The 70,767-nt window shown below is 40.5% G+C and overlaps 4 protein-coding genes across 7 annotated transcripts; 3 read left to right on the top strand and 1 right to left on the bottom strand.

The window, feature by feature from the left end:
- Window positions 1-10,512: 10,512 nt before the first annotated feature.
- On the top strand, window positions 10,513-33,941 carry prickle1a (prickle homolog 1a). 3 transcript variants are annotated; one of them, XM_004563774.2, is made up of 8 exons: window positions 10,513-10,773; window positions 27,375-27,578; window positions 29,224-29,337; window positions 30,145-30,282; window positions 30,918-31,121; window positions 31,229-31,415; window positions 31,494-32,363; window positions 32,484-33,941. In XM_004563774.2, exons 2-8 carry the CDS (start codon window positions 27,390-27,392, stop codon window positions 33,335-33,337), a joined length of 2,556 nt encoding a protein of 851 aa, XP_004563831.2. In that variant the 5' UTR covers window positions 10,513-10,773; window positions 27,375-27,389; the 3' UTR covers window positions 33,338-33,941. The 3 variants fall into 3 exon arrangements, with proteins under 3 accessions (XP_004563831.2, XP_076742108.1, XP_004563832.2); XM_076885993.1 differs by lacking the exon at window positions 10,513-10,773 and adding an exon at window positions 12,666-12,722; XM_004563775.3 differs by lacking the exon at window positions 10,513-10,773 and adding an exon at window positions 22,056-22,310.
- A 99-nt stretch (window positions 33,942-34,040) lies between these two features.
- LOC101480726 (uncharacterized) lies at window positions 34,041-52,838 on the bottom strand. Its single transcript, XM_004563772.2, has 10 exons — window positions 52,649-52,838; window positions 52,380-52,445; window positions 47,827-47,903; window positions 47,322-47,552; window positions 47,138-47,199; window positions 43,867-43,923; window positions 43,297-43,460; window positions 40,911-40,987; window positions 40,055-40,189; window positions 34,041-34,945 (listed from the first exon to the last, which is right to left on the bottom strand). Coding segments are annotated over exons 2-10 (999 nt in total). The 5' UTR covers window positions 52,381-52,445; window positions 52,649-52,838; the 3' UTR covers window positions 34,041-34,750.
- A 1,515-nt stretch (window positions 52,839-54,353) lies between these two features.
- On the top strand, window positions 54,354-58,019 carry LOC101480430 (YY1-associated factor 2). Its single transcript, XM_004563771.4, has 4 exons — window positions 54,354-54,495; window positions 54,806-54,931; window positions 56,976-57,128; window positions 57,289-58,019. Exons 1-4 carry the CDS (start codon window positions 54,470-54,472, stop codon window positions 57,527-57,529), a joined length of 546 nt encoding a protein of 181 aa, XP_004563828.1. The 5' UTR covers window positions 54,354-54,469; the 3' UTR covers window positions 57,530-58,019.
- A 764-nt stretch (window positions 58,020-58,783) lies between these two features.
- Window positions 58,784-68,153, top strand: gxylt1a (glucoside xylosyltransferase 1a). 2 transcript variants are annotated; one of them, XM_004563769.5, is made up of 8 exons: window positions 58,784-59,166; window positions 59,630-59,722; window positions 60,341-60,527; window positions 61,526-61,657; window positions 61,745-61,996; window positions 62,588-62,711; window positions 62,890-63,062; window positions 67,013-68,153. In XM_004563769.5, exons 1-8 carry the CDS (start codon window positions 58,949-58,951, stop codon window positions 67,175-67,177), a joined length of 1,344 nt encoding a protein of 447 aa, XP_004563826.1. In that variant the 5' UTR covers window positions 58,784-58,948; the 3' UTR covers window positions 67,178-68,153. The 2 variants fall into 2 exon arrangements, with proteins under 2 accessions (XP_004563826.1, XP_004563827.1); XM_004563770.6 differs by lacking the exon at window positions 59,630-59,722 and having other exon boundaries at window positions 58,785-59,166.
- Window positions 68,154-70,767: the final 2,614 nt, after the last annotated feature.

Raw genomic sequence — 70,767 nt, 5'->3', positions numbered from 1 at the left:
GAGCAAGCCGAAGAGACAGAGACTGAAGGACTGAGATATGCAATGTGTCACCCTCTATATTCAGGGATTTTTTCCCCCCCAAAATCACATACAGTCGTCAGTCTTTGGTCAGCAAAACCAGCACTAGGACACGGTGTTTAACACAGTCAAGAAGAGGAGGGCATTCAAGTGTTATTAACAGAATCAAACATTTTTAGAAAGAGTTGAATTTGAGCAGTTGAGACCATCATCAACAACTCACAATAATTTTTGTTCAAATAACTTACTTGTGTATACATTTTCTTGCAAAGCTATTTCCTGTCCACCAAATGAGGACTTTCTCTCAGGAAGAAACAGCCAAAAAACTGAGCTTTTGACAGCATTATAACAATAAGCAGTGAGATGTGCTAAAATCTTGGGAAATTGGTTTTAAATGGAAGGGGTAATTTCCCACAACTTCAGATTTACTTCTGTCATTCTGCCTTCATGTAACAGTGTGTGTACTATAATTCTTCTTCCTGCCCTGTTGTAGCAAAGTCACTGTGTTTCAAGATTTTTGTCTTTTCTTTTCTTTCCTTTCTTTGGCTAGAATAGTGTGTAAAAACGTTATCTTTCAAGGAGCTCGTATGGCTCATTTTGGTGTTCTGCTGTGGTTTGGTGAGGAGTATTTGTGGGAAATTATTTGAAAACAAAGAAACAGTTTAATGATTCTTGGCAAAAAGACAAATGAAATCATGCACAGTTGGTTTCACATATGGTGTCATGTAACTGCTGCCAGTAGAGAGCTCAGATAGATTAACACTTTGTTCTCAGTGTCCTTTCCACCCTTTAGAAGGCTGAGCACCCCCTGCTTCCTGGGTAATGTAGTGTAGTGGCCTGGTGAGAGCTGTTTAGATGGGTAGAACTAGTCCACTCCTGAGTAGGGATGGGTATCGTTTAGGTTTTATCCGATACCAGTACCAAACCGGTACTTTTGAAATGGTGCCGGTGCTTAAAGAATGAAGAACACACACTTTGTCCAAAAACCTCTCATGTTTAGCTGTTTTTTTGTAAAAAAAAAAAAAAAAAAAAAAGATAACAATGTTAGCCTTTTCTGCAGCTATAGGGGATTTATGGCATCACTCTTGGCTGGAAGCAGTGCTTAAACAATGGGAAAAAAACCACCAACTTTGTCTAAAAACCTCTCATGTTTAACTGTTTTCCACTTTTTCTTTGGTCATTTTAGCCTTTTTGGCCAGGGTGAAGCGAGTATCTGCCATCAAACAAGAAGACAGCCGCATGTAACTACGACGGTGTTAGCTAGTTCACCTTACATGCATTAATTTAATAACGTGGTTAGCCTACTCAACATAAATTACACACGAACAACATTAAGCTACTGACCCAGAGAAGAACGGCTGCTGCTGCCATCATCATCCGTCATCATTTCTGCTACACTGGCAGGGCTAGGGGCCAGGACTCTACTCTTTGGGTTCTTGGGGGATGTTGCAAACTCGGGGTCCGATAACAGGCACCACACCCGCAGTAGATTTGCTTGGTGTGAGGTCTCGCAGCAAGCTATCAAATACGGTGCATTTCTCGGCTTTTAAAAAACGCTATGCGTCGCCAGGTGTTTCATCAGATTCGAGATGTTACCTCCTTTGCACAGTATCAGCTTAAAGCACTTGTTGCAGGCTGCTGAGTTTGCATCTTTTGCTGTGAAGTACAGCCAGACTTTTGACCGCTTCACCTTGGGCATTTTTAATCTGTAGCTCTGCTCTAAAAGAACCTACGTACCCGCCCGCCTACTACGCTTGCAAAGGTAAAATGATTGGCTAGAATCCAAAGTGTATGACATCTCAGTAAAAAAACAGCACCAAAATAAAGCACCGAAATGTGTGCTGCTTTTCGGTCTGGTTACTACCGTTTATGTCAGGTACCCATACCTCCTGTCCACAGTCTTGAGTTTTATACTCACTACTGGGGCGATTGTGGCTCGAGAGTTGGGCGTTCGCCTTGTAATCGGAAGGTTGCTGGTTCGAGCCCCGGCTTGGACACTCTGGGTCGTTGTGTCCTTGGGCAAGACACTTCACCTGTTGCCTACTGGTGGTGGTCAGAGGGCCCGGTGGCGCCAGTGTCCGGCAGCCTCGCCTCTGTCAGTGTGCTCCAGGGTGGCTGTGGCTACAATGTAGCTTGCCATCACCAGTGTGTGAATGGGTGGATGACTGGATATGTAAAGCGTTTTGGGGTCCTTAGGGACTAGTAAAGCGCTATATAAATACAGGCCATTTACCATTTATACACTGCTCAACATTCTTTCCATTCTCCATCATCATTTAATCAGACCAGCGTGGACAAGTTGGAAATTCTGTCATCGTGTCGTCCATATTTAGCTATGTGTTCTCTGCAATGTCAGTTTTTAACTTTTGTCTGCCTTTTGCACTTGTTTCACTGGCATATTTTTTACCCACTTTTTCTCCTTTGCTCCTGCTCTCCTTACTTGTCTGAGGGTTGTTTTGACATTCCCGCTGTTTATATCGTCCACAGGCACAACCATCTGCAGCTGACCCTGACCACACAGTGTTGTCCCTCAGGCGCAGACCCATGTTATTATCATCCACAGGAACATTCGTAGAGTGGAGAAAAAAAGAAGAAGAAAAAGGACCGTCAGGACCGCAGCAACACCAGTTTCGCATTAGGACTGCAGAGCTGCAGAAGGAAGTGTACACACAAATCCCTCATCCTGGCTCGGCGCTTGGTCGGTTAAATAAAACAAAGGCAAATTGCAAGCCCATGCTGGGATGGGTCTGCTGATAAAGATCTGTTAATGCCACATTTCCACAGGACAGACTGGTTGGAGGAACGGAGGAAAAAGAGAGTTTAATTGATTTCAGAGACAGCCCAAGTTTCCCAAAACTGTGCAGCACCTCCAATTGAAACATGCTCATCTGCAGCAGGTTTCTTAGCATGGAATTTAGGGAATGGGGCAAATTCCAGTAAGAGGCTTCAGACTACCTCCCCATTCCCTCATCAGCCCATCTTGCAGAGGTGCAGACAGAGTTGCACTGGCACAGCCCCAAGTTGATGATCCTGAGGATACTGATCTACAAGAACATGAAAAAGTCTGGAATGGAAAGAGTTTTTTTAGAGTAAATTCCACTGCCAACAAGGTACCACAAGTTTAAGTAAAATACAAAACAATCTTTGCCTGCAAATGCTGATAGCGCGAGCTTGGCTGTAAATCTGGTTATCTGGCTTTTTGCAGTCTTTAACAAGTCTTTAAAAAAAAGTAATGTATTATATGTAAAGTGTCACCCAGAAGTGCAGCTGACCTCATTTCGGTAATGTATTCTTTTTGTGGTGGAACAAAGCTGTTGATGGTATTTTAGTGAAGCAATATGACCCTGCACTGAATTCCACTGGTGCACATTAAATTACAGCCTAGTGCCCCTGAAAGCTGCGGAGGATTGCAGTTGAAGATGTACAGCCTCTGTTATGAGGGAAACAGACTATCCACTGGGTCGGCACTTTGCGAATGGTTCCCATTGCCAAGAAATGACAGGATAAAGCTGGAAAGAGATTATATACAGCAAGCAAAGAATTTATGCATATAGCTTCCATCCAAAATCTTTCAACCATGGAAATTCTCAAGCTTGTTCGGGTAGTGTAAAGATGGGGGAATGTTCATCACTTTCTCTCTGGAAATTGAAATTATGCGATACCACTGTGTACAGTATATCTATACATGACAACTGCCACCAGCATAGTGTCAGTCTTCTCAAGTTCTTTCAACAAGAGGATAACTGCAGGCTTATGCAGGGTGAGATATCCCTCAGGACGGGTGCAGTCTGGAAGGCTGAAAGAGCAGAGTGTCAAAAAGCCACCAACAATGAAACCAGACACCAGAGCCGGTGTACTAGTTCGCATTGGACAAGGTCTGAAAATTCAGACAGAAAGTGTGATGGAGCAAATCCAGCACATCAGGAATCCTCAGTGAAGACAGAGGGGGAAAAGAAGGAAGGGAGACATTATGGAGACTAAATTAAAGCAGGGCAGAGTGAAAGCAGAGCTCCTCTTATGTCCCTTATCTGGGTAGCATAAGGAATCTTAATAGTAGTGCAGGTTGTGTGCTCTGTGCTATCTCACAGGCGACAGAAGACTGGACGAGGGAATGCAGCATGCCCAGTGGAGCCTCAGTCCACCCCTGGGAATTAATAGCAGAGGGATTGTAATGTCTGGGATAAGAATGAAAGGCTGAGGAAGGATACAGAGATGGGGAGGAAAAAAGCAACGGAAACTAGCTAACATCATGGTCTGATCATCTGACAACGTATGCCTTGACCATAACATTTAACAGGGAAACTTAGCCACACAAACCTACATGTGCAGGTCGCCAGCCAAAATGTGGGAAAAGAGAGCTAATGCTTTAACCTTAAATCTCTCTGCTGGTGTGGCACCGTGTTTGTCTTTCCTCCAGCGCTCCCAGCTGAAATTCTAAAACTCTTACCAACTCAGCGGCCCTTTTTGACTGGGAGGTATCAACTACTTTACCTTGTGCATGCATATTGCCTCTCCAAAGGGATTCAGTTAGAGACCCACAAACTGATCAAAGAACATAAGCCCTGGTATACAGATGCAAAAACACCATCTCTCTGATGGTTTGTTTTATGTTCAAAACCAAAACTGAATATATGTTTATGAGAAGGTGTAAAAATGAGGTAAATGCTGTTCATTAGAAATGGAAGAGCAGGCTTGAATGACTTCTTTATGGAGCTTTCCCTGTAAGTGAACATGACAAGTAGAATGTGTTGTTTGAGTCTTGTGTAACCGCAACAGCTGGATTAAAGGAATAGTTTTATTTTATTTTATTTTATTTTTTTGGCAGGGAGTGTAATATAATTATTCCATTTCTCTATGGTTTCTCTCTATAAGCTACCGCTGAAGGCTGGTTAGCTTAAATTAGAACCAAAAGTGGAGACCAGTTAATTGTACTTAATCTGTACAAAACTCTAGGTGAATATACAAAGAAAGGTAAACCTATTTTTACCATCTATTGTCCCATTTTATGCCAAGATAAGTTGCTGGCAGTGGATTTTTATGTATATTTTGAGCTGTAGTTTTCCTTATCTAGCTATCTGAAAGAGAAAAAACTGTACTTTGAAAAAGTTCTTTGAAATGTTTCCTCTATTACATTAACTTTTAGCTTTTGTCCAAGGTTGGCTCAAACAAAGAAAGCATGTAGTACCTCTCTTGAGCAATAGTTCTCCAGGCTTTCTGAAAGTTTTTCTTTAGACATTGGCTGCTTTTTGACTCACTGTCAGTCCATTTCTTTTACCTGGCCATTTTCAGAGGAATGCTTTTTTTTTTTTTTTTTGGTCATTTTACAACCAATGTTGTGTCTACAGATAACAGGAAATCAATTTCAAACTGTATCTGTAGGCATTAAAGATATGCATAATTTGTTCCCATGTCTTCAGTTTAGAGTCTATGAAAATGCCAGCATGAACAGTTGACAGATATAAAATATTATTTTTGCATCAACAAAGTGATTCCAAAAGAGCTGTTAGCTAAAAACCTGCTGTGCAATGTATCCTTAAAAGGTTTGAGGAAGAAGAAGAAGACAAAGTTAGAAGTAACGGGCCTAAAAATCTATCTGCAGTATCTGAAAGTTTCCTTCAGAAACTGGAAAAATCCAGATAGGCCTGAGAGATACATCTGGTCCTTCAGTTGTTCCATCTATTGTTCACTGAAGCCTCGTCAGAAATGAATGATAAAAAGTTGAGTTATGACAAATAATACAAGAAATGGACTGAAAATTAGTGATAACAGGTCTTTCTGATTCAAATCATCATCAATATGTATAGAAAAAGTCAGAAGAGAGATACAACAATAAGTGTCAACAGAAATCTGTAAAACACGGTGGGGGCTGTGTCATGGTTTTGGGTTTTAGCTGCATTGTGGCGTCGGGGATCTTGGCAAAACTGACTAAGTTATGAACACAGAAAAGTACAAAAAGTACAAAAACATCTGGAAAGCATCTGATTGGTAAGGATAGCTTCATTTCTCAGCATGACAGTGACTCTAAACACAATGCAATGAAAACAAAGCAGGATAGAAAAACTCCTAATGTAACACAATCAGTTGTGAATTGGATTCCCAGAGCCTGGACCTCAACATTGAAGCAGTGTGGGACCATTTTGACAGAGAACAGAACAGAAGGCAGTCAACCTCCAAAGAAGAGCTTTGAATGTCATTCAAGAAGCCTGGAGAACTATTCCTGGAGACTATTTAAAGAACAATACAAGATACTGTATTAACATATATGTTTTCACATGTTTTTTTTTTTAAATCCGATTTTCCATCCAAATACAAAGAAATGTAGGTGACTCAAAATTTTTGCATAATACTTAAAGTTAAACTAGATTTCCCCAAATCATTAAAATCACTACCACCATTAATGTATTTCAATTAACTGAGTATTTTTATTATAATACAACTTTAATCAGCAAGCATAAATAAATAAGGGCCCACTGTCAGTTTAGCCTATGAAGTTGCTTCAGTCAGCAATCTTCCAGAACACAGAGGAAAACGTGATTTATTATTATAACAAGAAAATTGCATCTCTGTTTGCTCACCGCTTCGGCTGAATGGTGTTTAAAAGCTTTCTTATCGATCAAAACTACTTGTACTTTGTAACTATATGTTACTATTCTTAGTGGAGATCACTGCTTAAAGCAACTTCGGGCAAGAAGATGGGCTTTATTACATAAACATTTTCTATTCTTAAAATCCTGAAAGTTAGAAATATAGTTTGGGGTGTATTTGGAAATTTGAAGTGAACCAAGAAAGGTAGAGTGGATTTAAAAATCTTCAAAACTGTGGAAGTTTTAGATGCATGCAGCTATAAACGACAGTTTGACCACAAATCTAATTAACTAGTTTATTTATTGTCACAAGAATTATTTGGTTAATGGGGGATGCTAGTGATACAAACAGGAAGTGCAGAGGTCACAGAGGACAAAGTGGAGCAATCAGTAACTACCAACTGTAGACCTGCGCCGTTATGGAGCAAGAGGCAGTTAGTGACTAGAGGCTGTAGTAACTACCCACAGCCTGTTTCCTGACAGTGCATGTGGGCCATGAGAGCTGGGGGGGATACACCTTTGCTTAAAAAAAAAAAAAAAAAGGAAGCTTTTTCCAAGATAAGATTAAAGTTGTCAATGAAAAACAAACAGACTGCCTGCAGCCTCATGTGAAGTGGGAGCAACCGACTAAAATGTCCCAAGCCTCAGTCTCAGGCCGACGTGTGGATAAGGCCTGAGATTACAAAAGACTTCCAAAGTTTTTAAACGTGTGACTGTGGCTTGGTGGCAATAATTACACAAGTACGGAGAAAGCACAGAATCTGCTGAAAACATCTGCAGTTGAAGAGCCTGGTGGGCAATGGGTCACTACAACTTTTGATTAGCTATATCTTCATGTAATCTCTAATCATCAGAGATGAAGGAATCTGTACTTGAGGCAAAATATAATATTTCATCTCAATTTTTAAAATAAAATCAATAAAAACGTGATGAAGCCACAACAGCTAGTCTTGAGTTTAGTGGAAATCATCCCACCTCTATGAGAAGTTCGTCATTACTTCTGCTCATGTAACAGTTCCATAATTAACAGGTTGACAGCAAACAAGCCTTGTCTCATTTCTGTTGATGGTTATTTTGGGAGACTGTGAGCAAATTAGAGACTATAGAGGCTTTGACTACAAAGTGCAGCATGCCATTTACAACACTCTGGTATTAACAGGATGCGATAAACAAGTGAACTGTCATGACACCAACCAGAATTCCAATAATCTGTAGCTACTGTAGCAGTCTATTGCTGCTTCTCTATGGGTCAAGACAGGCAATTGGTATCTGAATAGCTTTCAGGAACTATAGCTTATTAGTTTAAAAAGGGATCCACGTGGATCCACTTTGTCAGGCTGTGATACGCTGTGCAAAAACCAATTCAAGTCCATTTTGGTGGCTTTTTGGGCCATCATCTTTTTGTCTCATATTTGATTACCACTTTTTGAGCAGCCATGGAAACTGGTCAAGGAGTAGCTTCTCTGTCTTCTAGTCCCACCTTTGCCTTCAGCCATCAGCTTTTGTTCTGGTCAACTGTTTATTTGTTTGTTTTTCCTGCCTTTGTTTGGACCGCAGATTTCCTGTGTAAACTCAAGGAAACTAGATCTCTTTGCAAAAAAAAAAAAAAAAAAAAGAATTCCCCTTCCAAGGTGTTTGAATGCATCTTATTGTGATTTTTTCTCTCTCCATATGTTTGAATAATGTACCAGGAATAAGTGATTAAAAGATATCTCAAATTGAAGTTGAGGGGAATATCTGCATGCGATATGTTTATGGGGCACACAGTTTCCTTCTCTGTCTCTTATTCTCATGTATTCTAATATGTAAACATCCCAGTAGGTTGCAGGAAGTCATAACTTGCATCTCTGCAAAATAATTTTGCATAAAATAGACAAAACATGAAAACGTGAGCCACTTGATTAAGACCGTGCTTACACTACAGCAAATCCTCTCCTCAGCCATTCTTGCAACCGCACAACAACTATAATGCTGTTGACTTGTGGTCGCTCTAAATAAAAACTTGTACTTTTTCAGAAATTTAATTACTGTAATTTCAGACCAAAAATCAAATAAATCTAGTTTTATGCTCTTGAAAGTATGCCACTGTTTACTGCTCATCCAAATGCATTTACCCCTCAAAAAAACTATGCATGCAAGTGGGATTCACTGCAGCCAAACACAGAATTCCTGCAAGCATATAGAGCTGGATCTGTGGCTTGACTTTGCGACATGTTCAGTTATTATTTGTCCACTGAACTGAAAGTAAAGAAAAACAAAATATAAGTGGCTGCATATTAACAACATGAACAGTATGAAAGATCTGAGGGCTTCAGTTTCTTTAGTTCCTAAACTTGCTGATCCTATCGACACATGAACTGCTCCTCCATCACCCAAAAAAGGTTTTACATTACGAAAAAGTCAAATGTCACATCATCTGAGATAGTACCTGGAAAGTATGACAGGCATCTTTATGATCCACTTAATAAAGTAATGCTCCCTAAAGTGTTTTGTTTTAATTTTTTTTTTTTACAACACCACCATAAATATCTCATTATCCTCTAAATGCAAAGAGATATGTGACTAAAACAGGCTTGAACATTCAGGTCTAGCCAGTCCAACATTTTTGAACTCAGGCAAAAAGGCACTTCAAAAACAATTAGTTGGCTGAAATTCTATCGATCGGCTCTGGTGCCGGGCTAACAGTGGAAACATGCACGCTGTCTTCCTCTCACGTGTTGTGCTGTAACTTGTGCTTTCTTGCTATTTTTTCCTTCGCTTTTTGGCCTATTCTGTCCTATTTTCAAATCAGTTTTAAATGAGGGAGGAAAATATGGACCAGAAATAGATCAAATATCTCTAAATACATCTAAAACTCTTAAAATGAGCACTGATGCTAAAATGAGACACATCACAAATAAAGATAAGAAAGAAAAGTATTTTAAGGTTTCTTTTGTATAGGGACTAATTGGCTAGAGTGAGATCATGTGATACCTCATTTAGATAAGCTTCAATCTATAATATGAAAACACATGCAGCTCTGATGGACAGACAAGCGACTGTGGAAAAGGGTGACATGAGTGTGATCCACTTGAGCTCACTGTGTTGTGAGAAGAAAGGTTGACCCGCTTTGAGCTCCCTAAACCTGTTCTTACTTTAGATGCTGTCAACTGTCAGAGCTACGTGCTGGTCACTGGGCCATAACCCTGGTTAGCCAAATATATAGTGTCAATTTGAATAAGAGCATGAGCCATAAAGGTGATAGGGCATGGAATTAAATTGATACAAGCTGTTGCATTTGTGTGTCATGTTTCCAAAGCCTCTCTAAAATATGAGCACTTTTAAGATTCAAATCTTTTTTAGGACTCATCAGTTAAAAAACCATGTCATAGTTCATGCATTAACATGTGTGAAACATAAGTATACTTAAAATTATTATTACAGTGATCAACCTTTTTGCATACTTTGAGCAGCACAAGCCTGAATTATTTACTGTTGTTTCATGCGTGTCCAAGCACCTGTGCATGGTTGGATGGCTAAGCAACAGCTTTTTGGGGTTATTAGGCTGATAGACTTACCTTCCATAAGTCTTTGTGGCGAGAAGGACAAACGAGTTTGTATCTACATCAACTTAAAGCTTGTACTTTTGAGTTGACTTACTTAATTATGTGCAGCACAGAAGTAGAGAAATTTAAAGGTGAGCTTTCTTGATTACTTAAAATAAAGACCAAAGTAAACTTTAGGTAAAGTCGACAAATCTTATTCAGTAGGTTTCACCCCCTAAACTAAGAGTTAAGGTAAGAGTTAAACTCCCAGGAGCATTTGTCCACCATGCTGGAGGGACTAGCCCGTCTCTGCTGGAATGGTGGGGGCTGCTCGTTTAAGCCAATAAGCAGCAAGCAACGCTAATGTCATTTTACTGTGACCGCTGAGAGGAGCACCGCAGCGCACCGCGCGCCGCTGAAACGACTGGGATGTGGTGACAGAGAAGTCAAGACCAAGCTCTCTCAGCGCTCCTCTCCAATGCATTCAGTATCTGGGGTTTAAGCTTATCGCTCTGCGCAGCTCTCGGTTCAGCTTTCCGGGACATCCTCTCTGGACTGTGCATCTAATACCAATGAGACGCAGCTTTTCTAACTTCGGGAATATTGGTTCTGGATACTTGGTTCACTGCGACTGAGCAATTTTGGAGGTGAGCAGACCAAGTCATTTAGAGCGTTTAACTCAGGTCTACCTAGTTTGTAAACAATCCCACCCACTCTGCTTGTTTTTTTGTTTTTGTTTTGTTTTTTATGATGGCTGTGTTATTTTTGCAGTTTTACGCTAATTACTCTAAATGCATCGGTGGAAAAGCTGACGATACTTTAATTTCAAACAAACAAACAAAAACTCCAACAACTTTTAAGCATTTGTGAAACACACGCACATACTCTGCAGAGACTATATGCCACTAGTGTCATCCACATAAAGTCAGCAAACCTGTTTTAATTTCCCTGCGCAGTTTTGGGGGCTTTTACGCAGCGACATCTCCAAAGAGACACGTTTCACTTTCCCTGCGCGTACAGTCACAGTAACCTCGTTTCTCTGACGCTGAAAAAACTTGACCAGAGACACTCGGACGTGGCGTCCCTTGGGCCTCCAGATGTATAGATTCAGCTGTCGCCTGTCACTTCGGTGACAACTGGTCGGCGCACCGTGACCGCTGCCTGTCCGCCGCCACAGGCTTCGCATAGCTGTCACGACTGTTGTTGAGTGAACCAGAACTTAGTCACACATGAGAAGTTAGTCCCACTTTTTTTTTAAACTCCCCCCTCTTCTTTACCATGATGTATGAGGTGAGAACGTCAACATTTAGGGTATTTTAACTGTATTTAAATAGCTACATGAAAACATCTGGAAACTTATTCTTGATAGCTTGTTTTGATCTGATATACTTTGTTTTGCTCTGTGTGGGTTTAAAACAGAGCCTAAAATATCGATTAAAAAAAAGCTTGAACTTAAAAAAGGGGGAAAGGACTCCAACCTTCTTGAGTGAATTCATCACTCCTAATGGACCTCTCACAGAGCTAAACATGCCATAAAGCCCTTCCTTTGGAGAAAAATGACACACCCTCAAGTTTCACATATTTCCATCCTCAGCTGTGATACAAAGAGCTAAACCTACGAGACACAGGAGAGCACATACTGTTTATATTTAACCAAGGCTGCCTGAAATAATAATTTGTCCTCAATGGACCAGGGGGGGAAGCCATTAAACCCTGAGCGTGTCTTTTTGAGGAGACCCACTTTCGACTAAGTGTAAAAGCAAGACTCAAACCTGAAATCTGTCACTGAGCACAGCGGATGAAAACAAAGCACTGCTGAGCTCGGGGCAGTTAGCCATGGAGAGCTAGGTGGAAGAGAGTGGTGTGGTCTTTATTTGGACACTAAATTGTTGGTTTGTGGACGTGATTTGAGACGTTGCATGGCAATTTAAGTAAGACTGGATTTAAAAGAATGGAGCACTTTGACAACACAAAGCAGGTATGTTTACTCCAGACTCTGGACAGTATCATCACAGTATGATTTCCAAGGTCATTTCCTGCTATAATTGTACCAGAAACTGTTTTCAGATATAACCCCACCCAGCCATTATTACCGCACTTTAAATATTTTTTTTCGCTCGCCAGTCCAGAAAAACATCAAACAAAGAAGTAGTTTGAGAGAGAACAGATATAAGTAGGAATAGAAACGGCAGCACAGAGAGTTAAGGTGGTGGTGTCACCTAGTGGCCAGATTGCAGGTTGACGGCTTCACTGCCTTGGAGTCAAGAGTTAACCAAATAAGGCAAACAATCTTTTGAATTTATTTACATATAAATAAAAGTTTATTAGCACTTTAGTGCTCAGCACATAACAAAGACATATCAGTGTCACCACAGCCCACGTTTAAAGAAATTCAGGATCCAGTAGCTAATACATATTTTCATACTTTCAAATTAATGATTTACATTGTATTTCACTGCACATGGTACTTAATGTGTCAAATAATGCTGCATAGCCACTAAAATCTCTTACTTTACCGTACTGCAGGCATCAGTGTTTACTTGATTGAGAATGAAAAGGGGGCATGTGAGCTTATACTTTGAATGATCTGCTAAAGGTAAGAAGTCTCTCAGAATATTAGGTTTATTTATGGACTAAATGATTTACAAAGTGGTGCTTTTGGACCAGCACCACATGCCACACCATGCTTGTTCACGTCTCATTTGCAAAGCCTCGAGGTGCTTCAAAGGTGCCATTAATAGAATCAGAAGACTTTTAAAGTGCTTTGTGCAGGATTGTGTGTGAACATAAGGGGTGGGGGGTGTAGTTGGCCTCATCATCATTTTTGGACTCAGGAATGGGAACAGATTTGATCCTTCACAGCAAGCTTGATGTTTATGTGCACTTGCTTCATAACAGTAGATTATGTTGATGGTTTATTTTAGTATTACAATGCATTGCTAAGAAAAGGTGATGGTTTTTAGGAGAGAGAGAGATTGTAAGTAGGTGTTGGAGAGCGCTAGAGTCTGCAGAGCTAAGTGCGAAGGGGCAGAATTTAAGTCCTGGTGCCCATATGTATACGTTTCCAAATGTTGATTTAAAAGCCCAGCACTAGTGAAATTTACACAGAGGCCTGTTTGTGCGAAGCTAGAATGAATCACCTTTGCGTCCGCGTAAATTGCCTGCAAGCCAAACACTCTGGCAGCCTTTTATCCCCCAGACGTGGTCCAGCTCACCGCAGCGGGGCTAAAAGCAGAGCAGGACAGGGGCCGTGTGTTGTGAGGATCTGTCAGAGGAGGCCAGTCTTTCACGGCTCTGGATGGGGAGATGTGGCACTGGAGTCGAGTTGCCATAGACAAACTCCAGAGAGCAGAGTCTACTGACTGTAAACTGTTTGTGGTAGGTTGGCAGGAGATTGGAAGAAATATGGCTTGTTTAAACGCCGGTGGTCCCTGAAGCTGTGGTCACTGGGCCTGGCTGAATTGGACGGCGGCTCAGATGGTCAAGTTTAGGGCCCTGTGACAGTGTGATTGTGGTGTTTGGGATAACTATTGTGGATCCTGCTTCCTGTAGCACAGAATATAACTTTGTGCTTGCTATACGGTACAGTTCCCCTTGTGTAATTTTCAAACGGCATCATGTATAAGAGTGGGAAATGTGCCCGAAGCGGTGGCGCACATTGGATCCACATGTTAAGCATTATTCTAAAGTGATTAGAGGTAGTTAGTGATTTAGCGCTTCCAGGCACAACTCTGTTTATTGGGAGCTGCAGGATGATGTTAGAGGAAAACGGGTTTGGCTCGCAGACAGGAGTTTAATGCCCCAGCAGATCTTTTGCAACCACACAGCATAATTGTGCGACCAACCATCAGACCACCAAGATGATGAAAGTCATACTCCACACACACACACGTTTCTTTATCATCACCATGTATAGAGGCATGATGATCGGCTTTGGATGTATACTGCATGATAATCATGGTGCATTGCTAAGAAGCTGATTATCATCAACATGCCTGAAGGTGGAATAACAGATGTAAAGATACCAAATGTCAGCAACTTTTGTGGCTCTGGAAATTCATCTGCGCCAGACGGGAATGCTTGCAGAATGGTGTGATTTCTCTTTGTCCTCCACATCTATAGGGATCCATCCAAGCAATCAAAGCATCGCAGGACTAGAAGCAAAAGAAAACATATTACGCAGAGTTGTCATTAAAAAGCCCAGCTCACTTCCCCAGCACACAACGGGGGATTCAGTTAAAGCTTTCCGGACCCCCGGCTGAAAATATGCAAAACACACTCCCCCAACTCAGCCCCTTCCTGTGGCTCTTGTTCCTCCTGTTGGCATTGTCACAGGGGTGTAGTCAGTGAGCGTGGATGATATGGAAAAGGTCAGCATGGTTTAAAAATGGACGCTGCAGGGCTGGGCAAGAGATTTTTCAGCTGACAACAAAGGTATTTCCGGGGAATTCCCCCCCCCCAGAAAGGTTACAGTAGGGACAATCTGCCAGAATATTCCTCTAAGAAGGTTTAGTTAATAAAAGTTGCCATATTTTCCTCTACCAGTAATTAGGTTGGAAAATAAATGCATGCAGAGTGATGTATTCCCAAATTGCATAGTGCTGAAGTTGACTATAATAACTCATTTAAAACATTTCTTACAATATATCATACAAAGATTAAAAGGGACAAAAAGCAGTATGTCAATGCACTACCCCATTCCAGCTTTAGGCCTGTTTCACTTAAAGTTTTACATGTTTTTGGCTTCAAAGCCGATCGTCCATTTACTGTAGTTTCAAGCAACACTATACTTCAGGGTGTCAGGGTTAGGGATATACATGGTAGCCAATTCCTAATCAAAGCCAATACTAAATGTTTAATAACTGAAAGTTCTTTGTCAAATAAACATGTAAGGTTTGAATATGGTAGAAACCCAATTACATTGCTATGCTAGATTCAATGCACCATACAATATTTGATAGAAACATAAGTGGATTTGAGGTTGGGTACAACATAAGATACAAGTGTCACAGCAATCAATACTTGCAAGGGCAAAAGGTCACCTAATGTATTGGCCAATCAAGTGCAACATTAAACCTGCCCAATATTGTGTATAAATCTTCCCCTAGCAAGCAAACATGTCTGGGCTTGGATGCAAGACCTCTGGGTGGGGGCCCTGTGCTGTATGGCAGTGGAAGCTTTGGGTCTTATGTGTTGCAGGGGTGGATCCTCTAAGCTATTTCTGGCATATCCCTCGCATTGTGCCATTGAAACAATGTGCAATTAGTGTCGATGTAGCATGGATATAGAATCCAGGACCCATAATTTCTCTGCAGAACATGCAGACAATGCTGATATTAATACTCTGATTAATTTTTGTTCAGTAAGAACTGAATTCAGTTGAAACATTGTATTAAAATGAAGAAAAAGATCCAGTATAGTTAAGCTGTGTAGCTTTAAGGGAGAAAAAAATGCCATATTCAAAGTTAAATCAAACTTCAAGTTGTTTAGCCAGACATTGTAACCAAAACCACATTTATTTTATATTTGTTAAAGAGTAAGAGCAAGAATTGCCTGATGTACTCATCATCCTCTTTATTTTGAGTCTGACCGCCATCTGACAGCTGTCATTTACGAAAATTCGATTTATGCATAATATGTGCTACCCGAATAATTTTCAGTAATCTGTTCACACTGAGAAAATGCATCACAGTAAAGGTGAGTAAATGTGGGTAACATACAAATGGGTTAATATTGGCAAAGGCCAGCTGAGGACATGTGTTGCAGAGGAGCAGCCTGAGGCCCGCAGTGGCTTCACCGAGCTGACGCAGAAACATTTCATTTCATTTGGCCACAACAACCCGATGGCAGCTCCTAGTGAGAGGCCAGTTCAAAGAGCCGGGTTTTTGTTTGCTGTGCTCACGCTGTCTTCCTGTTAGGGGCTGGGCTCCCAAAGAAAACAGAAAGCAGGGGCTCAGCAGATGTGCGCATCTTTGTATGTGGCCTGTTTGTACAGAAGCACACTTCAGAGAGCTCGTTGGACATTTTTGGATCTGGAAAAGAAACATAACAGATATTATTAAACTCCTTCACATGTTCCATCGCTGAAGATGGTTTGGTGTCATTAGTGACCTCAGTATTAGCAGCTCCAAAAATAACACGCTGATGCTGACAGTAACAGACACATTACATGCAAGGTTTCTAGGAATGGGATTTGCCCTAGAGGATTGGGATCTGTAATTTGGAGGGTGATAATGCAGCCAGTTTCGTCCCTTTTTCCATTCCACACATTTTGCCAACACACACACACACACACATACACACACATACACACACACACAAGCTGATCCCAGCCACTAATGTCTGGTCTGTATAGCTGATAAACTGACCGAGGCTCCCAGAGGGCTTCAGATTGGACCTCTCCATGTTTACAGTGAAACAGTCACACGCTCCAACTCATTTGTTGGTAAGCTGGACAGGTCATTAACTACTGAAAAGTTATACTTGCTCTAATACTCTAACAACTAATTCAAACCACAGATGTCAGCCTGACCCTAAAGACATGGCGACCAAAAATGGGTGTAAAGAATAAGAATTGATTTAATTCAGGGATTTAATCAGTGAGAGTCTTTTTATAATGGAAAGCAACCAATGGCAATTTTTTCAATGGGTCATGATGCACCAGCAAAATATCAGCCACTATCCTCAACACCGCTTCACACTTGACATAGACATTACATCACATTTCTATAAAGAAGTAGTCAATTCCTGACTCACATTAAGAGGAAAATAGGAATGTAAAAAGCACATATTGAGATGGTATAATTAAGGTTTTATGATTCTTAAAAATTAGAGTATTGGTTTGGGACGAGTATACAGTAACAGCAGAAAGCTTAACCTGGATACATGGCTGGAAAGAAGTCTTTAAAAGTTTCATGCTCATTGTTTCTCTCTCCTCCTTTTCTGCCTCAAAAATGCAATTTTCTTGTCTCGTAGACTGAAAAAGATCTGTATAGTCGAGTGATCATCTTTATGGAAAAGAGCATCTTTCATGCTTTAAGACAGCGTATGTATAGAAAGCCGGTATAGATTATGTCAACAAGCAAGATCAGGTAGAAACACAATGATCAATAATGCACAACAAGCGGAATACTAATAAAAGCAGCCCAATGTGGCAAACACATGCAAAGATACTCGTGTACAACTTTGCCTCATAGGATACAGGACCTCCAAACGTGTATAACCTCATGGTCTATTCCAGTTTTGCAACTACATTATAGATGCTTAACTAACAAGCCAGTATGGGTCTTTCTGGACTGGATTTAACTTCAGCTGTACATTTTTTCCACCCCTCTTTTTTAATGTGAGTCACATGAGAAGGTGAAAGGGTCAACAACATCAGAGCAACGGGGAGCCTTACAGGGGAGATCATTGGGCCTCTCCTTTGCTCTTTCTGCTGTTTTACTACCACCTTAATGACTTAAATTGTGTCCAATTAAGCCGAGTTGGAAAGAAGCATCCCCGCTTGCAGTTGCAAGTTCCCTCTGTGCTGTGGCACTGGAGCATGTGTTTAATTAGAACGCTCTAAAAAGACTGTAACAGAGCGTTTCTTCAGGAATGTTAATCATTAGTGGGATCCTGACTGAGCAGCTCTTAACTGTTTCAGAGTATTGTTGGATTCCACGGTTTGCCTTTTGAAGCCAGGCTCAGGAAAATGCTTCCACGTGTGGGAGTTGTCAGCCACTTCTTCTTTGCTGGACCGCGTCGTCTCCTTATACACGAAAGCGCTTCATTTTAAAGTGTTGCCCGTGTTCATTCAGGTGACAGTTTGAACTGGTGGGAAGTTGGGAAGACAGGAAATAGTTCCATTTCCAGAGGAAGGATATACTATTGAACTTTGAGGAGAGTTAAGGAGAAAAGCCCATCAAGTGTGAGGGGCCGTGGTGCGTGCACGTGTGTTAGATTCTCTGAAAAATTGAGGTCATAAATTAAACCTTTTTGAAATTGGGTGCTGTTTTAAGAGGAGTAATTAAACCTTATCACGTGTCATATAAATTAACAGCTTTTAAGGTCACCAAGATCATATCAAAGCTCAGCTGAAGAAACAAGACGGTGTTAAAGCAGAGATTTTTTGGCCGAACATGCTGGTTTGAGGTGTTAATAGGACTGTTTAGCTATTTTATGTATATACTCGTCACAGTTTGCCCATGGAGACCACACATGAGTGGCTTTGCCCTTTGCTGATCCACCGCTTTTGTTAGCACAAGTGTGTAGTCTAAGAGCAGCCCATTCATCCTTAGCCTGCTCTGTGTGTAGACAGCCACAGGCTTTTGTTGAGTTATAGCATCCTCAAATAAAGGGGCTTCCTCTCTTTAACAGCCCCAGGAGCTCTGTCGCTCCACTTTCCATTGTTCCCAATGAGGTCCGGCTTTTACAACTGTGTGAGAGGGTGTCAAATTGAGGGTGAAAAACAAGGCGTCCCGATCGTGCGCGTCTGCAACGTTTGGCAAAGCACTAACGATAAAGCGGAGAAACAATGGGCTGATGCAGCATGCCGCGTACTGCTTATTGCAACTTGAGAACGTGTTGCATTACATCATACATGACACAACACCAGTGTGGCAAATTGAATAAAGCAGAAATTAATGAGTAAAGAAATAGTGTTTGTTCATAGATTGGTTCCATGCAGCCAGGCCCATTCATAGATCATCTGTTTCATCACTATTATATTATTGGTTTTAGACAATAGCATTACAGTAATCTCTATTATCGACATTTTTTAAGCATCGTTAACTTTTGTGTTTCTATTTGGTTGATGAGGAAATTAGAATTTCAGCTGAAGTGGAAATGTTCACATGTAGTTGTAGCTCATTAGCAATAGAGTCCAATAAATGTTTTCCAATTCAGCACCCTTGAGAAACACGGGATCTTATGGGGTCAAGTATCAAATGAGCAGATATATCTCTTTAATTTTTACAAATGTCTCCTGTCAGAAACGAAGCTTAGATCTAAGCTTTGCCCTCAGCTGCCTCCAATGTGTCAGACTGAAACAGTAAAAAGGGGTTATGTGAGGGTTATAGGGCTAACAAGCCCACAGTCTGACCTGAGTTTGTCAGCGCCAATCTAGCTAAGTCAATATCAATGCGCTGACTGCTCCACCAGTTGACCTTTTCCTCCCTCTTTCAAGGCGTAAAAAGGATTGTTGTTACTGTAGGGTGATAGGCTTTTATTGGTCTTTATAACTGAAGCTTTTGTTGGGCCTGTGTCCTGCTAATACCCCTTGGCAAGTCATTTAAACCTTGAATGCCTACTTTTTATAAGGTGGCTCACACACTAGCGAGAGCAACTCTCAACAATAGTTCAGCAATAGCTGTGAGTTAGAGACTGACCTTCCATTTGCCTCCTTCGCTGGTAGTCCAAAACTTGACTAATACAAACAGTTAATAATGTTAATTTGTGCTAATTCCACTATAAGAATCACTAGTGGTAGATATAGCAATAATGTTTGACCAGATTCTTAGTTTTGTGTGTTCCCTGCTTTGGGATTGTGTTAAGAATGCAGATTTATCACAGGTGATGGTTCTGATGATCATCTTCCCTGTCCTGTCATTGTCAGGGCGTGCTAGTTCAGAACTACTTTGCCAGTAGCACAGGATGCTTTTTTTGTTTTGTTCTTCTTCTTTTACAGCAGTGAGAAGATACAGACCAGGTGTGAGATGCTGTTCAGGTCATTGTAAATATGACAGAGGAAAGGGCTGTAAATCCCTAGGGCCATAGATTTATGGGTCATCTGATGTTCTCACAGGTCAAGGGTCGGGGATCCGTGACTTGTCCGACTTTATATTTTTCAGCTATCTGCGGCGAACCTTGAACTGTGCAGCCGGCTACTTCTAACTTTAGAGTGGTGTAATCATAAATCGATACTCGCCACTCTGCACGTTCCTGGGTAGATGTCTTTGATGAGATGTCTGCACATTCATATCTGAGTTTCTCTCTTGTGGGAAATAAGCAGGTTATTAATTTCTGTATGTTGAGGAAATGAAAAACAATCCAGGTCTGGTGTTTTGCCCACACTAGAGGAACCATCTTAGCTTTGCATTTCATGAATCCTCCTTTTGGGGGACGGGGGTACATTGTGTTGTTCCTCTCCTAAAAGACTTGCTAATGGAGCATGGTGCTTAGGTCTTTGGATTAACACAAAGGCCTGAAGTTTGCTGTGAAAGGGCTCCTCTCCTCCCCGGCCTTGACTGCAACAATGGCTTTGTCCCAGTGCTCGACTGCAAGAGCACTGGCAGGGGTTAAATCCCGTACTTTATAAACAGAATATTTACAGATATAAGCTCCATTTTTTTCCATTGAAATGACAGCCATCATTCACCACCCAAGCTGTGATATTCTGGCACATAATGGTGTAAAGTATGTAGGCGTGTGGAGGATGGAAAAAGTGCTACTCAGATGGTGTCCATCATGTGCTAGAAATGAGTTGTTAGCCTTTTTTTAATATATGATTTATTTTTTTAAACAACTTTCTTTTTAAAAGGCCAACTGAGTATTTCGCATGTAGACAATGATTCTCCGCTTGATTAAGTTCAATGCATTACATAAAACGTTTTCTATATTAATCCTCAAAGAAAAACACCATTCACAGAGTTAGGTCCCAACATTGCATCTCCTAAGAACAAACAGCTTCTAAAATGTTTAGAAAGAAAGCAATCTGACCAGTTTAATAGATTCCTTGCTTCCTAGTAAAATGCCTTACTGCTTTGTTTTACAGTCTAAGTGTTTTTATACTCGACAGCAAAACCTCTCTGACGAGGAAGAACTTCTAGTGCTCTGGAAGTTATGTCCACCGTAAACATGTCCTTTTGGGCAAAAGTAACACTTTGATATTGCAATTAAACAACCACAAAAGGATGCAAAAGGTGCAACTGTCCAGAGTTTGACCTGAACCAGCAACTTTTATTTTCTGAGGCAAGAGGAAGAGGATCACATTCTGGCATTCCAGCAGAGGTGAAGGAGAGGCAGAGGTCAACAGTGTCCTCTCCAGGGAGTTTCACTGCGTGGGTGGATCTGTACGTTTGGGCTTTATAGATATCTGTCATTTTAATTCCTTCTCATTTGTGATAACGGAGTAAACATTAGGGTAATGATTGTTTTCACTGACAATACATATTATATTGCTAATATATAATATCTTAATTTTGAGCAACTATTAAGACCAGTTAATTCTGTTTATCAAATAGTGACCTAATCGTTTCATCTTGGAGATAACTTTGGTTACATGTGTGTGTTTAGTTTAGACAGTGTGAGGCTTTGTGGTTGGAGTAACTTGCATGGAGGACTCGTTTTGATTCACAACCGGATGACTGGTCTCATACAGAAATGCTGACATCACATTCAGGTAGTAGAAAAAGTTATTGTGATGCTTGAAACCAATCTTTCTATAGAATTAAAATACATATATATATATCATTTGATCTAACAATAAGCCTACAATCAAAACTTTTGTTAGCAGACAGCTCTCTTTAACTTTACATGTAGGCACAAAGGAAATGTCAAACCACCAAATAAACCAAATCCTGACTCAACATTCACCGCCGTCCCCACATCTTTAAGCCGTTGATAGGGAAGAAGAAAGAAGAGCGTCATGTGAAAGCTGTTGTGGATACGGGGCGGTTAGCCTGGCAAAACAAGCTCTGCCATCACTGATGTGCTGCTTTAAAGCACGGTTTCTGCGAGCTCTACCAGCGATTCTCATTTGGGAGCATGTGTTTGAAGTACGAGAGGGGGGGGGCTGACTGAAGCAAGAGACGCCTCGCTCTGCCATACCCAGCCATGACTCGCTGCCTCTGAGTTTAAGGGCCGGGCTGAGGTTAAGAGGGCCGGGTTGGAAGAAAGAGGAGGGGAGGAGGAGGAGGAGTGTTTGACAGAGAGGAGGGTGGGATGACCATCTGGTTGGGCTCCTCCGTGTACACGCACATGCACACACACACCTCGCTCACTCTCTGACTTTATACAGTCTTAGCTTTGATATGGGCTGTTACTGTGCTGACAGCTCCGGTAGAGAAGCCTGGCTGCTGCTGTCCTGGATTTAGAGTTTAGAGGAGCTTACATAGATATGGAGTGCAGAACAATTTAGGACTGGATATAGTGGCGACAAGATCCGTTTTCTCTATTCACGTCAGGAGAGTTGGCCTACACTGAGGTAAGACCTGCAGGAAAATGAATGAGATGTAAACCGGTTCCTCTGAGAGCTTTGCTTTGGTTGTAGTGAGGCTGAAAGAAAATGGAAAAGTTGCACCGTAACTCCTTGATTAAATGTATTTGAATGAATGTGTGGATGGCTTGATTGCAAATGCATGTTTCGCCTGTAAAACATGTAGCACATCCCAAATACAGGCAATTTCTGGTCTTTGTGGAAGTTGTCTCTTATATACGAATCAGACTTGATTTTAGGTCTCATGCACGAGTTAGTGCATTTGAAGTCTGCTGCTGTGTGTTGAATCTTAGTCCACGCTGGCCAGCACAGTAGTGTATATCTCTGTGGGGATGTCACTCCCATCCATTTGGTCTTGAAAAAACACTCCCCGGCCACAAACAGAGGCCTCCATAAGCTGACCAAACTCCAACTCCTTATAGCACCTTTGCACTGCGTAACTTATCCTCCCGTCGAGCTCTTTTTTCAGTAGCATTTTGACCTTGACTTTTTCTAATCTGACTGGTATCAAATTTTGAGTCGCTTTTCCGGGTTTTGATTTGATGATGCTGTGTAGTTTTATTCATTTTTGAATCATAAATACTACTCAATTACAAGTTCAGCTTTTTAAAATGTGATTTATTTATTTATTTTATAGGCACGAGGCTTCTAGTTTAGCACAGGGGTGTCATTTTTCTAATGAACTTCATCTGGCCCAGAGGTTGGTTTTTTTTGCTTCTTTTTTTTGACACTACATTAACGGCCAAAGGCTGACAGGCAGTGATTTTTAAATATTTGCGTGTGTGCAGGGAGATAAATAATATGCTGCATATTTTTCAATCTTGTTGGACATGAAAAATAAACTGAGTTTGTCTGACTTCAAGCTTAAGTATGCAGGGACAGTGAACAGAAATTCTTGTTTTTCTCTCCCAACTACAGCCTATCCTGCATTACCCAGCTAGCAGAAGCCAAGTTAAACAAGTAGGGCCAGCCTAAACTGACAGAGAACACTGTGTTGGGTTGTGTGCCTGTCCATCATCCACTTCCTAAAGAAATAGACAGTAATTCAGACCAGAAGTTGCTTATTTTTCCTGTGCACTCTCTCAAGGGCTGTTAATCCAAAGCTCCAGTGTCTGGATTTTTTTTGGAGGGGGGGGGGGGACTATGGTTTAAGTGTTGTCGAACACTATTTAAAAATGTCACTGTTGATTGTATTTATTGGTCAGTCGCTGCATGGGGTCCTTCAAGAGTTCTGTATTCAACAAAGCGATAAATAATGCATTGCACTGTAGTTAGGCGCACCACTGCTGTCGGGCATTACAGTCAGACAGGACGTTCTTCAGGGTGAACTCAAATAAGTGGTTGTTTTGTTCTTTAATGAAACACGTCTGAACCCACACAGTCACCGAGGTCCTGTTATGCAGCATTTGTGGGAATGTAAGCTCCATTGTCCGCTTTCCGTAGAACACGGGGCTCTTCCCTCCTTCAGTAAGTCGTGGGATGTTCTCAAATCAGCAATCACTGAAAACATTTCAAAGCAAGCGCGTCTGTTAAAGATTTCCCTCTTTCTCCTGGCATGACTTAACTTCCCTCTCCTTTGTGGAAAAAGGACATTAACATTTTCATACATGTCAGTCACCCCATTTTATCCTCAGTCTAATAGCACCCCCACTACCTTCTGTGGGTAGATCAGTCAGATATGCAGACCTGCAGCTCCCAAAGCCATGTTAACAAGCACCTTTACAAAGGAGTGAGGGGCTGTTAAACATTCAGGACTGCAGGGGTCTGGCTAGTGTGGGAGGAGGGCAGGGCAGGGGCTTGGGGGGTGGGGTGGAGGGTGAAAAGGGAAGGGGGGCAGAGGGTTAAAACTAATCTCACAAACCATAGATCCCTTGTTAGAGGAAAAAACTATAAAAGCCAGCCTGAGTGATGAGTCAGTCAGTATGAGCACGGTGAAGTTAGCTGGCTCAGTGCTTCTGTCATTCAAAATGTTAAGGAATTGTTTCGGGTAAAGCCAGAGGAAATGAACTGCATGACAGATAAAGGAAAAATTAGCATGCAACCAGCTGTAGATGTATGAGAAACTTTTTTTTTTGCTTAACACAGAGCTGCGTGAACGCCGTATTGCTTTCGAGAGCCTGGCTAAAGTTCAAGCCTGACATTCCTGTGAGTCAGGTTTGGCTGTGTGAGACATCCTTGCAGATACCCAGCCAACATGTGAAAGCAAGAATTCCAGCAAATGTAGCACATGAGTGATTTTGTGCCTGATTAAAATGTGTGGCTCTGAAGTGAGCCTCTTGCCTCCTGACTGAACCTGCCTATAGTTAGCTATCTCCCACGTGAAATCCAAGCTGTTCTCAAACAAGGGCACATTTTTGTAGGTTATTTTGGTCTCATTTGCAAGTCAATAGATATGAATAGAACAACAGAGTGCCTTATTCCATCCCTAGCTCTCTCATCTGAAGACAGGTTATCTGGGTTCGAGGGCTTCGACTGTCATATGTGACAAGATAAAACGTGGCATCTTCAGGAAAAAAAATACTTGCAAAGGGATAAACAGACTCTTGATGGATAAAACCTTCAGTGACTTGACAAAGGCACCATTGTTTAGGGCATCAGAGGCATTTTAACGGGATATGTTATAAGCCAATCCGCCTGACCTGACACTTTATGGTACAAGGCAGCCTAAATTAACCCTCCCAAAAGCCCAGGAATCCTTTAACACCATTATCATCACACCTAACACTGATAGTCTATGACTGGATAAGCTTAAGGGGGGGGGCTTGTCAGTCATTAGTAGTAGCGATGCCACAGTGGCTGACTTGTCTTTGAGAAAGATGAGCTGATATGAACAGCCAGTAGCTGCCTGAACCTGCATGTCTCGTGGATCTGTTAATCATCAGAGAAAGGTCTGACATGCTAATATATCAGTCTTCACTAACAGAGTGAATCGACACGAGCACCTGATTTTGACAAGGTATTGATAGTTATTTCTGTATTCTATGTATTTGTGTGTAGAGTAGCCTGTGTCTGCATATTCCTTACAGAGGTTAAGCAACATAAAATTATATAAAAAGCTTGAAGTACCTGCTGGAATGACCTGGGTCTACTTTTTTACAACAGAGAGCAACGTTTTTCAAAGAGGTTCTGATCATCTTTTGTACTATGACGAAACATTTCTGTCGTGATGGGAGTGGTCTCTTCTGCGATGACAGTGCTTCCAGCCTCAGGACGGATCATTGAGTGGTTTGATGGACTATAAAAATGATATGGCTTTTGAGGTCAGCCAGCACCTATGGGAAATTTGAATTGTTAGACGGTGCTCTTTTACATCATCATCAAAACAAACAAAATATCTTGGAAAGACTGCTTTTCCATCCATCCGTTAGAGTTCTAAAGTCTCCCAGAATCAGTCTCAAACCTGTTGTGGTGGCACTGGTGGTCGATCTATTTATCATTTGAGCAGAAAGCAGATTTTAAGGCCCCTATGCTGTCATCTCTATGTTCAAAGGCTTGCCCTCGAGTGTATTTGGTTTTCTCAGCTGTCTCTCTGTGGCTCTCTGTACCTTTGCTGTCCATAGGGGTTCAAGGCTTGGGTAGGGGGGAAGTGGTGCAAGGGCCAGGCTGCTGGATGCTGGCTGGGCTCCCATTTGATCTCAGTTAGAGCTCTTGGCTAGTGAGAAATTACCACAACTGCACACGCATTCATTATGACTGTGTTTTCGTGGTCCTAAATGCTTACAGGAGTCCAGGAAATAAAGTTATGGGATGACTGGAGAGGGATGAATAAAGATCAGGGCAGATGGGGTTGCCTAATGATTATTCCAAAACCTGGTTTGCTTGGAATTTGCATGTCAAATAATCACTTTAAAGTTACTCTGGACATCCCTCCCTCCCTCCTTCCGTCCGGGTATATTCTGAACATTAAAGACAAATTAATAAATAAATTAAGTGATTTTATTTATTCGCTATTTCTTTAATTTTATCCAGCTTTGCACAGATTTAGTTTGTTTCTGCCTCATCACAACAGTCACGTCTGCAAAAGTTTGGATTTTCCGTAAGACATTAGTAACTGCAGACAACACATATATAGAGGTCAGTACAGTTCGAGTCTTTTATCTCCCTGCTCTGTTTGTTGCCTCAGGTTATAGTGTCAGTATCAGTTAGTCCTATCCATCCATGTCAGCCTCTATTCATCTGCATTCATCCAGCTGCTTCACCTGTCTGGCACTGCGCTCACTGTCCATCTAAAAGATGAAAGAACGATGAGGCGCTCACTGTTTGTTTTCCAACCTGCTGCAATCCAAAGAAAAAGAAGAGATGAAGGAAGAGAGCAGGCTTGTGGACGCTTCCCATATGGTGGCCTCGTCTTAAAGCCAGGCTTGTGTTTATACAGACCTCGGGCTCAACTGATCAAGCTAGGATCAAATCCCATGTGTTGAACTCCACCCCCCTCCCTTGGGGCATAGCATCATCAGCTTCTCAGTAAAGTAAAATGATGACTCATACAGACATAAACCTAACAAATTATTTTAAACCTGCAGAAGATTAATAAGAAATGGTCACAGTTATAAGCAACTTCAAATAGTTTATAATTCTGAATAGTTTGTTATTGTCACTATAATGAGATAGAACATCACCTCATGAAGCTTTGGGAATTTCCTAACAATCTCTGCACCCCCAAAAACCACATGAGGAAGGCACGTGTTTAACTGCTACCATAATAGCAGTGAAAGGATGGAGTTGTCTTTATGAGTGTCTTTATGTAGTAGACTCATCACTAAAAGTAAACCAAAAAAGCTTGCTTAAATACCATTATGGGTTTTTGAGGGGTGCTGTGAGCCTCATGAAAGAGGTGGCAATGGTGTGACTCAGCAAGCGGTTAACAATCAGCGGAACAGCACTGACATGAGAGAGCTGGATTAAGATGTGAGGACGTAGGAACTGATGTCATGGCTTGATGACAAACATTTCTATTTTTTTTTCCTTTATATTTCTATCCTCTTCCCCCTTCTGTCCTCTCTCAAATCCCGGTACTTCCCATCTTGCTATCCTTTCATCTCACCTGTCTAGTAAAAAGAGAGCCCGATGAGCCTGGTGAGTGCAGCGGGGCTGGTGGCTGGCTTCCAGGGTGGGGCACGCAAGCGAGATTTCATGATGGAGCAGAAAATCAGTAAACTGACATCTGGCTTCCAGCGGAGCTCAACCTCTGATGACGACTCAGGCTGTGCACTGGAGGAGTATGCGTGGGTGCCACCTGGCCTGAGACCTGAACAGGTAAGCACAATGTGGCTTACAAATGCACCAGTTCAAGACGCTCTGAGCTAAGATTAATCAAGCCTGCTCCGTTTGGATACCGGGACACTGTTCTCTATAACTGTGGTATCAATTTCATTGGTTCGCAAATCATTTCCTCCCTAAATCAACACCACGAATAATGGTGTATCCTCCAGACAGCGAATAAAAACAGCCCTGACCTGATTTTAACTCCCTTATAGCCCATTTGCCTGGCCCAGATAAACGCTATTCACTGTGTGTTATACTGAATAACACACCAAGTCTCTGGAAAATGGCACCTATGGGAAGGACAACATATTTCATTAAGCTTCCTTGTTCTCACTGCTTGTGGCAGATTTCTCAGACTCTATGAGGTTGCCACTAAAGGGCAGCATGAGTATACCGCAGAGTTAGAAGCAGGACTTAGTGGGTCGAGCTAGGAATCGGAGTCTTCGCCTCCACAACCACAGGCAGAGCTGTTAGCCGTGTCCGTTGAGCAGTCGGTGAGATATGGCACTTTCCCAGATCCTCAGAATTTTTAAACTCTGCTCTCACCACTGCTTGGTGTTCTTTTCTCTCTCTCACTCAGTCTGTAGCCGTCCCATTGCCCTTGATCAACAACACACATGGAAGCAATGAGTGGGTGATGGGCAAGAAGGGAAGCGAATGCAGCAAAAGCCTTAACATGCAGGGTCTCTTGTTTTAGGAACCACATAGATCAACTGTAATGCCTTTACTGCTGCCAATTCCCTAAATGGGCTATGTATTACAGGTCACTACTACAGGGTTGAAACACCTAGAGCTTGGGTGCTTGCTAGCTGTTCCTCGGGCCTAGTGAGCTGGATAAGGGGTCGTAGCAGCATCGTGATGTGCATAATTTATGATGGTAGAGGTGGTTGTTGGGGTCTGAGGGTGATTGCCAGGGTAAATTGCTGTGCTGGTACCCCTCCTCTAGACAGTCAAAGCTGCTGGAAGTCCCCTAACACACAGGACTACGGCATCCCATCTCTTTATCTAGCTAACTGTGATGGGCCCTCCCTCATAAAGTTTAGTCTTTAGCAGTCGGCCCCAAGGGTCAGGGTGCTACAATTACAGCCTGCTTTGTCCTGTCCGTGTAGAGACAACCATATCACTGAAAAATATAACCCTTAAACTGATTTGACCTGTTGACCTGTCTTGGCTTGTTCAGCACAGATTTATGTAGACGATGATTCCTGCGTTTTTCATCGTCAAAGAGGATCACTGCTGTGTGTTGCACTTTTGAATTAAAGCTGATTTGGGGATTAGGGAAAAGTCTTTGATTCCACAAAGTCATTCTTCCATACATTCTACATAGCGCTATCCCAGAATGTGTCTCATCACAAATTAATGTGCTTGTTCTCTAGTTTCTTGGAAAAGAATTTGTGTTAATATTGGCATATTGAATCCGAGGCAATAATGATAATATATGGCTGCAATAAGACGGGTGAAAATTTGGGTTTAAAATTACTTTTGGGGCGGACCAAAACCAACTCTCTGCTCCTGCAAATAATAATTCTGAGCCATTGCTCAGTTGTTATATTAGTTGGAATGCATTTAGTTGTCCAACCCTAACCCTTTTTATTCAACCAAAAACATCATGTGTTTAACCTAATATTTCCCCCAGGTCCAGCTATATTTTTCGTGTCTGCCTGAGGACAAGATCCCATATGTCAACAGCCCAGGAGAGAAGTTCAGAATCAAGCAGCTCCTCTACCAACTCCCACCACATGATAATGAGGTGAGAATTTTTGGTGCCTGTGTGTGCAAATGCGTGTCTCGTAAAAATTCAGCCCTCACATTTGCACCAAAATTGCAGCAAAAACAAAAAAACAATTGTGTTTGAGTAGCTGCATTTGATGCTGCTCACTCATCCTGCAGTGCTCAAGCCTCACCATCTCCATTGCTATCCCACTAATGTGCGCCCATAGCTGGGGGATTTTTGTTCCGCAAGCTTGTAGACGTCCAGAGTGGGTACAATGTTACTTTTGACTTGATAATTTTATGATGTTTGCCGTGAGCCCCCACCAGCAGGATTCCTGCCATAGCAGTGGTTTTTATGAGGACCGCTCAGCGAGAGAGAGAGTGAGAGGGAGGCTGGTTGAAAGAGGCTTTATGTGATGCCACCACTGCAGTGGCACCACAGTTCGCCTCGGCTGTCTGTCTTCCTTTGTTGCCCACTGTCTTGATTACACTCTAAACACAGGCCTTGTTTGTGTAAACGTCTGCTTTCCCCCTTGTTAAGGACTGTTGTAAAAAAAAAAAAACTAAAAAAAAAAAACAGGTTCTCAATCGGGGACTGTGGGTGGAGATATGTTGGGTGGTGTAGGAAGGGAAAGCTGGGGTCAAGAGTTCCTTTTGTTCAAACTGCTCTGATAAGCACTTCGCCCTCAATCCAAAAAGGTCACTTATATATACTATTCTCAGTAGCAGATTTTCAGGAAGCATTAATCATCCCAATTCTTATATCTATATCTATATATAGATATAAAAACCTGTGGTTGTGAAACTAGCCATCATATTCCTAACCAATTCCCTTCTTTCCCAGGTGCGTTATTGCCAGTCCCTGAGTGAGGAGGAGAAGAAGGAGCTGCACATGTTCAGTGTTCAGAGGAAGAAGGAAGCATTGGGGAGGGGCACAGTAAAACTGCTGCCTCGCAATTTTCTGAACAGCATTTGTGATCATGTACGTTGCATGCAGCCCATGTATTGTTTATAACACGATGATGACTGAGAAATAGACAGTAGTCTAGAGTTTTTGTGGAACTAAGGATATAAACAGTATTCTTATATAAAAATAATTATCCATGAATGGTATTAAACAAGGGTTTGCTACGTTTCCTATTTGCATCTCATTTTTGGCTATTTAGCTAATCTAGATCAGAAAGAAAGCTGGAAACGAGAGAAATGCTGTCATGGACTAAAAAGTGTTTGCTGTCTGGGCTGGAAAGGCTCAGTATAAAGTTCTTTTTTTTAAACAATAACCAGTGAGCAGCCAAGTGGGTGCCCATAAACTGATGAATCTCTGAGACTGCTGTTTTTCCTTTTCTTTCTCCTTTTAAATGACCTCTACCACCCACTCCTGTTCTTGTCAGTCAGAAGGACAGACATAAAATATGTTCTGCTAATCTGAGAACAACCTAGTGGGATTCCAGGTGCTGATGGAAGGCATGTTTTTTTGTAGCCAGACTCAGACTTTGTGTGAAGCTAAATCCATGCCCATGTAGGACTCAAACATTATTACAAAAGTATGACAATTGTTCAGTCTTAATGTGACTTGTGTTGTTTTTAAAAGTTGATAATTAGCGCTTTCAATTACAGTGCGGCGAAAACATCAACGGTGGAGAAATGGCCGTGTTTGCTTCAAGGGCGAGCGCTGGGCTGTGCTGGCACCCATCCTGCTTTGTCTGCTCCACATGTAGGGAACTCCTCGTGGATTTGATCTACTTCTACCATGATGGAAAGATCCACTGCGGGAGGCACCATGCTGAGCTGCTGAAACCACGATGCTCAGCCTGTGATGAGGTAGTACTAAGGAGAAAAAAACAGTGTTGCAAAGATAGATATTGCATCTGAAGCTTCTAAAGGTTGATGACCATTTTGTCTCAACTAATGCACATCTTTGTCCACAGATTATCTTTGCTGATGAGTGTACTGAGGCGGAGGGGCGCCACTGGCACATGAAACACTTCTCCTGTTTTGAATGTGAGACAATTCTCGGAGGTCAGCGTTATATCATGAAGGACGGCAGACCGTACTGTTGTGGCTGCTTTGAGTCTCTCTATGCAGAGTACTGTGAGGCTTGTGGAGAACACATTGGTAAGACAGTGATCTTCTGGAGTTAAAATACTATTTCAAGCAACAGAGAAATGTTAACTTGCTCTCCCCCTTTAACAGGTGTTGATCATGCTCAGATGACCTATGATGGGCTCCACTGGCATGCCACTGAGAGCTGCTTTAGCTGTGCCCACTGTAAGACCTCGCTACTGGGTAGTCCTTTTCTGCCATACCAGGGTCGTATTTACTGCTCCAAAGCCTGCAGTCTCGGGGAAGATGTGCATGCTTCCGATTCCTCTGACTCTGCCTTCCAGTCGGCGCGCTCACGTGAATCCCGCCGGAGTGTGCGCATCGGCAAAAGCAGTCGTTCAGCTGACCAGTGCCGGCAGTCACTCCTGTTCTCACCCTCTGTTAACTATAAGTTCCCTGGCTTGAGTGGGAATGCTGATGACACCCTGACCAACAAGCTTGCCCATATGAACTTATCAGATGAACACTTCTGGAGAGGCCGCGGTGATGAGAATGAGGCACCTGACGACCAGGAGGAAGAGTGGGCTGAGCACGAAGACTACATGACTCAGCTATTGTTAAAGTTTGGGGAACAAGGGGTTTTCCAGCAAGCCAGCGACTCTAGACCTACAGATTTCTGGATTGCAGAAAAGGACACCAAGTCAAAGCAGGTATCCTCAAAAGCTGGGAGTAATGGTGGGGGAGGAAGGGGAAGCCTTGCCAGCAAGAAGTACCAAGCTGACATGTACTGGGCACAATCACAGGATGGGCTAGGAGATTCTGCCTATGGTAGCCATCCAGGTCCAGCAAGCAGCAGAAAAATCCAGGAGTTGGAGCTGGATCATGGGGCTGGAGGAGGTTTTCAGGGAGAGGAGCCACAATGGTACACCGACTCTTTGGAGTGTATCACCGATGAATTTAAGAAGACAGACCAGAATGTCCGAGACTCTATGGACTCACTTGCTCTTTCCAATATTACTGGTGAGTAGATGGAACTCTAAAAATCAGATATGGAAAATAACATGATTTTATGCTATGTCAGTAGTTGGATTTTGATGTATTTTAGTGCAGAAATGTAATAAATTTTCTTTTCCTTTCTAGGAACCTCAGTAGATGGTGATAATAAAGAAAGGTCTATGGTATATTCCCTGCAAGGTTTCCATGAACTGGAAACAGAAGACTGTGAGAAAACCAGTAATATGGGAACGCTCAACTCTTCTATGTTACACAGAAGTGCAAATTCCCTAAAAAGTCTTGCATCTGAGCAGGAGGAGGTGGAGAATGTTCTAGCAGAAGCACCCCAGGAGGACAGACCCAAACCTCATGTCCCTGCCCTCAGAAGGACACGTTCACAGTCTAGGCCGCAGCAAGTCAAATTCTCGGATGATGTTGTGGACAATGGTTATTATGGTGACATTCAAGTGCGGCAGCCACCTATGAGTGAACGGACTCGGAGGAGAGTGTACCACTTTGAAGAACAAGGCCAGGACCTTCACTCTGGTCGCCAACAGCACCACCATAGGAGGCGTCGCAGCCGCAAATCCCGGTCTGACAATGCTTTAAACCTTTTGCCTAAGGAAAGGCCCCAGATGTGCAACAAAGCGGACCGCAGAGGGAATGCCCTCGGTTCCAAGGGGCACCAACCATTCCACGGTCACCCCCATTCTGCTGCCATGTCCGACTACAGGTTACAGGGCCAAGCAATGGGAAGGTTCTTGGGTCTATATGATGATGATGATGATGACTGGTGTTCTACATGCTCATCTTCCTCCTCTGATTCTGAGGAGGAAGGTTTTTTCCTGGGTCAGCCCATCCCTCAGCCCAGGCCGCACAGACACTATTACACTGATGACTTGCCAAGCTCTGTAGCAGGCATGTCCTCTGCTCCTTATGGCCAATGGACTAAATCCAAAAAGAAAAAAGGCCACAAAGGGAAAAACTGTATAATTTCATAGGCTTTACTCTGCTGAGCATTGGGCAACGATTTGCCACTCACCGATGCCCCTTTGTTCATCATTTAAAATATAAACAGTTTGCTTGCTATTAAATGCTTCACAGCACTCAATTTACCAAGGTGGTTGTGTAAGACACAAGTCCATATTTGGATTATTATAGGTGTGTACACTTGTATAGCATTACAAACTGATGGTAAAGTATAATGCATATTTATAAAATATAATCTAAACTGTGTTTATTTAACAGTGCAGATATATTGTATATATTGTAGAAATTTTTTAAAGTAATATTTTTCTACCTTTGTCATTCTTTATACCAAATGGCATTAAAATTAAACAATTGGCTGTTGGTACAGAGTCATTTTTAAATATGGGTGTCAGAAATTTAAAGACAAACTGACATGACCCAGGCTCTGCAGATGTTTTTTCCAGGTTTGTGCAGCACCAACATAAAAGCACTGTGTATTAATAATTAGCCTGTTGGAACAATCTATTTATGGGTCACTGTACTGTAAGAAAATCATTGCAATCTGTATAAATGTATAAACTGGAATATAAGGCTAAAATAGGTATTAATTGCAATAAAAATCTCTATATATCATGATTTGATAGTGTTTGGTGTTGATTTTTTTGTGACCATTTTCTGAAAACACATTTAATTGATGTACTGTAATTGATGTAAACAAGGAAATACGAGACATCATTTATTTACAGGTCTCACATTTTATTTGCAAAAGTTTTAACTGCAAAGCAAAAAGATATTCACAAGCAGAAAAAAAGAAAATAAATGCATATCCTAAAAAATGCACTCTCCTGCACCAGTAAAACACATCATGAACTTGGACCCTTTGATAACTGGTGGATAATGCTTGTTTTTGTGTTGGTCTTAGCTGCACTTGTAGCCATAGCTAAAGGTAAAAATCATTCTATGTGCTACATTTCATGATTTCTTATTTTTTTTAAATTTCCTTATCAGAAGATTTTAGCAGTAATGTTAACCAAGCTTCCAGCTGGTGTAAATGATGACATGTTTAGCTTTACATCAATTATAAATGCAATAACATTTTATGTTTCTGACAACACAATTCATGGTAAAAAAAAAAAAAAAAAAGCACTAAGTTATATGTCAGTTCACAAACTTGATTTTGACCCAAAATGCAATAGGCATTTCAGTCATTCAGTCTAGTTTTAAACATACCCCTTTCTATCACAATGATCCTGTTTGCACATAATACTGTACGTGAGTGTTTTGTGTAAATAAATTGCCAGTACTGTTCTTTGAAGAACACAGTAAAAATATAAAATAGTTAAACACTTTAGATAAACTTTGCACATGGAACATTTTTCCACTTTTTTCAAATGGAAAGTGTTGAAACTCTATTCTATCTCCTCTTTGTTTTAGTGATGTGCGGCTTACGCTTTGGTGTCCGGCTGCTCTATTACTTCATCCAGCTCCTTCACAAAGTTCCTAAGAGCATCTAGGCAACGCTGTTTGATCTCCAGCAGGTTTTTGTCTAGTGGCGCTTGCAGCATTTTATCCAAGCTGGGCTCTTTTTCCACCAGCATATTCACCACCGTGCGAAACGTCTCACAGTCCTGTCTGTAATGCTGTAAACAAAACAATCACATCAAGAATGTCATTATGTATGCAATATCATAACACAACGAATAAAAAACAAAACAAAATCAAAGCCACATTATAAAGACATAATAAATTGTTCTATTTGAATGTTATAACTGTGCCCTTATCTTAAAGGGCTGATTTGTGAGAAGGATAGCTGCAAGAATGAAAAGAAAGTCTAAAAGGCAGAAGTGAATCCTGTTCTGATCTGAAACAGTGGCACTAAGAAGGAAGCTGAGCTGAGGTGGTAGAGTTGAAGATGCTCAGGTTTATACTGAGAGAGACCAGGATGGACAGGATTAGAAATATCAGAGGGACAGCTCAGGTCGAGCAGCTTGGAGACAAAATAGAGGCACAAGTCTGGTTTGAGCAAGTGAGGAGGAGGCATAGTGGATATATTGTGCAAAGGATGTTGAATATGGAGTTGCCAAGAAGGAGGAAAAGAGGAAGGTTTATAGATGTAATGAAGGAGGACATGTGGAAGGGTTGATGTGACAGAAGAGGATGCTAGCAATAGAATGAGATTGAGACAGTTTTTTGCTGTGGTGAGTAGTAAAAAAAAGAATATTATAGTCTTTGATTCTTTTTTTTCTCGTTGCCTCTTCAAAATAAAATCTTGAGTCTTTTGGCTTTAAAAGCAACGGATCTTTTTTTTTTTTCAAATTACAAGAAAAGCAAAGGATGTCGTTTGGATGTGTAGTTACACAATGAAATCAATGAGAACTAAGCAGCAGCATTCTTTCACACCACATTGCAACAAGCTCTCATGTCCCATAGAGATTTTACTGCCAACCCAAAAGCTATTAAGTTCTTTATTGGAGTCCCAGGTGCACGCTGACAACATCTTTATCACCTGAGGGAAAATGGCAAAATGCAAGGCCCTTCACTGACTCTGCACAGAGGTTTAGGGCTACACCAGCCTGTTAAGGAGGACTATGGGACATCAGAGTCTTCCAGAGTTCAGCCGCAATCGCATCTACAATCACGGTCACTGGAGAACTTGAAACAGCCACTCTGCAGGTGATCAAGCAGCAAATATATATCAAAATACAGCCAGTGCAAAAAAAAAAAAAAATTATATCATTTCCAGCTAGTTTTCAATTTTTTTGGTTATCTCAACTATTGATAACAACTTGATCAAACAGAAGACAGTCCTTGCTCAGTTTTGCACATGTCTGGAGACGTGACCTCTTTAAAGTAATGACTTAATTAAACAGTCTCAGCATCCTTATGTTAGAAGTACTACTTATCTGTGTCATGTTCAGACCACAAAGCCATTTTAGGACTGTGGGGTGTGCAGGCATTAGTTGCTGAACTAAAATTAGCCAACTGTATCTCATCTACTATTATCAGTCTGTTAAAATACAATAAAACACACACCATCAGCTTTGCTAACTTTGAAAAGAAAAAATGCTGCCTGTCAACTTAAATCAGTGTCCGTGCTTAAACAGAAAGTGAGGTTAACCGGTTAAACACTATATTCCAGGGTTCAGTCAGTGCTGGGGAAATTAAAAACCACAGCTGCTGTTTCTTTGCCTAGATACATATCATGTAATGTCAGGCTAACTCAAAATTGTGTATCCATCAGTCTGAAGCATTTAGAAATTTACTGCCATAACCTAACCTTACCCGCTGAGAACTTAATAAAAGTTATGTGCCTCCAATATGTAATTTGCTAAATCGTTTAACTGTCATTATTGTAAATCTAGAATATTTAAAAAATATAAATTTACCACAGTCAAAATCTGAGAGGGAGTTGAGCCAGGTGGGGCTTTAAACACGCGGAAAAGGTCAAAGAAACAAGAATAACATTCACTCCTGAACAATATGGATGGAAACAGATCACCACATGGGAGCCATTTACTGTGTTTTCAAGCAAAAGAGGCTACTGAGCGAACCTGTTAGAGAGGGGAAAAAATCCCAGGCGCTGGGTCTGGTTAAAACGTTATGTGAAAATTACACACAAAACTTGGAGAGTGAAAATGAACGGTCTTCATTGTATGCTGTTCTTGATAATTACAATTAAGTTAAAAAAACTGCCTACAGCCTCTTTAGTTATCCTTTTTATATCATTCCTCTCTCACTTCACAGCTGAACCAGCCACAGCATGTTCAGATGCCTAATTCTCGCTTATTTGTTCATTCTCGCATCTTTAACACACCTTCTTCGCTTTAGACCATTTGAAACAAGGTTAAAGGAAAAATTAATCAAATATTAGGTGAGTAAATAACTATTATGAATGAATGTTGATGCAATATAGGTTATTATCACTGTATTTCAATATGCATTGTACACATACACACAAAGGGAAGGCTGTTTAGAATGAATCTGACAGAAATATCCCAGACTGTGGGAGATGTTTGGACTGCGGCGGATGTCTTAATGTCTGCAGATCATGTCATGTGAAATTTGCAACCCCACATAATGATAGACTTCAACCCGACCACAAGGAAGTGAGCGACTCACGACACGTGTGGCCACTAAGCTGAGGGTCAGCTTCATACAGCAACGCGTGGGCCCCTTTTCTCTGTCGACCTACAAAACCATTTGTCCTTCTAACAGTTGCAACTATTTTCTACTAACAAATTTATCTCCTAAGAAAAGATCTGTCCTCCTTGAACATTTGCACAAAGTAAAAATCATTTAGAAAAAAAGCCTGGTCCAAATGTGAGAGGAAACATGGGCTAAGTGAGACACAAACATGTGGTATAATGCCCAACGCACCAATCCCACCCCTTTAATCGCCTTCGGATTGATTTTGTTTGCCATCTTTCAAAACAAAGCCATGTCTGAGCTCTTCCCAAGTTACAGCCTTTCGTGGCAGTAATTACATTTTCACTTCATTATATCCCACAGACACTGTTTTCATGCTTGAAAGAATCAAAACAGACTTGAGAATGCTTCATTTGCTTCATTTTTCTGAAGGATTAACAACCGATGTATATGTACAACATACTGAACAACTGTGGGGAGACTATTATTTCTATAAGAAATGTTTCTATTTCGCATGAACTAATAGGAAGTGTGTTTCTGACCTCAGCATGCTCTTAATGTTGTGAGTAAAGGTTGCGGTGAGGTTCTGCCTAAGTTCCTTCTCTGGAGTGGGCGCTATGGGCTGATTTTTAAGCCTGATACTACGGGCCCACACAGGACGGACCGGAGCCCCAGGAGAAATGGCAACACTAGGGGCCTTAAGGAGGAGCCTTAAAAAGCAGGCTTCTGCCCAAATCGGATGTTTGTGGAGGTCCAGATTGTGAACATACAGACAGGAGTGTGCAGTGGAATAGTGTGTGGGGGCTGGGAAGTAAAGGCTTTGAGTGAAATTATACATACGGCTCTCACATGGATGTTTAGTGAGGCTCTGTTCAAATGAGCACTGATGCAGGCAGGGGTCCTGCATAATAAGGGAAGTAGGGTAATGACTTGAGGGCTGGTACACATTAGGGGAAATTAAAAGAGCCATTTTAATCACTCAAGCTGCAAACCGGACCTCTCAATGGAGGGGCTAATAGTTGAAATGGATATGTTTGATTTGGGCTGATTGAGATGATGAATGTACTTCTAGGGAAAATCACTCCCAGGCACTTAGCTTTGGTGTGATATTGAAATATGGATGTTTTCTAAGTTTCTACTCTGTTGTTGTTATTTTACATGTTCAGACTTGTTCTGTGGTCACTTTAAAGAATAATAAACTGATCCTCTGCCCATCCGTTGCAACAGAAAAAAAAGAGAAGGAGTTATGCACTTTTAACTTAATGTTCACACACTCAGACTCTGATGGATGCAACTTGGTGTCCAGTATTTTGCTCAAGGATACTTCGACATGCAGGTTGGAGAATCCAGGGTTCGAACCACCAACCTTCTGAGAAGCACATTACCCACTCTACCTCCCAGGCCATCGCCTCCCTATGATGGCTTCAGACAGTATGTTATGGGATGCAATGAGTCACTGCATTAAATCTGTCTGTGACTGAATGAGCCTCATGCAGGGATGTCCACAAATGATTAAAACTTGTAGGAAAAAAAGCTCATTTTGAAACGACAAACATTTTTATAAAAATAACACATTTTTTTAACCAGTGTATTGACTCAGTGGCCCGTCTCTGCTTGCTACCTGATCGGCTCATTTCGGCATTCCTTCAGAGTGACCGAGCACTATGTGGTTTTGACTGCGCCTGTGGCAGATGTTACAGTAAAGGCGCAGTTGAGGTTGCTGCCTCTCACCACGTCTTTAAATGGCAGGGTAAGCATGTGTGTGCTAATGCCAAGAGATGTACCACACTGTGTGTGGGCCGCCTGCATCCTGCAGGGCAATTCCTGCACTGCTTTAACTGGAATAGATAAGTAGTACTGTAGTGTAAAGTGATGAAGGGGATGGAAAAAGTGCAACTCCAAATAGCAGGCCGCGAGAGGCATCGCAAACTGAGGTGCTAAGCATTTTTCTGCTTACTCATCCTCTTTTTCTACAAGAAAAATATGATTCTCACATATAAGCTACAACAAGCCGAGGTATAGCTTGTACTTATTGCTCCATGACTTACAGTGATACATAAAGTCAAGCATAAAGTCACTCAAACATGTACAGCAACAGGCCACCACACATTGAGATGAACCTATTAGCACGTCCCAGCTAAAAAAAGTGGTTCAATACGTTTGGTATTTAATAACTTAAGACATCAGCTTAGTTTCTTTCCTGAACCTGTGCCTATGTCCTCTGTAACTGGCTGATCTGAGTGGTGTATAAGTCAGTCATGAGTTGGCCTTAAAAAAAGTGAGAGAAACGAGTTACAGTGAGGCGAGTCTGAAGGTTTCACTGGCCAACAGGCGGTTCAGTACCCTGAAACAATACGCAATTAAGCTAATTTCTCTATTTCCTGTAAAATCTCAGAAATATAATCTCACCCTTTTAAGGTAAAAAAGATTTTAGTTGATGTCGTATTAAAGACCCAGTGATATGATGAATGAATAATGAAGGGTCAGCCTGAGCAAAGAGCCATATAGGTAGTTGTGGTTACCCTTAGTTACATTATCCAAAGCAACATATAAAGTAAAGTGAATTCACAGAAGGTAGACAGTTTCATGGAGGAAATTACTACCGTCTCAATTTCCAGAGCCTTCGCCTTAATGGCCTCCAACCGGCGAGCCTTGATGTCCTGCTCTGGTGTCAGCTTTGGCTCCACGCTGGCAGCCGCCGCCTCTTCCGACTCCGCTGCAGATGCTGAAGTTTTTTCCTGGCGGGCCAAAGGTTAAGGGGTTAGAGCCGAGGGCACCGCGTTTAGAAACTGGCTCTGATTTCAAAGTCTTTCAAATGGAGACAACTTTGCTCTCTTACAGGTGTTGAGTTCTTGTTTTCGTGTGTGTCTAATTATGCATGCCACATGTCAACAGTAAACAGAAATGAGGTTACCAGACAGGGTATATTGCTCTGATTACAGAGATAACCTAAAGGAAACCCAACCTTAATGTCCGTGAACCAAAGAGCAAATTTTGCTTATTATTTTTACAGTAACATGCTGATGGAGCTGCCAGATTTTTGCACAATATGTTTCACCCATAATAATCCAGATGCACACTTTTTGAGTTTTCTGTTAACTGAATTGAAATCTATTACTAAAATCATCATTTATATATTCTTTATCCTCCTTATCTGAGTAATGCATCCTTAAGATTGATAGGTTTCATTAACGCATTCACAGAACTTTTATTTGGCTCAATGTCCAAGATAAACCAAAAGAATATGTAGATCGTAATGGATATAAATTGTGAAGGATTACAGCCCCGAATGCAAATATTTTCCTCTTCTGTATTTGCAATGCAATAGTACAAGTGATATTCTGTAACATCTTCTCATAGCTTGTGTTACCTGCACTTTTTCCAGCTGTTACCACATTTGTCAGTGCATTCAGTTTAAGAGCACAACTATTTGAATCTTCTCAAAAATGTTTCTTTTACCTTTGAAGAGGCTGAACTGTGAGGGGACCCTTCCACAGAGCTGCTGGGAGTGTGGCTTGTCACCAGATTGGGTTTATCTGCAGAGAAAAGTAAAATTAGAGTAAGAAAATAAGCAGATAAGCATCCTGAGATAACTATCATACATCTGACTAATGTTACACAGAGGGACCCAAAAAATACACGTTAGTACCCATAAATACATGATTTAAAATCTGGTTTTTGTTGTTGTTTAGTCTTCTTTTTCTAAAGACACCAAACTCTCCCTACTATAATGCCCAATAATGGTAAAACACCACAAAATATTTTTAAAAGATATCCTGGAGGAAAATTTGTTTTTACAGTGAGACATGAGACAGTACCTCACTTATCACAGTGAACAATTTACCACAGCCTTATGAAGCAGCTGAAAAGTATAAGTCACAGTTTTTTTAATACTCCCTTGTTGGAGCCTCCTACACAATAGTGGTCATGGAGTTCAGCTGTGCCTAAACTGAAATATTGCCGTCTTTGGCTCCAGTGTGTCTAGAAAAAAAACAAACAAAAAAACAAATAGAAGCTAGCTGTTTATTTTAATGAAGGATACTTCTCATTTTGATTTAATTGATCTGAGATGAAAGCTAATTGGTGTTTTGCTGTGGGACTATGGAGTCTCCAGATGGCACCAACTTTCGCCGCAAAAAGGTTAGATACTGCGATAATGTTGCTCAGAGCAAACAGAAAAACTACAGTGTGAAAGTCAAGCACTTATAATAATAATGAACCATGTTAAGTGCAGAGCTAGTTATAACAGCCTAAAGCTATTGTGGGCTATTACACACTCTTACATGAGCGCCAGTCTGCCATAATCCATATGCAGTTTAATGTTATAACTGCTCATATAAACAGCACAAACATTCATGTAATGGAAGTAGTTTAATGCAGAATAGTTCTCATTTTTAGACTCACAGCCAAATGCTCCAATAAAGTAAGTGTACTTGTATTGCTTATTTCAGAATGTGAGAAAATTTGTTATATGTACCTGACAACAATTGACTGTAAAAATGTACTTGAACTAAACCTTTTGTGTTCATGACAAAGCCCAGTGTGCCCTATAATCAAACACACTTTTTGAGTACTTTGCTGTGCTGCTCTAATTAACATCCCAGATGGTAGTGGAGCAGGGAGGTGCATCTGTTTTCTCACTGTTTTATTACATTTTCAAAGGGCTGTAGAACATGAAGCTCAGCTTTTAACACATAAATACATTTAAGCCTCTCAGAAATCAAAGAAGTGGAGAAATTATTGTCCACACTTCTTGCTTTGTTGTATATAGCATTCGTATTCTATTTTTATCTTATTGTATATTTTTATTCTATTTTATTCTACTGTATATAGTATATTATTTTATTCTATTCTGTACAGCTGTGTACTGTATTTATTCTTATTGTATTCTAATTTTTGCGTCATAACTTTTGCACTGTCCACTTCCTGCTGTGACAAAACAAATTTCCCACGTGTGGGACTAATAAAGGTTATCTTATCTTATCTTTAAATTAATAATTCTGCTTGTGTCAGATCTCTTTAAAACATTCATAAATTTCACTGGCTCAGCACTGAAAATGATATTTCTGAAGCCTATAAAAGTCACAAAAGTGAAACTGAGTAAAATGACACACCCAGTGTGATTCTGAAGACAGTTTTAAGCTAGTGTATTTAATACATTCTGACTAAAAAAAGAGGTCAGGGTAGAGCCAAAGCCAAACCACCCCAAGCTAAGGGTACCCTTTTCCCAGCCTCTGAAAGTGTGTTTGGTGTTAGCCTAATTACCACCCTAACATTTTTCAGCACACCCTGACCCCACACATTACACACCACCTCTGAAAAACAGATGTTTCACCTGAAGCGGCTTAATTTGTTTAGACATTTTAATTATCTTTGTAAAATTGGGAGTGATTTCTAGTTTCACTTCAAAGGATATAACAGTTGCACAAAAAGTGCTGTATTAGGTAAGGCAACTTCACAACTCTCAACCTATCAATGGGCTTTTAGGTTTTTCTCATGCAAAATCAAAGAATGTGCTTTGTTATTAGATGTCCTACTATCTGCTGCCACACCGGGTCACACGAGCAAGTTCAACTTATAGGTCGAGGAGAAGAATTGATGTTGGACTATACACATAAAGTGGACTATGAGAAAGAGTTCAAATGCAAATGTGACGTTGAACAACCGGTGATCATCCATGTGAATATCAAGGTATTGTTTTCATAGACTGACCCTTGGTGACCAGTTCTCTCTACACACACTTCCTTTGGCATCTTTTAGCTAATCCCGCTGTGAATCGGTATGCGGGCATTATCAAAATCATTAAAATGAGCTATTTGGCATCCTCAGAGGATTTTACACTTACGCTTTTGCTGTCCCTGCTGATACGTGTAGCTTTTGTCCCCATCAGGTGAGAAGTTTTTGATGTTTGATCCGGAACGAAGAGGCGGCTGGCCTTCCCTTCTTCCAGGAGAGCGATCTCGCACAATAACTGTAGGCTGAGGGTTCCTGTACTCATCATGGTCCTTTCTATGGAGAGCAAACTAATGCCATAAATACTGGTGACCAAACAAACTGCTTACTGTATGCATAGAAAAGGATTACACAAAAGGCAAACTGGATTTCTCTTTATATAACTGATTGTAATGTATCCCACAAAGATATCCCAGATTGTGTTCATCTGGAAGTAGCACTTGGATAACAAAAAAGAAGCCACTTGGATGAGTGACAAAATGTTTTTCCCACTGACAATGTTACATCCAGATGAACAGAATCGACTTTCTGTGGTTTCCTTATCTGAATAACTGAACATGCATCAAGACTGGATCGTAATTCATATTCCAAATTCAAGCTTTGTTTGCAAACAGTTAAGAGGATGTCAACACCCAGAAATGCACGTGAGGGCACTGACTTGGCTTTTCTGTCGCGCACTGACCTTTGAGTAGGGCCTCCCCGACCTCTGTTGCGAAAAGGGTGTCCTCGACCACTCTTTCTAAGGAAAAAAGGCAGATTTAAGCACTAGCAAATGAAGCAGTTTAGTTAGAAGCACATTTAACGTAATCTATGAAAGTTGAGTTCAAAATGCTGTTTTAGTTACGATTGCTGGTATTAAAAACAAATGTGCAGGTTATGCATCAGTGACTCCGTCAGATTGGTGATGGAAGCAGGAAAACTAATGAAAAAGACTTGAAAGACTCCGTGGGGTACTGATAAATTTCTGGAACTAAGGCAATCTTCCACTTTGGCAAAAGCAACTGTTGGCTGGAAAATGGACTGATTATGGTCTTCCCTCACTATGATCTGTCCTCAATTTCATGCAGCCTGTAGCTACGGTAAGAACGCACTGACACTAAATCTGTTCTTTATTTACCATTAAATACAATTTCGGAGCATTTTTGCAACATTTGATAGCCCCAGCATAATTAAATCACCATAGTTCCTTACACATCGACTTCACAATTCTCCAAACTCAAAGCTTGTGTTCAAATAACCTCCAGAACAATTTAAAGGCACCTGGCTGTCACGACCTCTGCTTGAACCCAATCCTCATCTCAAACAAAAAGCAGGTCTAACAAGGGCTCAAACTTTTACGACTCATGGCCTGTTTGAAGTAGCAGACTTAGCATGCCATTTGCCAAACACTGTCATTTTATGCCGTCCAAAACAAACATTAAAGGTAGAAAAAAGCTTGTGTATCTTATTTAGAAGTCAGAAAACAACAAAAGAGAGTAAAGCGTTTATCAGACATGCGTTCACAGACAAATGACATACATTCAAAGGTTCATGTCTGCACATGAGTGCTCTTCATTCTTATAGTCAAGAGTTAAATGTATAATTTCCAGTAAGTAATAATAGTAATTTGTATATTTATCCACGCAGGCAACTTTTAATTTAGAGAGCGACTAATTAGTGCCTGAGCTGTGTCTTTATTCCCCGTCTGCATGAGTCCTGCTCGGTCTTACGGAGCAAAGAGTACCTAGAGTTTATATCTTGTGCTGGGATTGTAAGAGTAATTTTACATTTGTCAGCTTGGCCTCGTTAGTAACCTTTACATAAAACGAATCTGACTTCCAGCTCTTTGGTAATGATGAAATGACTCAAAAAAATGAGCTGTACCTTGGCAGAACAACCAGAAGCATAAACTTTCTCTAAACTAAACACAATCAGAACTTTACACAGTTCTGATTGTGGAGCAATATTACACCAGTGCTGCTGAGGAACTGACAGAACTCTTGGCTATGCATTGTGACACAAATAGGATCAATACTGAAATTTTTAGTCATTGCAATCTTTGTTTAAAATACCCTCCTTTTCTACTCACAGAAACACCTGACAGATCCAAAGTTCACATAAAGGCTCAGTAATTACACAAGCAAGTCAAATTAAATGGGCGTCTTCGTAATTTTACAGTTAAACAGTACAGAATTCCTTCTTTAGTTGTTGTGCAGTGGGTGAGACTGATATAAGTGGGGAATCTGGTAATTAACTGTGAAAATATTCACTTGATTTTAAAGTATTTTTTCATTAAACAAAAACTATAGATTTAGTTTAGAATTACACAGAAGGCAGGTTGTACTACATACTGTATGACCACTCTGTGCATTCTGGGTTTTTACAATTTTACCAAAATGCCTCATTTTAAAGTTCATCTACAATGTCACTGTCAGCATTTTACAAATTATGATAAATCTAACGTGGCAATCCAGCAGTGTCAGCATGAAAAAAACAGAAGGGGCAAATTTAAAAATGTGATATATGAGCTTACAATTTAAGCTGGCAAAATGCTTTTTTAATGCCAGGCATTCCTTCACAAGCTTTAAATAATATGCACCTAACAGAATTACTGCATCATACATATTCAAGATTAAATGACAACCTGAAATTATCTAATATTCATTTAGGAATATTAGGAACTTTAGGAAAATAAGGCCAGAAATTAAATAAGACCTGCTGCTCAGAGTGTCAGACATGTATGTGTATATGGGTGTGTGTTTGTGTGGGTGGGTGGGTGTTGAACTGTGGACAGAGTGTCCAGCTGTTTTTCCTCTCAGGGTGGGGTTGTCTGACTTAGTGAGTAGACACTAGTGGCCTTTGTCCCCTTCTGTAGCCTGCTATGACTCCTTGAAAGTGAGGCTTGGGCCTATAAACTGGTGGTATGTCGAAGTGGCCAACGAGAAAAGAGTGTCTGCTGATGTAGCTGCTAAGAAACCACTTTTAAGGAAAAGCAATAAGCAGGAGAGATTTGTTTGGGCCAAGAAACACAAAGAAAGGACATTAGACCAGGGGAAATCTGTGCTTTAATCTTATAAGTCCAAATTTGAAATCTTTAGCTCTACCCACTGTGTCTTTGTGCGACGCAGAAAAGGTGAAGGGATGGTCTCTACATGCATGGTTTCCACCATGAAATATGGAAGAGGAGGTGTGATGGTGTGGGGGTACTTTGCTGACGACACTGATGGGGATTTATTCAAAACTGAAGGTACACTGAACCAGCACGGCTACTACAGGATCCTGCAGTAATATGCCATCCCATCCGGTTTACGTTTAGTTGGGCCATCATTTATTTTTCAACAGGACAATGACCCCCAAACACACCTCCAAGCTGTGTAGGGCTGTTTGACCAAGTAGGAAAGTGATGGAGTATTGCACCAGATGTGCTGGCCTTCACAGTCACCTGACCTAAACCCCATCAAGATGGTTTGGGATGAGATGGACCGCAAAGTGAAGGCAAAAGGGCCAACAAGTGCTCAGCGTCTCTGGGAACTCCTTCAAGACTCTTCGAAAACCATTTCAGATGACTGCCTCATGAAGCTCATCGAGAGAATGCCAAGGGTGTGCAAAGCAGAAATCAACGCAAAGGGTGGCTATTTTCAAGAAACTTTTTTGATGTTTTTCAAACTTTTTGTTTACTGCATAATTCCATATGTGTTCATTCATAGTTTTGATCCCTTCAGTTAGAATCTCCAAAGTAAACAGTCATGTAAATAAAGAAAAACCATGAAATGAGAAGGTGTGTTCAAACTTTTGATTGAGCTTACTTTTTAAAAGACAGAACTCTGCCACCATCTAGTGGTCAATAGAATGGATTACACAAAGAATTCATCAGAGTTGAGATCTGACACAAAGTAATGAAGACGAAATATAAAAAGCAAAAATTGTTGACAAATTGAATACCTTAAAAAAAACAAAAAGAATGAACATACTACCTTGAGCTTAACTGATGCCTCAAATCATCTTTGCTATAACACTGCTGAGAATACGGTGCCTCCTGAAAAAAAGAAAAAAAAATCACAATTTCAGTAACTTTAATGGCGAAAGGCCACAAATGCAGATTTAACACAACACAGATTCAGGTTTCTGAACCACACTTGCAAATCAAGTTTATCGTACACTTTGGTGGGGAGAGGAATTTCTACGGAAATTGCCCAAGTTGAGATTTTCATCAAAGCCTCGTTGATTGTTCGCTGGATAACTGCCGTCCTCAGAATAGCCTCTTCCATCATGGTAATCACGAGGACTTCCATACCATGGATCATCATTAAATCTTCTGTCTAATTCCACTCCCGGCCGTGGCATGTGGGACCTCTTTTCAACAATATTTACAACCCGCTGAACTGTCACCTGAAATAACAGCACAACACATTTGATATTTCAGAGCATACTATCCTTAATGCAGCATCAAATAGAATAAGAGAAACATGTCTAAAATTTCTGAGTGTCAAAAGACTTGGAAAGAACACTGACCTCCTAAAAAGTGGTCAAATACTCATCAACACATACATACTCTGTCTACAAGACTATAGTAATGATAACATCATAACACCAGAGATTCCTACTAATAAAATTCTTTTCACTAAATACAAATGAATTAGTCATGAAAAGCACATTCTCTCACCTCTCTTCCATCCACTGGTAAGAAGTGTTCTTCATATGCTTCTCTAATAAATGATTTTCGGCCATGTCGATATGCCACTGCAAAAAAACAACAACAAAAAAAAACATTTTAAAAAAGGGGATTAAATAGCTGTTTATCAATATAGACACTATTATAACATTGCTCTACAGTCAGCCAAAATAAAGACAACGTTTTAAAGAATGATCTTAATACATCAATGATCTCTCGTCATCACGGCCCTCACGGCCCCCCTCCTGGACCCCCTGCAGTTTGCATACAGAGCCAACAGGTCTGTAGACGACGCCATCAACATGGCCCTACACTTCATCCTGCAGCATCTGGACTCCCCAGGAACCTACGCCAGGATCCTGTTTGTGGACTTCAGCTCTGCCTTCAATACCATCCTTCCAGACCATCTCCGAGGCAAGCTTTCCCAGATGAATGTGCCTGATCCCATCTGCCGGTGGATCACTGACTTCCTGACGGACAGGAAGCAGCATGTGAGGCTGGGAAAGAATGTCTCGGACTCCCGGACCATCAGCACCGGCTCCCCTCAGGGTTGTGTTCTTTCTCCCCTGCTCTTCTCCCTGTATACTAACTGCTGCACCTCCACCCACCAGTCTGTCAAGCTAATCAAGTTTGCAGATGACACCACCGTTATTGGACTCATCTCGGACGGGGATGAGTCTGCCTACAGGAGGGAGGTTGAACGTCTGGTGTCCTGGTGCAGCCACAACAACCTGGTGCTGAATGCCCAGAAGACAGTGGAGATTATTGTGGACTTCAGGAAGCACACAGCTCCACCCCCCCCCCCCCCCCACCCCCCCATCATCCTGACTGACACCCCCATCACCTCTGTGGACTCATTCCACTTCCTGGGTACCACCATCACCCAGGACCTGAAGTGGGAGCCCACCATCACCTCCGTCATTAAGAAAGCCCAGCAGAGGATGTACTTCCTGAGGCAGCTGAAGAAATTCAACCTGCCAACACGGACGATGATGCAGTTCTACACTGCAATCATCGAGTCCATCCTCACCTCCTCCATCACCGTGTGGTACGCTGGAGCCACTATCAGGGACAAACAGAGACTGCAGCGTGTTGTGCGCTCTGCTGAGAAGGTGATTGGCTGCAGACTCCCATCTCTGCAGGACCTGTACACCTCCAGGACACTGGGGCGTGCAGCTCGGATCTCAGCTGACCCTTCTCACCCTGGACACAGTCTGTTTGACCTGCTCCCCTCAGGCAGGAGGCTCCGGTCCATTCGCACCAGAACCTCTCGCCACAAGAACAGTTTCTTCCCCTCTGCTGTTGGACACATGAACAATAACCATATGACTGTACCCGCCACTAACACATGACCCTACGCTGTGTTCACTGCATCATTCCATGTTTGGCACTGATCACCACCTGCACTCATGTATATATCATGTATATATCTATCTATCTACTTAGCACTTTTAATTCTTATTCTCATTTTTATTTTCATGTCTATTTAAGCTTAATTTATAACAGTATTTATAACAGTATGTTTGCACTGAAGCACCGCAGCAATTTCCTAATGTTGTAAACCCGCTCAACATTTGGCAATAAAACCCTTTCTGATTCTGATTCTGATCAGAGATATTCTACTCTTTATGTAAGGCAGGGGAAAAAAGGTTTGATGATTACACACACGATTCTTTCACTACTCCTCTTAAACTCAGGGAACCCAGCCTGTAGACAACCCTTATCAGGTAGTGTGATATGAACAGGATATAGAAAACTAAAATTTTAAATTTTACTTTCTGAGCCCCGTTTTGCTGTTAGACACGAACTTTTCGGGTCATTTATGTGTGTGACATTGGAAGGATGTCCAAGGGAAGGAGACAAACTGAGAAAAACCTTACTGCCGAGAGTTGTGCTAATGCTGGCGCAGCAGAGGATGCTAGTGCATTCCCCCCCCCCCCCTCTTAATTTTTTTTTTTATGAGTCTGTTTGTTGTTGTTTTTTGTTTTGTTTTTTTCTCTGCATTTTGCATTATTGTATGCTTTGCATTCAAACCTTTGTCTAATAAAAAGACTTTTGATAGAAAAAAAAAGAAAACTGAAATGGATGCCTGATGATCTCTCAAACTATTCTAGCTAGAAAAACTAGACTAGAACAAAAACTTCACTTCATGGTGTTTTGTGAGTTCTCAAAAGTGATGTTCTTGGCACAGACATCATTTCAAGCAGACTCTACAATAGGGCTGGGCCATATTATACCGTTCACGGTAATACCGGTATAATGTTAGGCAACGATAGGAAAATGAAATATCGCGATAGAATGGGAGTAAAACGCGCATGCGCAGTGCCTTTGTTTTCATACGCACATGGCCGATTGTTGAGTGAAACAGATGAACCAGAATTGGTTTGTAAAAATGGTGCAACTTCCGTGATGTGGAACTGGTTTGGTGTTTGTCCGTCAGATACACGACAAAGCACATTTTTTTGCAGAACATGCAAGCGGCCGTTGTTATTGTCATATTTGTCGGACTAAGATGCTCTTAAATCTGGGAGTAATCTGGGTCCTAAACTCCGTATTCTTCAGGTCAAACAACACTGCAGCATCACTTAGAGTTAAAAACTGTCTAAATTCTTTCATCTTTAATAAAACGATCAGCATTGCTGCTTTACCAGGTGTAACTATGAAGTTTAACTTCCAGGCATCCATGAAAACTAAAGTTATTACATTTAACGGAGTTAGACGTTAGCAGGAAGCTAGCGGAAGTTAGCTCGCTAGTTTCGCTAGTTACCTAAGCATGATATAGCATGTTCTGACTGAGAGATTTCTGAAAAAATTCAAACCTACAGCTCTGCTATCACTTCCAACATAAATGAAGACAGGAAACTAAACAGCAGTGACGTTTGTAGGGTTACTGAAGTTGGGCTAGCTGGTATATAATGATGTGCTACGTGATCGCTAGCGACACAGCTATGTTAGCATAACATAAACAGTGAAGCTGGAGGACGAACACTAACACTTTTCCACTTATAAAAGTTAACGTGAAGGTTCTTCATGGTTAGAGACAAATGCAATCGCATGGCAGGATGTTGTAAACGGACCAAACTTCAGTCAGGAGAACAACTGAGATGATCCATCCACAATATGAGGTTAGTCATTAATAGACTGCAACAACATGGGAATAGAGCAGCTGCCAGAGAATTCAACATTAATGAATCAATGGTACAGAAGTGGCTGAAGCAAGAAGAATGAGATTAATAAAGTTTGATTTATCTGACTGCTTTGTTTCGCTTAATGTGCCTTATAATCCCGTGCACTTTATGGTCCGAAAAATACATACTGCACACTGCAGTTTAATGTTGCAAAGCACCTCTTTTTAACTTCAGTGGATATTATACATGGTTATGCTCAGGATATGTCAGCACATTTCTACTGGAAATGCCTTTTGGTTAAACTTTCAGCAAGGAATTTGCATTTGCACTGTTACATTTTTATAAAGCTTTAATGTACATAAAAACCAGCTTCTTGTTTAAGTGAAAATAAATGGAAGGTTGTCTTTTTGCGCTAGTAATGTTGTGGAGTTGTATTTTGTCTCGCATCAATTATATCGTCGGTTATATCGTTATCGCAAATTTTCAAATATATATCGTGATAAATATTTTTGGCCATATCGCCCTGCTCTACTCTACAATATATGTCTGAAAACCACACATGTAAACATTTAGGGTAGTTATAGCTCAGGAGGCAGAGCGAGTCTTCTGCTAATCAAAACATTGGTGAAAATAGGCTTTAAAGTCTATACTGATTCATGCAAATGTTCATTGCTTATGGATTAGATTTTATGGTTTTGATGGCCAAAGGGATGACTTATCACATAATGAGAATTTGTGCTGAAGCCTGCAGCTGCCATGCACAAGTGTCTCTCTTGTCTTCTCTCTTGTCTTTTTTTTTTAAAGACTAGAGTGCTTAAATCCAGAGATCTGATGGCTTTAAATCACTACTTGATGTTTGGCAAAATCCCATCTCATCAAACTAGAGGAAATAACAAAGGCATGTAAGTTAACACAGGGTGGCACTGTAAGTACTCTGGGATAAAACCCCAAGCTCAGCTCGAGCCTTTTGTGTGTGGAGTTTGCCTGCTCCCCCTTTACACCGGTATCCTGCCACAGTCAAGTCATCTGTTGAGTTAGTTGGAGATTAGTAAATGTGGATCTTAGAGTGTTTTGTTATCTGTAAATCTGTGTTACTCCTATTATGCCTGGTGACCTGTTCAGAGTCTCCCCTGCCTCTCATCCTCTGTCAGCTGGGACAGGCTCCACCCACCAGTGAATTGGTCAAGGGTTTGATAAGAGTTTAAGAAAACGGATGAGGGTCTACACAGACAGAGACAAATGAATCCATCCTTGGAAACTTAAGAGATTGAGAAACGCATAACAATATATCGCAGTCTCAAATTAACTTGCTCAGGGCACTGAACACAGTAGAAGAGCCAAAAACGTTCCCTTATGAGCTCAGATCTGTATTATAATGTACCAGTAACGCACCGAAAAGTTAGTATATTTACTTACTACCAAAAGAATGTTTTTGGTTCTCCGTCTGGTATTCTCAAGATGTTTCAGTTGCGAATGATGAACCTGTAAGAAAGAAAAAAGTATTTGGGGAAAGCAAACCATGCGAGACCACATCATAAGGCCATTTCTGTTAAATACTAAATACGTGACTCTGCCAGTTTTTTGTATTATGCTGCTCTAAATCAAGGACATAGCTGTTTTATCTATGTTATTACCAATGCTAACTAGCTAAGCTAACACATGAGGCGAGGTCTTCAGAAACTCACCAAGTAGTGATTTCTATGTCTCTCACCGCGACGTCCACATTATAGAATCCTCCTATCGCAAAAAGGCTCCCATAAATAGATACAAATTATACGAAAGTCCAAACTATTCAAAAGTAAAACCAAAACAACCCCAGCAACACTGCAAAGCACCACCCTGCACTGATTCTTGTTTTCTATTTTGAACAAATTTAATAACAACGTTCATGCCATCTCATAGCGCCACCTAGCGCGCCGGAGTATACAAATCAGAATACAATTTACGTTATATACAGTATAATAAGCCTAGTCCTACATGATAACCGTCTTTAATGGTCATTGATTTGTTTTATTCTTAAACTCTCTGCAATGTTTAATAAGAAAAATCATTTAAGCTATATTTTTGACTAAAATAAGACTAAACCAAACTTGTGACTAAAGAGTGTTTACTTAAAATGATACTACCCTTCCTTGAGTTTAAAACAGCTCCTCTTCTTACAGTAACCTCCAAAATCTCATCCTTACCAAACTCTTATATTTGTTGTTGCAAATATAACCTTCAGGACCCTACTTTCAATTAACTCTTCATTTTCATTTCATTTTCGTTTCATTGTTTTTTGAAAAGGGTTGTAAGTGTAAATGTGGATAAGTTCTAATGTTCTCAAGAAAAAACTTTTGGGTTGTTGTTTTTTTAACTCTGAAAGAGGGGACAATGGAGGTCTCCCCTCAGTTGTTATTATAATCACTTTTTTAAGTGTTGAGTTTTGAAGAAACTACTGAGATGTACATCTGAAATAATGTTTATTATTGTGTTGCTGCAGGAAACAAAATACGAGATGTATTACTTGACTTCGATGCAGCTGCTTTCATTTTGCCTTTTTTTTAAAATGTTTTTTTTATTAGTTGTGTGCATTGACTTTGCAGACTGGACGTGTGAAAAATGAAACAAAATCACAGAGTACAGTAACATAAACATTCACAAATACACTAAATAGATAAGTAAAACAGCCATTTACGAAAATGCACACTTATTTTGCCAACATAAATCATCATAGACGATGGAGATCATATTTTACTAGGGTTTGTGTGTGTGTGAGTGATTTTAAGAGATCATTTACTTCTAGAAAAAAATCAACCAATAATAAATAATGTGATGTATGTGTATTTGTACGTATGTGTTCAAGTACATGTCTATACTTATAGATATCTATTACTTACATAGTAGTAGAATAGTTGAAATGTATTACTTGCATATTTCCACAACCCTGTATCCATAATACATACTGTGTATGCGTGTACATAGAACCTCAGCTACCGTTGTATATATTGTATTGTATTGTATTGCATTGTATATTGTATTATCTTATTTATTCTTGGTTTACTCTTTTTATTCTTCTGCTATCTGTACCTGAGCTGTGGTAAAGTACACATTTCCCCGCCGTGTGTATTTTGTAGTTTGGGGGGGGGGGGGGGGGGGGTATAGCAAAACAGATCGATAGGCTTTTTGGTTGAGTTTTATCTCATAAAATATTAACATTAAAGTGAATTACGCCTAAATATTTTTTTAGTCCTACTCTAAAAGATTCTATTCTTTCTTAAAACCCTGTCTCGTACTATATTGAATATACCATAGCATTTATGCATTTCCATGCGGTTTACTGCAGTAATAAGACTTTTAATCACATTTATAGCGCTTGTGATTACATTTAAAGTGATTGGGTAAACCCGCAGCACGTGACCGCCCTTCGACAGGAGTTTCTCCGACAGCTGAGCAGCAGCTAAATGCGTCTTTTCACCTGTAACATCGATCCTTTTCAAGTCCTGTAAGACCGCGATTCTCAAAAAATGGGAGACAAGAAGAGTCCCACGAGGTAAAACTTTCACTAGTGTGTTTGAATTTAGACTTAAACGGACAATTCGTGAAGGCAAAGCACCGTGAATGGATGAAGCCGTTTTACTGAAGTGTTCATGGCGGCTGGCTGCTGGTTTAATACGGGGCAACTGCCTGTGTCAAGTGAAGACTCGCTTTGCTTCACTGACTGCCTTCTGAGCAGAAACTACTTCCTCGAAGGGTTCATTTCCACCAGCGGTAACCTTAGTCGCACACGTAGTTGGTGAAATCACCATTCCCGCTGTAAAACTGCCACTGTCCCTCTGTTTTTGTTTTGTTTCTGTCTGAAGGCCAAAGCGGCAATCGAAGCCCTCCTCCGACGATGGTTACTGGGACTGCAGCGTGTGCACATTCAGGAACAGCGCTGAGGCGTTCAAGTGCATGATGTGTGATGTCAGAAAAGGCACGTCAACTCGGTAAGAAAAACTGGACCTACCCCATAACTGCTTTAATTACCCACAGCTGTGCGAAACCTCATTCACGTAGTCGCTTTTCATTCTTTCCTTTTTTCCCCAATTTTTTTCTTTTTTACATTTGTGATGTTGACGCGTGACAACTTTATTTAGGCGTTTTTATTGGTGGCTGGGCTTACGACCTTAGTATTTCCCTTTGTTTTGTTTTATTACATTCAATTGAATTATACTTTAATTTGTAGTTGTAATATTGTGTCCACCTCATTCATAGTACAGAGGACACACCAAATTTTAATTATCTCTCATTATGGTACAGCTCTACAGCCTTACATAACCTTCCAAAATACTTAAATCAGAATAAAGCCAACCACTCTCCAATCAGATCAATATTTAACACATTGTCAGACTATGTCATATACTATATGACATATAGTATAATATGTCAATGTCATAGGCCCGTATGAGGAAGCAGGATTTCAATTTATTGGGGGGGGGTTGGGTAGCTTTAAATAGGCTAAATTTTATTAGTCCTTTTTGTTCCAGTCTTTTTGACCAAAGCATTTGAAATCTTACCTATTGTGTCTGGTAGTCTACAGTTATTTTTTTATCTCACATCGCTGATTTTTTTCTAAAATTATAGTCTACTCTTCCTTTTGTACATCAACCGCTCAGTTGAAGTGTGACTGCCAGATCACAATGCCACCCCTTTCATGTAAGCACGCTTATACCTAAATCAGGAAACCTTGGACTAAATTTAGCAAGTTGATAATCAGTTTCCTGTGACCACTTATCTTGATCACCATTGTTAGGATAACTGAAATTAGGTAACGGATGGATACCATGGGTATGTTGAACTTGCTTCATAGTACTTTCCAGTTTCTACACTGGCCATGTGTCTGCAGGTGTAAACATAAAGCATAGGGTTTGTTCCTTGTAGGAAAGACTACAGAGGAAGAAAATTAATTGCAAAGGTGAGACTGTAAATGTATTTGCTTGGACCAAGAGTCAGGTCAATCCATTACTGAAGGTTACATAGAAGTCTAAAGACATCATGGCAAAATTAGATTGAGAATTGTCACAAAACAAATTCCACAGTGTATTAGAATTGTAACAAGTGCCTTTTTCACTGCCAAATGAAGCCATGGCAATTTGAAGAAGTAGTGAGAGAACAGCAAAAAGTCGCTAAATTTTCAGAGATTAAATTCTGTTGTGGGCGTGAACAGACAAGTCGTCATTCCTATTATACTTCTTAGAAGTCCACCTGATAGGGTGCAAGCGTGCGGCTGTCTGTGTCATTATAGTAAAACTAAAACGTGGCTGTACCATGAGAGCAAAACTCTTTACACGTTTTCCCAGCTGATGTAGACTGAAAGGTTCTTGGTGGAGAAGGAGGGTCTACAGTTGTTGCTCTGTAAAATACATTGCAGAGTTTATCAGAAATGTATATGAATCTGTGAATTCAATCACTGTCGTTTATGTAATATTCTATCTTTTTGTTCCAATGCTCCAGTTAAGCTTCAGCAGTTTAAGATTAAACCTTTGAATGATTCTACTTGCTTGGATAACATCAACTTGTGGAGCCCATTTTAACACACTGATGACAAGAGTTTAACACAAATTTGTTTTAATTACCTAATACACACAGTCAAGCAGTCTAAACCTCTCACTCACCCGACTTACTGGTTGAGTGATCTAAATATTCAGTTTAATTTTATTTATGTTGTACCAAATCACAACAACAGTCACCTCAAAGCATAAGAATATTACAAGGTAAAGACCCTACAATAATACAGAGAAAATCCCAACAATTAGGTAATCCTCCAGGAGCAAGCACTTGGCAACAGTAGGAAAGGAAAAACTCAGTTTTAATAGGAAGAAATCTCAGACAGAACAAGGCTCAGAGAGGGGCAGACATCTCCGTCGACAGGTTGGGGGGTCAGGGGAGGAAGACAGGGCATTAGTGACACTGTGGAAGAGAGGCAGAGATTAATAATTGATATAACTCCAAGTTTTGTTTTTTTTTTGTTGTTTTGTTTTGTTTTTTTAGAAAACCCCGGCCTGTTTCTCAGCTGGTTGCACAGCAAGTAAATCAGCAGTTTCCCCCACCAACACATCCCAAAAAGGAGAAGAAAGAAAAATCAGAGAAAGACAAAAGTGATAAAGAACCTACACTGAAAAAGAAGGGCTATAAAAAGATGAGGTAAAGAATTTGTTTTCCAAAGAAATCAATGAATGGGTCACTCTATTTAGTAATCCTTGATTTATTTTCTTTTTTGCTTTTCCTTTTCTTTTGCTACTGAAATGTTTTTTTACCCTTTAAGCTGTACTTAGACCCCATTTGTTTTGGGTTGCTTCAACAGGCCAAGGTTAAAAAACATAGACAGGAGCAGCGCCCAGCATCTGGAGGTCACAGTTGGAGACTTGACTGTAATAATCACAGACTTTAAGGAGAAAGCCAAACCCACATCCACTCCAGTAACCACTGCCTCAGGAGACCAACACAATCTGAGCGGCTCAAGTTCTGATAATACTGAACGAGGTGTCTCCAGATGCTCTTCGCCCCGTGGGGAAAGCTCGTCAGTTAACGGAGAGACTCACTAACATCCACAGCCCTGGTCAGCACAACCCATTCTCCTGCACTCTCAACAACCTCAGTCAGAGATTAAACTTCAAAATGCACATTATTTTAATAATACTATATATGCCACTATGATAGCATTCACTTTTTTTCCCCAGTGCCTTCCAATAGTAAAACAATTCAGGAGTCAATATGTAAGGTGTCTGCTTGGTTCAAAGACCTGTTGCAGCAAAATCTATCATGATGAACTGAGAAAAGGAACTGTAGCATTAAATCCTGGACGTCAGAGGAACTGCGCCACGTGCTGTGGCAACTTGCGTTTAACACCTCAGTGTCACACAAGCATCGCTTTCAGTTTGTCGTTACAGCACAGATTAAATGATGTATTGTGGAAGAAATGTGTCTTCATCTCACAATTGTAGCTCATCCTCTGAAAATTGTTGTGTTTTGCACTTAATGTCAACCTTTGTTGATGAGAATGTTTCTGGGTTTTTTTGTTGTTGTTGTTTTTTTGTTTTTTTTTAAAAAAAAAAAGCATTATAATTTTACCATTATCATAAATCATAACACTGTTGGTTTTTCTGGCCTTATCCGGCTGTCATTGTTTTTAATCCCGTTGAATGCAATAAATGTTTACTGTGTAACTTTTTAGTACAAATATTGATGAGCTATTCTCGGTATGCTTCTCCTTCACTTGGTAGAGTTGAGCATGATCTAATCTATAGACTGGTTTATATTGTAAAATGATGTTGAATAAAGTAAGTTGTAGATATTTGGCTATTTTTGTTTTTAATGATCAAAAAGAACTTAAATAAATTTCTGCAGTTAATGAACACAAATGCAATTTTGAGATGCTTTCATCTTTCCACCTGTTTATTCACACCCGCACGCACACACACGCCTCCCTGCTTTTCAGAGAAGTATTGCACATTTGACACGGATATAAAATATGGCGCATTAATGCATTAAAAATACTGCTTATACACCAGTAACTACAGGAGATTTAAATATGTACCACCACTTCATAAAGGAGACTATTTTGTCTAAGCTTTTAAGTTTAAAACTTCATTATTCGTGTATTCAGTTGGCGCTTTGAGCGTTCCCTGAATTTCGTTCAAGAAGGAATGATACTGATTGTAGAATCGTTATGGGTTTTTGGGTTTTTTTCTACAATGTGTGCTGTAATTGTGAATGACTCCACCTCTGCCCTGCATGTGCCACTTACTACTGTAAACTGTGGCGCAGTGTGGGTACATGGCTGATAAGACAAAACACGTGTAACAGAAGTGGGTGGGGCTGAAACTGTAAACACCAACTGTGCCTGTCTGCTTACTTTCTGACTTAATAATGCGATAAAGTAGCTAGCTGGTGATATGTCGTGTGATAGCTAGCTAAGCTTAACATGAAAATGTTTCTTTAACCTATAAAATCTGAAGCGCAAGATGCGATGCTATCTTCACACATTTCTCCTGTGCATGATCTTCGTCTTCTTTTCCTTTTTGTATGTGTTCAATCAGCTAGCCTCCACCTTAGAGGACAGAGACGGGTGGACAGTAAAAGAACACGGAATACCCGGCAGGAAAAGTCATGACACCGGGCACCTTCTCAGGAAAAGGCCAGGCCTGGAAGGCCTCCGAGACCGCGAAGAAGGGCTTGACAGGTAGCTTAGCTAGCTGTGTCAACCAATTTTACACTTAAAGTACAAAAATTAGTAGAAGTTAGCTTTACCTGTTTGTTACAGCTTCATTTGCACCTTTAGCATATCGCTGCAGTTTAACGTTAGTTTACTTGCTTCAGCTAGCGTGTACGAGCCGATACATGTATTGTAAAACCTAGTTTACGTTAGCTAGCTACCAAACAAATAGTAATTTGGCGTGTTTTGGATAAGTTAAAAATGTTCAGTGTTTTAGTTGTGCTGTTTTTCACCACATAATCTGAAAACAACCATTAGCTACCACCTGTTAGCTTGCTAGATAACCGATAAGCTTAAGGTTAGCTTTAGGCTGGATTTAAAGAACCGCCACATGTTAAACAAATCTTAATGAAAATCACAAAACACTACTGATATCCGAGAGAGAGATTTGATTCTGAGGATCCAAAAGATGATGTTTCTATTCTGTCAGGTGTAAGTCACAGTCAGTTTCTTACTGGAATCCATATTGGAGACTGCCTGCTGATGTTTGTGGAGTGAACTGCTTATTGGAATCATCTTTTAGGTATGCCTGATTTTGTGAAACTATGAATGATACATGTTGCAATAATCAACTGCCTCCAGCTTTACACTTTTCACCTACTTCGTAGATCCACAGTTCAGAGTACATGCTTGATAACTGCTGCATCCACAGTGTTCTGTGTGACTGTTTTTGAGTTTTTGCATTCCTGCTACTAGCACAGCATTAAAGCATTAAATCTTTCATTTTATGTATAATAAAAGGTTTTTTGTGGTATAATTTAATCAAGGCTGGAAACAACCAGTTCAAATTTGAGGTCTGAATAAAATATAACATTTTGCTTATTGTATTTGTGTTAATGGGCTTTCCATACAGTAAACATTTCTGTGCATACATGGAAATGATTGAATATGACAGGCTACATTCATTATGTCCAAACGTGAAAGCAGTAATTCACAAGAAGCACTTGAAGGCAGCAAAAAGTATGAATGACTGTTCTCTTCTGAGTCCCTCTGTTAAATCTAATGACAGTTCCAATCCTACAGGGCTGAGTACCAGTCAGCCGAGACTCACTTTTTCTTTTGCACTTGCCAGTGTATCCATTCTAATGTAAAAATAAACACCTAAATTTTTTTCTTCTTCCACCTCTCTCTTGACTCTTAGTGAGCGGTCAAACTCTGCAGTGAAGGCAGAAAGCAGGGATGAGAGGAGTCACCTGGCTGTTGTGGCCTGTGGCCCCAGGCTAGAGGAAACAATCACCATGTTGAAGTCTGCTGTTCTCTTCAGCAAAAAGCCTCTGCACTTTTACATCTTTGCTGAGGATGAACTTCACAAGAGTTTCAGAAACACTGTAAGCATATGTGGTTTCATTTGCTATGTTTCTCAACCCATCTCAACTCATAGCCCAACTGTTCCTTTGGAGTTTTTTTTATTCATGCTGTGCAACTTCACAACAATGGTCATCTCAGGCCCCTTTACAGTACAGAGAAATCTTTAATTGTGTTTGAGAAAACACTTGGAAACCAGCAAGTAAAAAACAAACAAACAAAAAGGATTAGCGTTACTAAATGTATCTTGAAAGGTATCCTAGCAGCCTTGGCCTGTAGAAACATACCTGAGGATTAATTCAGAGTCACCTTAGCGAGCTATAACAATACAAGGCTCAACAGATCTATGGCTTTTTGGCAGCTTAGCTACAATGCTATAAAGAAACCTGAGGTTGGTCTTGTTTTCCGGTGGAAATACCAGGTTTCCATGGCAGGTAACTTTTGTCACTTTCTGTTCCTGTTTTCAAGATATCTGCTTTAAAACAGCAGTCCCCAACCGTTTTTGCGCCACAGACTCGTTTATGTCCAACTATTTTTTCACTGAGTGGCCTTTAAGGTGTCGTGGATAAATACAACAAAATAAAACCAGTACCAAAAAAAATTTATTCATAACACATGGGAAAAGACCCAGGGAAACAGAGCTAATGATAAAAAAAACATAATGATAAAAACGCGGAAAACCATAAATTTCACACCCGAGCCTCAACTCTCGCAGCCCAGTACCAAACAACTCACAGACTCGTACCAGTCCGTGGCCCGGGGGTTGGGGGCCGCTGCTTAAAAACACACATTTGCAAACTGTATCAAGGAGCTAGTCTTCTACAATTCATTGTTTTCAGAGGAGAAACAGCATTAAGTGTCCAGTTATGACCAAGTAAGGAAGAAAGTAAAGTCTTTACCCAGTTTTTGGTGCTTTTTGTTCTAAAGACAAAGATGCATAATGAATGAAAGAGCTCAAAAAGAGATGCAATTAAACATTAGTGCTTTTCTGTTTTTTGTTTGTTTTTTTTTATTTTTTCAGCTGGAATCGTGGCCTCGGAGAGTTCGGGCAAGGTTTAATTCCAGCATCTACCCTATCACTTTTCCCAAGGAGAATGCAAGAGAATGGAAGAAACTCTTCAAACCCTGTGCCTCTCAGAGGCTTTTTCTGCCAGTAGGTATCTTTTTACATTCAGATAGCTTAATACAGTAATGCTTTTTCAGAATATACTAATCTTTTTTTTCTATATGTCTTTTGCAGCTGATTCTGAAGGAGGTAGACTCCTTGCTTTATGTAGATACAGACATTATTTTTCTGCAGCCAGTAGAAGACATGTGGGCTCTGCTTTCTCAGTTCAATTCAAGGCAATTAGCTGCCATGGCTCCAGAACATGAGGAACCACGTATCGGCTGGTACAATCGTTTTGCCCGCCACCCTTACTACGGCAAGACAGGCATCAACTCAGGGGTCATGCTCATGAACATGACACGCCTCAGGGAAAAATTTTTCAAGGTAAAGATAAATCTGTTGCTTATTAACCAGCCTAATGGTTATACCGCATTGTGTCATGATATATGTGAAAGTGTATCAGCTATTAAAAAGGGTTTGGTCATGATATACATTTATTTGTATTTGTTTTAAATGTTATATACCTATGTGGTATGTGACTTTTGTTGCCATGATGCCAGCTCTCTCTTGGAAATGAGATTTTTAATCTGAATGAGATTTTTTACCTGGATAAATAAAGGATTAATAAAATGGCCTTTAATATACAATATCTAAATAAGTACTGTTTTTAAAACAAGGACTGCATTAGGCATGTTTTTCTCAATTCCGTGTTAGTTTTGCATTTTGACTGAAACCTCTAGAGCTGTCTAATGTTCTTAAATCCTTAGAAGTAGCTGTTCTGCACCACTAAAATTGACCAGCTGAGGTCACTCTTGTAATTCAATGCTAAAGCTTCCTAGAGAGCTCGCTGACAGACAGTCCCTTTCCTTTGCGTGGATGGGAAGTGTTCCCCAAATGATTGATTGGCTAAAATGGCATGTTTATGGTTTCTAGAATCAAAATGACACACATCCCTTCTGCGTTTTGTCGTTCCAGAATGACATGACAACAGTTACACTAAAGTGGGAGGAAATGTTGATGCCCCTTCTCCAGAAGTATAAGCTCAACATCACCTGGGGTGACCAGGACCTTCTTAATATCATATTCCACCATAACCCAGGTTAGTGCAACCACATACATGGCGTTATTGTGTGTCATGATAGTTAAGTCAGACCAGCAGACAAAGATTAATTAAAGAAGCTTCTTCTTTTGGATGTTTACTGTCAAGTACAAATTTCAGGGATTTCAATGGTTTTCTTTTGAATCATTGTCAACCCACTCATCTTACTGTGTTACAGAAAGCCTGTATATGTTTCCCTGCCAGTGGAACTACCGTCCAGACCACTGTATCTATGGCAGCAACTGTCAACAGGCTGAACAAGAAGGTGTCTTTATTCTCCATGGTAACAGAGGAGTTTATCATGATGACAAACAGCCAGCATTTCGAGCTGTCTATGAAGCAATTCAGAAGGTACGGGCATCTTCACAGAAGTCTACCTTACCTTACAAGGGGAACAAATATTCAAGTGTCCTTCCTTCTTACGGAAAACTCTGTTCAGTGAAGTATATGAGACACAGCATGCAAGAAAGTCAGCCAAAGACGCAGATTGAGAATCCAAGCTGTACACTAAAGTAGCTAAGAAATGTTGCTACAAAGAACAGCTGCACTTATTGTCAGTGTTTCAGTGGTTCACAGTTTGCAAATATCCCTCAAAACTATGTCAAGAAATGTAATTTATTGAACGGTTTCCGAAGCACAGACTCCAAATAAACAGCAAATATTTTGCCCCGAGTCTTCATCAAGGAAACCTCTCGGCTGCGAGGGTAAACCCCCTGCTCGGGACAGCCGCACACGCCTGGGGGTGGGACCTGGCAGTCAGCCAGTGAAATTTGCCCGTTCAGTGATGCTGCCGACTCTTCCATCTTTGGCTTGGGGCGTTAACGTTGTGTGGATTGTGATCGATCAGTGGTTTCTTGTAAACCTAATGGGGTTTTTATCAGAAGTTTAATCATTTAGAAACACGTTACAAGTGTCTGTTTATTTCTTGGAATCTTTAAACCGCAATCATTCAAAGAACAGACACAGTTTTAATTCATAGAAAATAAACAGATCATGAAATCATTTTTATTTGCATGTTAATTTAGAAGTTTTCAAATGTAAGAAATATTTTAAAAAATCAAATATGAAAATTAGCCACATATCTGAAGGTATTAAAACATTTATTCTTCCAAAGGTTTACAACACATTCTTGAAATAACTGACTGGAAAAAGTTAGAAGATATTTAATATATCATGGGACATGTTTATTCTTGTGAGAAATTGCTTTTTGAGGGCAGTTTTGTAGGAAGACCAGATTATTTTGGAGAAACATTTGCCAGTTATTACATTATCAATAAGCACTGCAGGTCAGTGCTTTTCTCTTATAGATGCTTCCATCCACGAGTGCTTAATCAATAGCCTGTTAAACATTTTCATCATCCTGTCTTTGGTCTTCCAAACCAGGCATGTCGGCTCCATCCAGTTTTAGTCAGTGAAACGGTTGCTTGGTATCCTATTAACTGCAAGGTTAAAAATTCAAGCCAAAGTTGTTGCTTCTCAACATTTAAGGCATTTATTCAAACATTTTCACATGCAGTTTAGACAAAGAGGTCATTTCACTTAGATTTTATACCACTGTGAACACAAATGCCTGACAAATCTACGCAAAGCTGAATTTATTTAACTACTATTGAATGTGGCTGCTTTCCAGAAAAAGGCTTTTTGTCACTTTGTCCACAAATTGGGTGAAAGGACTGAAACCAATTGTCTGTCAATATTTTTCACTTTGTTAAGACTGACTGTATATCTTTAAATACAGGTCACAAACATGTATTTTAACCATCTAGATCATTTCTTCAGGGTTGTGAAGATTTACAGCTCCTCTGGCTATGCTGTGTTTGGGGTTTTTTATGTAATGGAAGACTCATGTCACAGAGTGTGATTTTTTTTTTTTTTTTTTTTTTTTTGTTCGGCACTGATGACACAAACAGTGTACACCAATCAGGCTTTAACACTGTGAGCACTGACAGGTGAAGTGAATGACACTAACAGTTTCTTTCAAGCCAGCAGAGGCAGTGTGATGCTCTGTGCAATGTTCTGCTGGGAAACCTTGGGTTCTGCCATCCAAGTGACTGTCACTTTGACATGTACTTAAGCAATACAGCAGACATTGTAAGCTCGTCATGGAAATGGCATTTCCTGGTGGCTGTGTCTTCTTTCAGCAGGATAATGTGCCCTGCCACAATACAAAAGTGGTTCAGGAATAGTTTGAGGTGCGTAATGACTTTAGGGGTTGACTTGGCCTCCAGAACTCAATCTATTTGAGCATCTGTGGGATGTACTGGACAAACAAGTCTGATCCATACAGGACCCACCTTTTAAAGGATGTGTTGCTAACATCTTGGTGTTAGATACCACAGCACACCTTCAGGGGTCAAGTGGACTCCGTGTCTCGATAGGTCTGGCCTCTTTCTGGCAGCAAAATATTAGGCAGGTGGTCATAATGTTATGCCTAATCAGTGTATGTTCGTAGGATTAGTCTGTTTTTGGTTTTTTTGGTATTTTTTGGGCGTTTTGATGTAAATAACATAGGTGTGATTTTTACCCGTTTGAAACAACTGGCTAGGTCTGATTTTGATTTAACACCTGTAAAAAGTGTCAACATAGCATCTTTAAGTCTGGACACAGGACACCACCTGGAAATAAAGACTGAACAAAAAAGCACCTGGAAACTTGAAATGTGTTTAAGCTTATAGGCCTTGAAAGGCTAAAATGCAGCACTTGTATCATAAGTGAGCAAGCAGAAGAGCCTGAGAGCTCTTTCACTGTTTTGCTGGCAGCTCCCCTGCGATCTGCTCATTTTGATTTCAGCTTACCGGTCAACATGCAGGCAGCTATTGGGGGGAGCAAGGGAAGCTTCATTAGCTGGTCTCCATCCATTACCGCCACAGGGCCGAGCCAGGCCGCTATCAGTGCGGGCAATGTTCTCAGCCATTAAGAAAACGAGCAGGCTTCATTATGGGGGCACTCGGTCCTCATGCTTCCATCAGTCTCTCAGACAGCACAGAAACACATACAGCACATACCATATCCACAAGGTTTTAGGAGGCAGAGGAGTGCTGCGGATTCTCGTTAGTAAGCAAAAAGTTGAAAAGATGTTTCTAAGATAAAGGGCCGTGTTTCACAGTCGCTGTATTGGAAGAGAGATCTGAAGATCTTTTAAAAATGATTCTCCTTTTGTTTTTATCTTTAGCTGTTCTGCTCAAGTTTTCTTTTCTTTTTTTTTTATCAGAGCGTTCAGTTGCTTCAGCTCCACAGTCTCCTCCCACTTTGTTCCCACTCCAGTCTTTTGAGGCTATCATCCCAAAGCTCGGCGCAGGCAATTCTCGAACAAACTCTAATTTCGATCCAACCGAGACCCCCTTAGTCAGCCTAGTTCCCAAGGCAGGCTCTCTCTCAGCCAGCAGAGGAGCTTGCAATAAAGGGCACTACCATTACCCAGCCAAGCCCACAGAAGAGTTGTAAAATTTTTAGTGCTGATGCTAGTTTGAGACATCATGATGGCTGTGTGGACAACGCACCCGCCACATCCACATAAAAATCAATAGGAGGCTGTTAATGGTATTTTATTGCCTTCTGCACTATATGAAAGATAATAAAGAAAGTGCGCTTTGAGTAATGTAATACTTTGCCAAACTCGAGTCAAATAAGACATTGTAAAATAGTGATTTCCCTTATTTACTCGAGCAGTAAAAGATTGGTGCACCTCAATATAAAAGTGAAAGGCACACATTCTTATTTGCATACCGTACGTGACAAAAGCCTTGGCTGCCAATATTCATTCACAGAGGAGGCTGAAAGTTTCTTTTTAAATTTTTTTTCTCCCCCCCTTTGCTGTTTACTTGGCGATACAAAAGCGTACAATAATGAAGCATATCTGGAATGCAGCAGCTGTAGTTTTCCCCGACGCTGTCACGTCTTATTAAGCCCATTTGCGAATAGTTGGGGTAATAGATATTCATCACTCGAACACACTCTGAATTGACAGATACGAATCAAAAACAGAATGTTATTTTGTCTGGAAGTGACGGTGATAAATGTGGCACTTAATTCATGTGAGATGAATGTAGTTGTCATTGTGCTTTTTCTTTTCTTTAAGCTGTCACAGGAAACAACAGGTGTTAAAAACAAACACTTGTGCTGCTTTTATTTATTTATTTTAAAGGCATAAAGGCAGGAGAACGAGAAGAGCTGCATTTTAAGTTGGTGCAGCAGCCGAAAACGACGTGGGCATGGAAAGAATGCAATTAAAAGGCAGTTTTTATTGTTTCATGTCTGAAATGAGGAGTAGGAAAGCTGAACATGTTTACTTTTGATCCTAGTACCAATTCGGCGACAACTTGGAGACCTCGCTGCTTCGACCGCTGGAGACGTCGCTGCAGACAACCACCCACACCTACTGCGGCAGAGCAAGTCACTTGCTTACAAAGAGGTTAAAACAGAGCATCATGTCTGTTCAACAAGACGCCACACAGAGAAGAAGGTGATGATGGGGGTCAGCAGGTGTAACATCAAAGAAACGGTGCCTAACATCTCTTAGGTGAGACTAGCTCTTCCTTTGTTGACAGTGAGCTGGATCAAAAACAGACTCGGGTTAACAACGAGTCATCATTTGTTTACAAACAGTCTATCAAGACACTGGGAATGCAGAAGGGTAACCTGTTTTGAGATTGTATTTATTTTATTTTGTCATTTTATTCTAAAGCCAGTGTTGGTGCATATCCATCAAATGAACACAATGGGTGTTAAATGTGGTATAACTGTAGTGGACAGTGCACTGATGCCACTTTGCCCTGCAGAGATTTTTGGACTTCATGGCCAAAAAGAAAAAAATGTTTTCTGTATGTCAGACAATCAGTTTGTATTTTTGTTTTATTTTAGAAGCTACAATCACTTTTCATTTCTGTACTGATTTTTATGAATAAAAAAAGACTTATCAAGAGTATTTTATTAGATTTTTATATTCATTTCTACTCCAGTTTATTTCACAGAAAAGGGATGCTGTCATTTTCAGGTACTATTTTCCGCTACTGTAGATGAGAATGTTCTTCTGAGGAAAGCACTCATTGAGAATATTTTAAACATTTTCATCAGTATTTATTTTTGTTGGATATGTGCATCTGGAAGAAATTTTGATGTCTGTCTTAAGTTTTTAACAGGGGTCTGTCATTTCATGTACTTTGATATGGTAGTTTTCAATACGTCGTGTATTGTATATTGTCATAGCATATCTTTCTTTTCATTAACTTTACAAGTAACGACACATTGTCTTATTACGGTACAATATATGGGACTGTTGTTTTTAATTAAACCAGCTGGCATGAATGTGTATGTTAAAAAAAACCGCACAGCTGATTTAAGAAAGCAATGATTGTAACAGATGTTTGAACATTTTACTGCAAAACTGGAGTAAATATTTTAAATGCATCTCAGTTGTATGCTAAATAAATGTTTTATAAATAACACCCTAATGGTGCCCCCATTTTATTTAGGCATATATAACCAAAACACTACAGTGCTCATAAACACATTACTCATAGAAACCTAATGATCCAGTGGCCGCCACTGAGCAAGCTCTTGGTGACCATGGTGAGGGGAAAAAACACTCTCTTTTATCAGGAAGAAGCCTGTCGCAGGACCAGGCTCGGGGAGGGTGGCCATCTGCTGTTACTGTTTGGGGTAAGAGGAAGGAGAAAAGAAGAACCTAGAGAGAGGACAAAGTCTTTGTAGTATCTGTGCTTGCGGTGGAATTCAATTGAAAATGCCATAACATTTTCAGTGTGACAAAGATTAATGGTGTGCGATTTTTAATTTGAAAGAGCCTATTGTTGATTTAAAAGTGCACAGTACACACTGTGTAAAGTATTGCAGTGAAAACTTTTCGTTTTTGTAATATGACAAGCTAATTCAGGTGTAAGTACATGACTGTGGAAAAGACGAGGCTCACGTTAGGACATTGGCTGCTTTTTCACTCATTTTCAGTTCAGCCCTCATATCTGATCTTTTTCAGATGCAATGCAATTTAAGGCAATGTATTTTGTATTCCACTAAACATTGACCAATAAATCATTCAAGCATTGAAGAAAGCCACGTAAACCCCTTGGTTTACGTGGCTTTTTAATTGCCACAGACAAAATAGAAAGTTAGCAGACTGATGCTAAACCACAGAATCTGTTCAGATTATTTTAGCTGATTTACTGAAAAAACACAGTTTGACAACCATTAATTTCAGCCTGTGGTGCTTGTTGGGGATTTTGGCAAAATTAATGAAATAATAAATGCAGAAACATAACATGCATTTCCATTTGCAAAGCAACTGGTTGATTTTTCAGCGCGACAATCATCCCAAATGCACTGCCAGCCAGGAAAACGATAACTGGACAGAAACTAGGTGAGGACACTGTCAGTCATGGATTGGCCTCTCCAGAGCCTCAACATCATTGAAATTGTGGGATCATCAGAACTGCATAAAAGACAGCCAACATCCCAAGAAGAGCTTTGAAAAAGCCTGAAGAATTATTCCTGAAGAATATGTAAGAAATGACAAGAACGCTTGCCTAAGACAGTTCTGTGTGTGTTAAAGAATAAAGGTGCTCATACCAAATATTGATTTTAGAAACATACAAATGCTGTTTTGCCAAATAATAGATCAACATATCAATGCATCCATTTCCCATTTTCCTAGAAATCTATATAAAGAAATGAAGGGTGGCTCAAGACTTTTGCACAGTACTATATGTTCGTAGCAACTGTACATCCCAAAGGTTTCATTTAAAAGATAAAGCTTTTCACTTTCATGCATTTTATTTTATATTCATTATTCAAAGTCTGTTGCATCAGCCATCATAACCACTTTGTATAAACTGTACTTGTTGCCCACTCACTCCACACAAAAACTGAGCCGTGTCCTCGAAGGCAGCAGCAAACTGAAAATAATGAATCAATGTGTGAATGTGAAGACTTCAGAAAGTGTTGTTAGAGGCCAAAAAGGAGCTGATGTGTCTGGGTCAGTAGCCCCTGGCTCTTCATTTCACAGGCAGATTGACAAACGTGCACGGCATAGGCAATAGGTCTGTGTGATGAATTTAAAGTGGTCTCCATGCCAAGAAGCGGTGAGATATATCCATTTTCTTCTGAAGTGCGCGCTGAGCGGGCAAACGTTTTCTGTGTTTAAGGAAAGAATCATGCGTTCACAAGTTTCATCAGTTAACTCTGAAGCTCAATGTCAGGATGTGAAGCTAGCTGGAACCATCAACAGATTTGCATCTCCACTGTAAAGTTGAAAGGTTTCGTTTATTTCTTTGGGAACTCATAATTGGTAGATCACTCATAACTTACTTACTTGTGGTCGATTAAAAGCCTAAAGCCTATAAATTGATTATTTATATTTTCAATATAATACAAACACAAATCACTCTCAGCATTACTGAGTTTGCTTTTTCATGTGGATGAAAGTATATATTGCACTTGGGCCTGCAAATGAAAAGAAAAAAAAAAGTCTCCAAAACCCATTTCTTTCATGAAGTGATTATACATTCGCAGAATATTTAATATTAAATACCCCAAAGTGCACCTATTAGTGAGATGGATTACAACTTCAAAAGGCAAAGTGTGATCAGTTTTTAGTAGGAAAGGCTAATGCTGCTACAGCCTGGTTGCACTCCCCCTGAGTATAATGGTGATTGAGAATGGCCTCATTCTGTTTTGGTCTAACAGGAACTGCCAATGGATTATTCATGTTATTGCTTGGAACACTTGGCCCCCGTGATGTTCAATAGCGATTTCAAGCCTGGGCATAAATTAAAACAGTCAGCGGCAAACTGGATCAACACATAGCAAAAAGGTTTATAAAATAAGCATCATGCACTCTTGGGAACTGTAAAGTTATCAATTTCATCTTTACAAGAATAAAATGTGGAGCCTGGATTAGCAATAGTTAAAGTTTTTGCAAAGTGAGTTTCAAGAGGACAGTTTTTGTGCTAAGATAATTACACCTGCTGTTGATACAGTTTATACAGCATTCCCCACTCCCAGAACTACAATTCAGTGAAATAGTCACTTAAATGTAGCCGCAAAT

This window comes from Maylandia zebra, linkage group LG7 (assembly GCF_041146795.1).
Source record: "Maylandia zebra isolate NMK-2024a linkage group LG7, Mzebra_GT3a, whole genome shotgun sequence".
In the NCBI taxonomy this organism is placed as follows: Eukaryota; Metazoa; Chordata; class Actinopteri; order Cichliformes; family Cichlidae; genus Maylandia; species Maylandia zebra.
Note: the sequence above shows the minus strand (reverse complement) of the source record. Positions and strands in the feature narration are given on the sequence as shown.

What these genes read in the sequence shown, in the direction of transcription:
- LOC101480726 (XM_004563772.2), bottom strand. An exon ending in CGGGGAGGCCCTACTCAAAG is followed by an intron (nt 43,461 to 43,866) that starts GTCAGTGCGCGA and finishes TGCTCTCCATAG; the next exon opens with AAAGGACCATGATGAGTACA. An exon ending in TCAGCAGGGACAGCAAAAGC is followed by an intron (nt 40,988 to 43,296) that starts GTAAGTGTAAAA and finishes TTTTCTCTGCAG; the next exon opens with ATAAACCCAATCTGGTGACA.
- gxylt1a (XM_004563769.5), top strand. Translation starts at nt 58,949, where the DNA reads ATGCGATGCTATCTTCACACATTTCTCCTGTGCATGATCTTCGTCTTC. An exon ending in CGCGAAGAAGGGCTTGACAG is followed by an intron (nt 59,167 to 59,629) that starts GTAGCTTAGCTA and finishes CTATTCTGTCAG; the next exon opens with GTGTAAGTCACAGTCAGTTT. An exon ending in CATATTCCACCATAACCCAG is followed by an intron (nt 62,712 to 62,889) that starts GTTAGTGCAACC and finishes ACTGTGTTACAG; the next exon opens with AAAGCCTGTATATGTTTCCC.
- prickle1a (XM_004563774.2), top strand. Translation starts at nt 27,390, where the DNA reads ATGAGCCTGGTGAGTGCAGCGGGGCTGGTGGCTGGCTTCCAGGGTGGG. An exon ending in TGAACAGCATTTGTGATCAT is followed by an intron (nt 30,283 to 30,917) that starts GTACGTTGCATG and finishes TTTCAATTACAG; the next exon opens with TGCGGCGAAAACATCAACGG. An exon ending in GGCTTGTGGAGAACACATTG is followed by an intron (nt 31,416 to 31,493) that starts GTAAGACAGTGA and finishes CCCCTTTAACAG; the next exon opens with GTGTTGATCATGCTCAGATG.
- LOC101480430 (XM_004563771.4), top strand. Translation starts at nt 54,470, where the DNA reads ATGGGAGACAAGAAGAGTCCCACGAG. An exon ending in GACAAGAAGAGTCCCACGAG is followed by an intron (nt 54,496 to 54,805) that starts GTAAAACTTTCA and finishes TTCTGTCTGAAG; the next exon opens with GCCAAAGCGGCAATCGAAGC. An exon ending in AGAAAAGGCACGTCAACTCG is followed by an intron (nt 54,932 to 56,975) that starts GTAAGAAAAACT and finishes TTGTTTTTTTAG; the next exon opens with AAAACCCCGGCCTGTTTCTC.